Below are 72,089 nucleotides of genomic sequence, written 5' to 3'. Positions count from 1 at the left end.
GTGATCAACTCAATCTCCACCATCTTGTTACCCAACCATAAAAAAAAAATAACCCAATAACTGTGTGGAAAATGATACAATAGATCCCAAATTTGAGGTCCACTCATGTCACATCCAAGAATATATACAATGTATGTGGGATCATGTACTCATCCGGAAAATGCAAAGGCTAAATCATACTTGAATTCGATGCCAAGTGTTTATTCACTATTGTATTTTCCAGCCTAGAGGATCAAACATGGGTATTCAAGAATGGCTTATGTGAGAAATGGAAGCTTTGTTGATCACTATAAGTATTAAGGAATGACCAATGTGAGCAGCTAAAGCCTATGAGCAACTACCTATGAACCATAGTATTCGAGAATGTTAATGATGAATGCTTGGTTTTATGTTTCATATTTTTCTTGTTTTTCCTCTCTCCTTGTTTCTTGAATGTGAAACAAATGCTTGGTTGTATGTTTCATATTTGTCTTGTTTTTCTCTCTCCTTGTTTTTGGAATGTGAAATCTCCAAACTCTGTTTCTCATCTCGTTGTCATTTCTTGTTTCGTTTGCCCTTTCTGGTTTCTAGTAACATAGATTTCAAGCCCTTCCTTCTAGCTTTGGTTGAATTTCTGCATTGCTCTCAACTCCAAAAGCAGGTGATAGAAGGGATGGGTAGAAATCTTGGTACCCGAGATAGAGTTAAATAGGAAGAAACATTGAGTTAGACACTGCAAGATTCCTCTTGTGGGGTAAAAGGATCACAACAAGGCCACAGTAAGCCCCCGCGAGAGAATGAAGATGCTACCGCATGCAGTGGTAACAATCAAAGTATGGTGCAATGTCATATATTAAGTTCCACCAATGACATCATATTAGCAAAAATCTAAGCTTGAAAATAGATTGAAACAAAAACTAAAGGGAAACCCTCACTAACTCGTCAAGCCCTTGCTCAATAATCAGGCAACATTTGGGTATGAAAAATCAGGGATCCCTTCTTCAAAGTCCCTGTTTGCTTTTATAGATCTCTTCATATTGATGGATGGCTTCGACCCTCCTCGAATGGCCATTGGATGAGTGCTGGGCAGTTGCATTCATTAAACTTCCTGGAAACTGTTTGAAATTTTTTTAATTTAAAACTTTTATACAGAACTTTGACTTTCGCATTTTGTAATTTGGTGCATATGTTTTCTGCTCATGCCACATTTGTTTAAATAAACTACATATTTATTTTCTTTTGATTACGTTTCTCAACTATGGCCGTGGATTTATCCTGGACAAGTAATGAAAATAAGATATGTTCCAGGGAATTGAACATATGTTTTTTCATCACTTGTATCGATATACTTTGATAGCATGGGCACGGGAACCCAAACCCATCACTTCATCACACTATGATAGAGACTTTCCTAGCTGTTGAACACAACACATAGCCCATATCATTCGAAGGTACACTGGTGTTGTTCTTTCACCTTGAGATGGATATATATTTGTTTTATTGCAGTAGGGAAACCACTGCTACATTACAAACTATACTCAAAGGCAAAAACTATTTTTCCTATACAACCACGTTGAGAGTAATAAGTATCTTCCCATGTGTCATCATAGCAATAGATTCCATTTTTGCTAATTCATTATGTTTCTCTTTCTAATGGCCGCCATTATTGTGCAAGTTTCTCCTGTCACTTTTTGCCTCCATGAAAGTTGATAAGAAAATTTTAAGGCAATGCTAAATGTCAAATTTTAGCAAACATTCTGAAAACCTCTTTGATCCATTTTCTAACATGGTCCACAATCTACTTTGATAGTACTACGATGCATCTCTTCCAAAACTTGATTGTCTTTCATAGTTGGACAACTAATTTGATAAATGATCTCTTTAAATCTATCTTGGACTCGAACATTATTGGATGTTCTTGAAGATGGGCCAAGTGTTCACCCAAAACATCCAAACATATCAATAACAACATATAGTGTAACAGAAATATTCATCCTCATCCAATTATTAAATGCGGAAATATTCCTCTAAAAGCATGGATTTCCCATACACTGGGGCTATTACTTATATAACCCCTAGTTTTAGTTTCTCTTGCATGTTTGGCGATTTAGTTGGAATATGTCAAAATATAGAGTTCCTTGATGTCTTCACTCCAACTTCTTGGATGCCATCTCAAAGAAGGGCTCAAAGGATATTGCAAATATTATCTTTAGAGGTGGCCATTTCGACCCGAAAGGCTGAGTATCCATGCCATCAGTCACACTCTTCTATGCATGTGTACATTACCAAGCAATTTATCATCAATAAACATTGTTGCAAGACAATAATTGTTCAAATAAATTTCTGAGACGTTCTGGATATCTAAAGAGATTTCCTTATAAAGCTCAAGTTCAGCAAAGCATCCAACATATGGATCATGAAACAGTGGATCCTCACACTAATATATTCACCATGGGACTGAGACAAAGATATACAAATTGTAAACTCCCTCATGTAGATGAGAAAGTGGTGTTGGAAACTCTCCATGTTAGAATTGACATTCTTACCATATTCAAATGGTGTCCTTCCTCAATGTAAACAATTCTTCAATAATATGGCCACTCTCCCACATGTGTCACTTCTCCCAATCCTCACGCTTAATTGGCACACTGCACCTACGCATTTCATTCGACAATGTGTATGTCTTGGGACTTTATATCCACTATAGTGGGCTTTCATCCCTCTTCTATTACAAAACAGACGTCTCAGGGTAGGGGAAATCACAACTTCCTGCCCTCCCTCATTTCAATGCAACACGAAAATCTTTTCTTGATCTCTTTCCATTTCACGGCAGTTCTTCAATTAGAAATCTCAGTTTCAAGCCCTTCCTTCCAGCTTTGGTTGAATATTTTCATTTCTATCAACTCCAAAAGAAGGTGGTAGAAAGGATGGGTAGAAGGCTTGGTACCCAAGCTAGAGTTAAAGAGGAAGAAACATTGAGTCAGACATTGGAAGATTCCTCTCGTGGGGTAAAAGGATCACAGTAAGCCCCCGAGAGAGAAAGAATATGCTACTGCATGCAGTGGTAGCAATCAAAGTATGGTGCAACATTGTATATTAAAGTACCATTATCATCCCCTTAGGACTTCGATTTCTTAAGAGAGAGAAAATATTTTAAAAGCATAATCTGGCAAATTTGAGGCTATAATTAGCAAAGTGGAAAGTTTGCACAATTTTGTTTAGAGACCTCGTGAGCAAGTTACAGATGCTGATACACTCTTTGATCTCACATCCACACTCCTCGACACTGTTAACAGATCACAAAACAATGATGGTGATACTCCGGTTGATTTTATTAGTAGTGATATTCTAAGAAACTATAGTGACCAGGCATGTGGAAGCAGGTCTTTGGAGGAAAATGACGATCAAACCCAAATATCATGGAGAAATATTGGGCTTTTAGCTGCTTCTGTTTTTCCAGCATGTGGTAGGAATTTGCACTATGCTTGGAACAATGGATAATGAACCCAAGCAAAGGAAAGCTATAGTACAGAGAAAACAGACTAAGCCAACATAAAACACTCGACCTGAAGCAGTAAAAGAGTCCCCGGAAGATGAAAAATCAGAAACAGACAAGAATGTGGTAAGCATATTTAACATTTTGTGAAAACATAAGCAAGCTAGATTAGAGAATTTGGTTCTAAATAGAATATCATTTTCCTAGACAGTAGAAAACATCTTTGTGTTATCATTTCTAGTAAAGGATGGTAGAGTTGAAATAAATGTCGATGAAAATGGAAAATATTTTGTTGTCCCAAAAAATTCTCCCAGAGCTACAAAAATGGCATCTAGAGAAGCTTCTTACAACCAATTTGTTTTTCGGTTCAATTTTAAAGACTAGAAGTTGATGATGGAAGCTATTGAAAGTGGTGAGGAGTTGATGCCTCACAGAACCAATCCACTTATGATTCCTTGTTCTGAGAAGGTTGCAGAGACTCCTACTAGAGAGATTTCAAGAAACAGGGGTAGAGTGGCACCTGCAACTCTTGAGGTGTAGGAGGATGAATGTGGAAGTGATGATGGTGGTGGAGGTCTTCAAAGACCAGCACCGAAGAAGCGAAATAAGTGTCTCCTATGACTTTTGCTGCTTTTTTGGGTGCTTTTTGTTGGAAACTATCTCTGTTTCTATCAGTGCACTGTAATTCATACAGGAAGCTAATCTTTAATTTAAGCAATCTGGTATATAAACAATGCTATCTTGTTCTCATAATTAGTTATAATTAAGTTTACTGGCAGTGCAAACCCCCGGTCATGTAGTACACCCCTTTAGGCATGGTTCCAAGGCTTAGGTAGAACACTGGCATCACGTAAAAGGAAATTGTTAATGTAAGATGTCAAGTTTGATCCGTTAAACCATGATTAGTATCCTTGTGATAGTATGTTGTAATTTTATGTTTGAAAAGTATTTTGAGATACCACACAAGAACAAAGTTTCTGATTGTGTAGTTGGTTTAATTTGAGAATACATAGAGATGAGAGTAGGGTAAGGCCAAGCGAAAATAGATGTAAATACAAAGGTTCAAAAAACTAGCTAGCAACCCTTACCATACCCAAACCCTTTTACTGGCACTACAGGGATAGAGAGATCTAGCTAGAGGCATGTGGATAATAAGTAGGGATATGCATGCTTTGGATTGACTAATTGCTTGAGCCTAGCTCAAGCAAGCGCACCTAGTAGATGGCAAGAGATTGGGATTATATATCTATTAAGTATGTGTATATGAAATTCATTATGTCCCCTTTTGATTTTCAAGGTGGGAGGAATGCAATGGAGAAAGGGAGATCGTATTTGTCCTCTATATCCCACCTATCAAGACACTAAGATAAGTCCTAATAATAAGAGTTGGGTTCTCTCATAAGTATATGATTGTAAAAGGCCATCGTGAACTTTATTAAGCTAAGTCACCATTTAGTTGAAGCATAAAGCAAGATAATCTGTCTCTTTTCAACCCTTCAGTCTTCCTGGAATAGCTACAGAACAACCCTATTTAACCCACATTGAATGCCTCTTCTTGCTGTGATCTTAAACTTCAAACTTCGGCCCTTCTCCCTACAAGAGCACCCAAGAACAAAACTCTAAACAACCTCTCTTTCACACGTTGTACCTACAGCGAAACATAAGACTTCCACGTTTCTTCTAGGGCTTCTTTCTTGCTATCTTATGGATCCTTCTTGCAATGGCTAGGGCCTCCCTTTGACTACGTCTAGGGCCTCTTTGAGTGCTGCTTTAGACCTTCCTTGACTGCGGCTATATGCTTCTTCTTCATCGCTGATAAGGACCTCCCTCTTGCTACAGATTAAGGCCTCCTTTGCTGTGGATAAGAGCCTTCCTTTTGCTACGTATCTGGCCTCTCTTGATTGCGTCTTTATGCCTCTCTTGACTGTATCTTAGGCCTCTCTCTAGACTGCATCTTAGGCCTATCTCTTGTTGTGGCTAAGCCTCCTTTTGACTGCGGTTAGGGCTGCCTTTTATTGCAGCTAGGACTTCCTTTTCAACTGTGGATAGAGCTCCTTCAAGACTGCGTTTAGGTCTCCCTTCATGACTACAGCTAGAGCTCCTTTGTGATCGCAACTAGGGCTCACACTATTGCAGCCTACTAGCCTCGCACTGCCTGGGGACTCCTGCACTGTGGCACTCTATGCTGCTTCATCTGCATCTGTCTCTACTCACATTCGCCAGTCCTACTACTCTCTCTTCGAGGCTCCCATAGTAAGGTATAATCCAAGAGGTTGGGTACCTCAAGTATCTGCCCCTCATCGCTTGTATTCCTCTTGACTACAGCTTGATGTCTCCCCACCTCTTCTCTAGATGTGCATGAGCACTCCCTGTAGTCCCTAGCATGCCCTGGGACACTATGACATGAGAACTAGTGCATTAACTATGCTAAAAGGTCACTTTCTTGTTAATTTGACCATGAATATCTCTTCTACGAAGAAATATTTCTTAGCTTTGTTTATGTTAGTGGTTTGATAAGAACATTTCTACAGTCTCTTCACTGAATTTCTTAAAGTTTTTACATTTATGCTTTTTGACAAAAAAGGGCTAACATTTTACCCTAGCTAAGTAAGGATTCTTTAAATAACCTTCTAGCTTGGTTCCTTTTTGTTCCATCTAAGCTTGGAAAAGTGTCATGAATTTACATTGAACAATGTAAGAATCTAGTCTTCTCCATAAACAATCAAGCCAACTCTTTCATTTTGCAAATTACCTACCAATTCTGGAAATATTCTTTGAAATTTCTATGCTGAAGGTGTTGGATTTAGGTAAGTGATATAGAATGCACACCTATAGTTCTATTGTTCACTTATTAGACGAGTGAAAATTATAGGCAAAATTGGAAGGGTTGGACATGAATGTTCTAACCATACTCCTATTGGCCTGCAATACATATATTCATAACACATACCTACAATACTATTGTTCAGCTATTCTGCTAGTGCATATTATAGGCAAACTGTTAATGTTGGACTTAATTGTCTCAAGTTCACACACCAGCGCTAAAGATGCAACGTATTGTGTGCATCCTTAGATATGTTTGACATTGAAAGCTAACTGTTTAAATAAATGCATGTATAAAACTTCTATATTAGCAAAATAACCATCAATATTTTTTCTAGCATTTTGGGCTGAATTCACAATAGTATGCTAAAAAGTGTCATTTCAATGTCTGGAAATTAGGACATATAAATGTGAGACATATACTCTATATATTCTACATCTTTGGGTTATCTCCTTTTCAAATATAAGTTTTTTTAGGCTACATGTCCCTGAATGGACTCCGTAAATACTCGAATGAATTGACTTCATAAGGTAGTGGTACCATAAATTGTGTTATTTCAAATATTTGACTTCCATATTTTCACAAAATAGAATGTCCTCAATAAATACTTATATGTATAGATACTTATGTTTATGATTATATATGTGTTGGAGCAGTTCCTTTATGTTTTACTATAATCCTGATGCTGACAAGGTTTAGCTGACTTTTTTCATCAATTGTTCATAGAATATGCAAAAGATTTCATGTCAAAATGTGGCAAATATTACATTTCTCCTGATTTATTTTTTTATTGTTAATGACAAGATAATCATGTTGCAAGAATGAGGTATCCTACAGTCTGTTTCAATTTGTGGATATTTTTTTTTCCTCCCATTTTTTTACAAGGATGTAGATTTGATTTTCATGTTGATGGTTTTTGCATGTATCTTATCTAGCCCCAAATGTTGGTAATGGAGCAGATCTTGAGAAGTAGTCGTGGAAACAGACTATCAGAGGTTAATGTTACAATAACACTTCCACCTGGTATCAAAAAAAGTTTAATGGTAAGTGACATAAAGAAGAGTTATTTAACGACAGGGTTGAAAGGGAAACCTCATGTCTTAGTTCTAAGTCATTTATTTGTGTTTCTTAGCTCTAAGTCATCTGTTTTTTAGTTTTACCAGATCAATTATTTCACTAATCCAATATGCATGGACTGTATTTCTCACCTGATGTTAGTTACTTGACATGGTTGATATAACATTCAATTCTAAGCCACTTTTATTTTGAGTCAGAGATTTTATTGATTAAAAGGATGTTCATATTTTGATGGTTTATTTGGAGCTTGATTTAAATTTTTTTATAGATCCCATGTGGACATTATTTTTTCAAGGTGAGCTCTTTACACTAGTAAGGTCAAATGAGTCCTAGAACACAGGTATACAACAAGAACATCTTTGGCCTTTGTTGTGTATCTGTTATTCTTTATATCATTGATGGATGGTTATTGATTATGTAAAACAGAGGATGGGAAGGTCCTACCAATTCTCTTGACAAAACAAAATAAAATGGAGTGGTAGAATTGTGTTTTAAAGGGTGAGCCAGAAATCAATACTTGAAAGGTAAAACTTGAGAATGACAAGCTATCTAATCTGGATCTAGAGACACAACATACCGTGGAAAAAAAATGTTGGTATTGACGAGTCTTCCCGGAAAATAAGCTCTATTTGTTAAACAACTACCCAAATTTCAGTTATCTACAATGGAAATAGTGACTCTAGCTTTATTTGTATGAATAATGACTTTAGCCATTGTCCTATTCATTTCCTATGAATGATTTTGATTTTAAAACTCCAACTAGTTTGTTGTTAAATTAAGTAAAGATTTGATGACAAACTTATAGTTTTCAAATCTCTTTTGTAAATCTATTTTCTTGAGCAAATTTGTCTTTTTACTTTAGGTACTGTAGATTGCTACTGTGTGACATATGCTATGATATAATTGCCTGGATAAATAGATAGAAGTGTTGTACAACATAGTCTTTTTTAAATCTAAAGAAACATTATTTCCAAATACAAAGTTTATTAATTAAGAACATCTTTTAGACTTCTTTGCTAAGTTATGATTATATTTCGGTAGGGGATTTTGTGTACGCTGATATTGTGTTGTCTCTTTGGTTTTTTTCAAGTAACAATGGTTAATAAGGAATGTGTTCTTGAGCAGCAGGCACACATCTTATTCTACTATCAACAGGAAACTCCATGGTTTTCAAGCATGGCAACAAAAATGCAGATGTTAGTGGGATATCCAAATTCCGTGTTGGATGAATTTAATACTAGTGATGATTTTGATTCCTTGTCAGGTAAAGAATGTCATGAGTCAAATTCAAATAAACAGAAGCAACTCAAGAATGAAGGTGAAGCTATTGCTTTCTGTCCAAGTGAATTTCTTTTATTTGTTGGTTGTTGTCATGTTTTGAGTGTGGACTTGTGAAATTCCAAATTGCATGTTGGTTTATGTAAAGGATATATATCATATGTTGTTCATGGTTTCCGGAGATCCGTGTTACATTTGCACAGAAGTTTAGATATCATTCAGATATCTAAACACCAAACAACAACAACATTGAGATTTTTCTTTCACTCAACCTATAACATATTGCATCTGTCTTCATCAATGTTCTTCTTCCATATGTTATCAACTTATGACATTTCCTTTGCAATATTTGGTGCATTTTCTAGTTATAGGTCATTTAGAGATTATAAATGTCTTCAGACTTTCACTTCTAATTGAGTATTCAATTGAACATATTGATTCTCTTGTACATAATTATTTTTCCCTCCACCCACTTTTCATAACTTCCATAACCATTAGGTAGGGACCTGTAGCTTCGATGTTTCTTTGCTTGTTTAGTAAAATATTGTCGAGACTTTAATTTGTTGAAAGTTGTAGAATTTACAATTTATGAAGTTTCAAGGTATAATTTTAAAAGTCTAATTCTTTAAAGGGTGTTAGCTCAATGGAAGAGCACTTGCTTTACAAGCAAGAGGTTGGTGGTTCAATTCCATTGTGCCCTGACATGATCCATATGGAATGAGCTTTTGACCATCACCAATGAGATTTGGTGACATTTTTCAACCGTCACCAAAATATGAAATGGTGACGGTCAATGAACGTCACCATATATATGCATCAATAGGGACAGACCTCAAAGGTCTGTAACCTTAAATCGTTGTTGTTGATATGAAATGGTGATGGTCGATGTCTGTCATTATAGTCATTATTCGTGACGAACCTTGAATGTCACCACAACACCTATACTTATGGAAATGCGACTTTTGGTGAGGGTCAATGAACATCACCATATATATGCACCAATAGTGACGGGCACGAAAGATCCATCACAATAAATCGTTGTTGTTCATATGAAATGGTGACTGTCACTATCCGTCATTATAATCAATATTCATGACGAACCTTTAATGTCACCATAACATCTATACTTTTGGTGACGTCACCTTTGGTGACATTCATTTTTTTTGTGATGGAGGCTATGGTCGGTCACCATTGCTTATATGAAATAGTGACAGTCGCTATCTGTCATTATAAATCATTATTGGTGACGGACTTTGAATGTCACTACAACACCTATACTTTTGGCGATGCCACCTTTGGTGACGTTCAGTTTTTGGTGACGGAGGTTATGGTCCGTCACCATTGCTCATATGAAATGGTGACAGAGGCTATGGTCCGTCACCATTGCTCATATGAAATGGTGATAGTCACTATCCGTCATTATAAATCATTATTGGTGACATACTTTGAATGTAACTACAACACCTATATTTTTGGCGACGCCACTTTTGGTGGTGTTCAGTTTTTGGTGATGCAGGCTCTTTTAGTCGTCACCAATGAGCTTATGGTGACATTTTTCGCCCCTCACCAATGTCCTTTTTCTTATAGTGACTCGACCACCTTCAATCATATTCATTTCAACAATTTCATTTTGATTAGAATTTGTAAAATTTGTATGTGGTTTTTGTCATCAACAACTACCATTTTTCTTGAATTGCTCCATCATATTCTTAAGTAGCATTTCCATGTTCATCATCATCACCTAATAGATGATAACATCCTTGAGGTAGACTCAACATGTTTATAACAATTTTTGCATATTTATCACCAGGTATTTCAAAAACTTGGCTACAAGCCTCATCATTGGTAAGAGCACATAATTGACTAGCCAAATTCCATTGCACCTACATTCCACACTAATATTAGAGGGTGTCAAGGTCCTTTCAATAGATATGCTAGAAATTTCAACTGTTTCAAACCTTTTTACCTCTCTCCATGGGTCCTTTGTCGTCTAATTTATTCTCTCAAACCTTAAATAATTCTTAAAAGGCCCAAACACGCTTCTAGGGATTGCCACTTATGAGTAATGTCTAAGCAATGCAAACACTATGTATGCCTATTGTGTTTACCTTTGTGGTTTGTAAAACTATGTTGTTGTGATGGCCATAAAAAATTAACAAGTATATGTTTGTAAGATGCCTCCAAGTAAAAAGTGACAAAATGGTATAGCCAAATCATAAACAATTATTTAGTCATCCATGCATTAGGATGTGCAAACGGATATTCCTTGCTCACAATTCCTGACATGGTTCTTCATATTTTTATTTCCCTCAAACAAATATAGCCTAGACATTGATAAACTAATTGTAATTGCATAACAAAATATAGTTATCCACGATGTTGTTAGGAAACACTTTAGCACATTTTCACTCATTCGCTTGGCATTTATCCACATGCCACAATTCCTTCCAACTTGGAAAGGAAACTCATCACAATTGCATATATATTTTGTAAACTATATGAATGATCATTGTATGCCTTGGATAGAGTGTAATAGAACTTGGTCAGAATTGTAGGGTGTAAATCCATAGCTTTGTCTCTATTTAGAATTTCAATTGTTCATAATGCTAGCCCTTGATATATTTTCTTAACTCCTGCACACCCTGATTTCACCAAAATCCATCTTTGAATGGACTCAAAGTGGAGCAACGTTAGCCTTAAGTTGTATCAACTCTAGGTCATGGCCAATTTCAAGTATCTCCTTACACCAATCAACTATTTCCTCCTTTTGTTCAATTAACATTGTAATAACCCCTTTATTCTTCTTCCTTGCATGAGGTATTTAGCCAATAATGTATTTATGCTGGTGAGTTCCATATTTTCTCACTGCAACTCTTATTAAGCATCCATTGAAGTCAACATCATCAATTTCCTTCAGCATATCCTCTTTATTTCGACCTTTGTTAACACTAATATTCTTGGTTAAACTTGCACCTTGCACTATAATTCATGCAGAAGCACCACCTTCAACATCTACATCATATGCTCTTCAGATTTTATATCAATATGCTCTTCAAAACCTATCATATTTAACTCCTCATTTGAGGGAGAATTTTGTAGATGATCAACCCTTGTCACTTGCATTCTTACCCTCACAAGAGCAACACTATTTCCTTGTGCATGACAAAAAAACATTAAACAAAAAAATATTGTAGAATATTAGAGGTTGATGCAATGCATAACAACAAGGAAACGAAAAACTTTAAGGTAAACACAGGTGACAAGAAACAAAAATTTAAAAGGAGAGAGTTTATGAAATAGTGTTGATCCCTAATTAAAGATTCGTGGTGAGAGAAATGTTTACAGTGACCTATAGAGCAATGTTGTAAACTGAGTTGAAGAAATGGTGCTTCCTGTTGTAGCATCAATTGTCATTTTAATTTTATTTTCAGTTTTATCACAATAATAATAATAATAAAAAAAAAAAAAAAAAAAAAAATTATGTTATAATGGAAATAAAATAAAATGTGGAAATAAAAGAAAATGCGGAAATCCAAAAGAAATTAGTTGTTTTATATTATTGATGGCTTTTGAACTTGAGAAACCCGGGAGAATATCTGAGTTGTCTGATCGATAGGCAGCAGATCTAACGGTAGTCGCGCGGTTAACAAGGGTGAGGTTTACTCCAAAATCAGACGTGAGAAGTTATAAAACTGAGTTAAAACCTTAGTTAATCAGGGTCGTTCGCTTGAAGAATGCAGATCCAACAGTAATCGCGTGGTTAACATGGATGAGGTTTAATTCAGAAAACAGACACGATGGTTTATGGAATGCAATTTAATCCATTGAAGTCTGGATCAATCACAACCGCTCATCACGAAGGGACGAGATCCGACAGATATCGCGTCAAAAAGTGCACGGGTTTTATTATAAATTTCAGACCTGAGAAGTCTTTTAACTATAGTTTTGTTTCCTATCGGGTCCGTGGGGAAGGCAAAGGTTTGTGAAAAGGCAGACACAATAAGGTTATGAACTGGAGTCTAAATTCTTTTCAGTTCCGTGGTAGCTGATATTCCACGTAAATCAACCAATTCCATTGTTTTAACAGAATAACTAGGACTAGAGACGATGATCGAAACTTTAAAGGAACGGCGATTGGTCGGGTTTCTTTGTGTTTCCACCAATCAGAACACTTCTGATAGATACGTGGGTCCATAACCACAACTCCACGCACGAGTTTTCTAAAGATGCAGTTTGTTGTGTTAAAATAGTCTAGATATTATCAGAACATCTACAGAGAAATGTCATCAACAGTCAAGCCACAGATTCGAACAACGAGTAGCCATCACCTTCTAATTTCTGTTACTTCTTGTTATTTTGTTTTCTTGAGTAGAATGTGGTGTCTTTTACCCTCCAATGTAATATTCTGTAATGACTTTTACCTTAAACAATTAGGAGATAGTTAGGCAGTTTGACAGGTTTGGTGATTACCAACTATCTCATAATGTACAAAAAGATGGAAAATTACAGAAAAAGGGTTCGAATTTTGAAGAACTTGGAGACTAGGCTACTGTATTTTTGATAAACTATTGATTAATGAAAGAATCAGATGTTTTCCACACATTGTTGGGTATGATTTTGTAACTTCTCTGTTATGTGCCATCATATGTGTTATTTTCTTTAAGTATAGTAATGAAGTTGCAGGTCTTTGTTTACTTAAGTGAATGAAGTTAAAATTCCTTAAAAGAGCGCTCCTATACTTAAAACCCCTACTTCTACATTTCTTTTAAGTTACATATAATAGTTTCTGTGAAAAACAACATATTGTCTCTAACCTTTCAAAGCATTCTTCACTTAGCATTTATATCCAGCATCATATGGCATTCTGAGATTTTCATATCAGCTAAGTATTAGGGTTAAAAACCAGGCCTTTCAGGTCCTTCATTTGAGGATACACCATACAAATAAGTGACATGAATAATAAACATTAATGTCTTAAGCACAATTTCTACACAGCTGAGAAATTGGTTTCTTAAGGGACAACACTTCCATTAATGATGGTTTAGATTTACAATGCTCCATTAGAAATCTTGATTTATGAGTCCCAAGAATAAAGATATTTTGTATGAAATTCTGATAGTGATCTAGAGAGCAGTGTTGTAAGATGAGTTTCTGCAATGGTGCTTTCATGAATTATAGATTAAATGTATAACATTCCATTGGAAAGTTGAGTGGTGAATGGTCATTGACATGGATTGCATATGTAGAATGATGATATCTGTGTCTAGGAGTGATTTGATTATGATCTAGGGGCTCTTAGTTTCTCCTAGCCAATTTTGGGGATTCTAAAATGTTTAATGGCCCCGGAAGATTGATTTGATTAATGGTCATTTTGAACATAGTTGAATAAGTTACTCCTTTGCATTATAGATTGCAAACCTAGGGGTGGGTCATGGAAAGCATTTAATGATAAACATTACCTATTCATGTCTGATCAAATGCACAAAGGGATGGAAGAATTGGGCTCTATATGGACTTGAGGTTATACATATTGAACATCATTTACTGCAAACATTCTCTAGCAATCAACCTCTTTGTCAGATGTGATAGGTAATATGTACATCAAAACTGAACCTTGTTGGACTAAAAATTTGATGGTTCTTAATGTTTAAGGATTTGAAGTGTCTTTACGCTAGAGCATTTAAATATGCGTTTAGACATGATGTTTTATATGGTAGTGAACTAAGAGTCACTTTCTAGACAATTGTATCCCTAGTGATTTTATGGACTATTTTTAAACTTGTGAGCATTCTTTGTTATTTTAATACCACTTTTATAATGTGTTATCGGTGTGTTGTGTTCTGATTTGTTATAGCTTCAGAGGTTAGGTTCTATCTCCACTATTGGTCCCCATTCCACTATTGGCTTCCCTCCCCTAATTTATTACCTGCTCCAGAATCACAAACTCATGAGGCATTGTTGAATAGAACCAATGAGAACTTGACAATAATATCAATGGAGTTGCAACAATAAAAAAACATATTAGGTCACTGTATCAGGACAATGCATTAACAATGCAATAATGCTTGCGAGAACGATCTTCATTACAGCAGGAACGACTTGGGATCATGACATCAAATACAAAAAGATTCAAAGCATTGATCAACAAGAGGTGCTGCTTAAGAATAATGTATTACCCCACAAACAACACCTCACGTTTAATTTCAAATGTATTATTACATAGAAACAACACCTCATGTTTAATTTCAAATTTATTACAACGAACGACAGAGGAATTTCCAACATAAAATCCCAAGAATCATATACATGCATAACCCAACAGGAAATTCTATGTTTTGGCAGCGGAGTAATGAAAAATAATCTAGACTAAAAAAAAAATGACATATCACAACAATTGTGTAGGAATTAAAACAAATCATGCACAATCACCACATTATCAGACATAAATTCCCATTGAAAAATCAGAGTAGCTGATCAAAAGCAAAAAACTCTCAATTTTGCGGTCTACACCAAAAAAGACAAGCGCAAGAATTTGAGATGATGACTAGACATAGGAAAATCATGACTGCTATGCAATAAATGAGTTGCCTAAATAATGTCACCTTATTCAACCAATAATACTCAAAACAAAAATTAAATTCTACCATTTATGAAAGAGTCGAGTTGGAATGTACATGCAGATGAAGGTTTCTCATTAAAACACCATTACTATTTCATAAACCACCACGGTTGTAGATGAATTTCAATCTTGATCTTCGACACTTGACCTAATGAAAACCTAAGCTAATTAAATCATATTAGTTTATGCCATCCATGACACAACAACAAAAGTTTTATATTCTTCCATTTTCGAGAGAGCCCAACTAGGATGTTTATGCAGATGAAAATTTTGCATTGAGAAAGAAATTATTACTAATTTAAAACATGCCAAATTTTTACCTGTAACCTGACACTCAATCATGATGTTGAGAACTTGAGTTAATGGAAACATCCCAATACACCATGCCCACCATTCACAAAATATTTTGCATCTTGCTAATTCAAGGAGAGATTAGTTGGAATATATGTAAATGAAAATGAAAGTTCACCAAGGTATAGAAGCAGTTACTCATATTTTTCACAATCCCAGTTTGGAAAACTCCCATTATTCTTTTCAGCACTTCCAACTGAAAACCATATCTAGCAATGTGAGACTGCACTCACTATAATTTGCGCTACTTTGAACATCCAGTTGGTTGAAAGGCCTTGCATTTGGTGGTCAAACAAAAATGTGAGCATTCAAGAGTCAAATATTTTGAAACAAAACTTAACCCATGTTCATCATTTAGATACTATGATTCCATTGAATAATACCCTCTCCTATTAAGACAATTAAGACCATAAGACTATTAAATCAAAAGTTAAACAATGTTGTCAATAGGGCCTTACCTGGTCAGTGAAAGAGGGGTGTTGTTATCACGCCCACTGGGGTTCAAATCCCCCAAGTGACATGTTCACCTCTTGTGGATTGGAATACCTGCACAATTGGCTGCTTATTGTGTATGGGATCTGTTACACAATAATTTGTCACCATTTGTCACCGTCCCTGTTACCCCTCTCCCGCACTTTGGAGGACTCATTCCGGGACCTATGAGAAGTGACATAACTTGAAAACACTTGCATTATGTTCTCCTAAGTATGGACTTCATATGCTCTGAAGACATCTCCTGCAGAATATCCTTAAAAAGTCCCCTTTTTCCATTAGCGCGGATCCACAGTGTATTACCCGCGCCAATGGGGGAAATCCTCCAAAGAGGGCGCGCCAGTTGGCGCTCTGTCTCAGAACTATACCCGTGCCAACCAAGTTTGGAAAAGCTTTTTAACAAACGCACACCCGAAGGTTTTTTCCTTTCGACTCATGAAGCTTTTTAAGGATAATGCCAATCTCATGGATGTCGAGATTCATCGTATCTCCCTTTCCTCTATCCATAATAGCTTTTGAGGATAAACCCAATCCGATGGATGTCCTGATTCATCGTATCTCCTTCTCCTCCATCTATAAAAGCTTGTTCTATTGCATTTGACAAGCTAGTTCGAGCATATGGAGAATTATACTTTCAGAAGTCTAAGAGATTGCTGTAAGAGTCTTATTTGCATTCATAATCAAAGAGAGAGAGGCTTGTTCCCAATCCCGACAAGCTTTGCAAGACATATGTAGCTGATCACCCAGCCAAAGGAGGATTTGATGTCAGAACTATGGTTGTATTCTTCTTTGTTGTTTATCAATAATAGATGACTATCATTATGGTTCCACTCTTGTTGTTCATTTTAATGATGTTTGAGTTATATCTTTTCTGACCGATATATAATTGCATCTATTGGATTTTATGCTTGTATTTGTGTTGTTCTTTGCATGTGCAGGTGTCCATTCACAGAGATCGTGGGGATTGTGACCGGTCGGAGCAAAGGAACGAGAGCGGCGACTCTTCTACGAATATTAGCGTTGGGATCCAAATAGGCTCTCATCATCCACCTTTAATTTGCAATTAGGAACTTGCATGATAGCATTGTTTAATTGTTGCTAGACCCGATCTAGGCTAGTAGGGATCGCCTCTGTCCGCAGAGGGGATTTACCTCTCCAACAGGATCAGTGACAAGTCCTATGCAATTTTGGCAAAATAGATGCCACCCAATCATGGTATATTTTACAGTCCTCAGGCACATCACATCACGTCTCATAGCCTTAATCTAACAATCCTTGCTCTTTTTTCTTCACCCCATAAAACTCCATAACAAATTATATATACACTTGTTTGGAATAAGTGAATCCAATAGTAATTGGATCAAATACACCACTTATTTTTTTGTGTTTTTGGCTCTCAAATTTGTCTCTATATATTTTGCATTCCTCTGTCCTATAGACTAAATGAGAGCTTTATTTGATAGACTCAATAAACTCAGGATGTAGCTTCCTAATAGTGTAAGTCCCAATCGATCTAATATACTAAATAATACTAATATAATTCAAAACAGAAAGAGTAGTCGACCAGTCAAATGAAACACAGACAGGGTGTGTAAAGTGGTAAATTCAGTAATCAAATCCTGTGTAAATACCTACTCAAGCTACGTCAAATCTATCTATAAACCATGAAAAGGGTGGTAAATTCATTCTATAAAGGATGCGTACAATAAATATAACAATAGTATTTTCTTTCTATTTATTCCTACCTAAGTCTTTATGCCTACTATTACTATTACTTAGTCCTAACCAATAGAAGAGAGTCTAAATAATTGCTTAGGAAAATGAAGGATTGAAAGGGTGTACCATACAAATTATGTAGACTTTTTTTGCCAATAAATAAAATAGAAAATTGAACATCCATCACACCAAAACATAATTTGTATGCTTATATCCGGAAATTACATAAATTCAAGAAAAATGCAGATCTCAACATGATTCATTGCTATAATCTACAAATGGGACCAATTTTTGCCAACCTATGTGAGATGATGAATGTAACAATAAAATCTTAGAATCCCAATTGATTGCAAATGTGTCATGTATACATGGAATCTGTGCATGTGTAGAAGTATCTTAGTGAACACACTTTATGAAACTGTGTAATTCACCCAATATCTAGGCCCTTGAGAAGTATGGAATATTGCTTTCTAGGCTATATAAAATATCCATAGTCACACCACATAAATAATTGCTATAATAGTTTCCATACAAGATATCAATATTTTTCAACCCAAAATTCTTGTGATGAACAAAAAGAGAGTCGTACATAATTTCCAATAAATAAAATGGCAAACTCAACATCTAACACATCGGAATAGAATCTGTTAATGTGAATGTTGGGAAAGCACATAAATTCAGACAAAATTTAGCTTAAAACATTATTCGTCACTATAATATACACATGGAACCAAATCTTACCAACTTAGTTATCGTCACTGAAGCCTAACCTAAAAGTTAATAAAGGACATTTTTGATATTTTGAGCACGTCATATATCTAACTAAGATTTTCAGTGCCAACACCAGACAATGTAAATTGGCTAGCAAATGATTCAACCCACTTTTTGATATCAACAATGTTATTTCATAGTTGGAAATTGTCTAACTTAATAAATTCTATAAAATATTTTAATTTTATATTTTTCACAAAGCTCTTAGCATTAATGACTATCTGCACCCCCTCATGGATAAAATCTGCAACCTTAATAAGGTCATCCTCAAGAAGCCCACGGGTGGTTATTGCAGGAGTCCCAATGCGTATACCACCAAGAACCATAACACTTTTATCACCTGAAAATGTAAGGTATTAAAGTAACCTATATCATCCAATGGAGAAAGGAAAATCAATGCATCCCTTACATATAAATATACAAAGAAAAATTCATGTAACCTGGTACAAAATTCTTGTTCAGTGTGATAGAAGCAACATCCAAAACATCTTCTACTCTTGCACCGTCAATGCCCTGTCCAAGCCCATTAATATACACCATGTTACATTCAACCAACTAAATCCAATAGAAATCAATATACAAGTAGGTTGTGTACTCCAGCATATGAACAAAGGATCCTTACTAAGGGCCTCAAATCAACTAGAACTAGGTGATTTTCACTACCACTAGTTACCAAATTGTAACCCAAATCCATTAGGCTCTTTACAAGGGCTCAAAAATTTGCTACAACTTACTAAAACTATTTTACCTTTGATAAGGAACAAAATGCATTCAAAAAATAATTCACATGCATGAATTTTACACAAGCTTAGACATGTGAGAGTGCTACACCTGTACTTGATAAGCCTTGAACTCTGTAGTTACATCATGTTTTAAACAAACAACCAACCCTCCTATGGTATGGTTATGTGGTCCCCCCTAGAAAGCCACAAATTATTTCATGTATCTTCTAGAAACGAAATGATACAAAAAATCGATATATCCAATATTATGATATTAGTGAGTAGGAGAACAATATGGTTGAGGGAGGAAAGGAAGGAGAACTCATATTGAACTGTAACCCTAGAAAAAATACATTTTTTATGGTTGTCTCTAGGTCGACCCCCAATACTGGTTCCTTCCTAAAGAATATCATGCCTCCCCAAGGACCTCGTAAAGACTAAAATTCACGACTCTCCAATCCAAAAATATTTCAAAATGAAAAATATCAGAAAGATAAAAATGAAAGGAAAAAAGTGAAACATTGACAAACAATTCAAGGAACATAATGAGTTTCATCGAAGCTTTGATCTAGTAGTGATAAGAACCAGAAAGAACATAAAAAAAAATGAAAACAGGAAACTGAATCAAAGAACATGTAAGAGAATCAAAAGGAAAATCTACACCTTTTAACTCTATAATCACTCCTACTATGATGGGAATGGCATATTTGTTTTAGTTCTTCAACGTTTCTCGAACATTAATGGGATTCTTTTTCTTCTATAAGGGGGGAATGGCACAGATATATGGCATTAAGATAGATATAAAAAAAAATGTCCATCTAATATATTCATATTTTTAATCAAAAGGGTGAAGTGTAGAGAAAATTGATAGCATCAACTCACCTTGTGCGTTGTAATTGTTACTACATCACAAAAATCAAATGGACTGACCATTATAGAAGCAATGATGAGACCATTTATGTGTGCCATGTCCATCATTAAGTATGCCCCAACTATATTGGCAATCTTCCCAAACCACAAACTTTTTAGTACTAAAAATCATTAAAAAATCCAACATTAAATACTTTAAGAACATATTAATAAAATATGCTAGAATAAACATTGCTGGAAAGAGAAATTTTTGAAAGGACTACCATTATAAGATCTAGAAATACCCAGCTTCAATACCTGCCTCATGCGAGGGTAATCAATATCTCGAGGATATGCACTAGCACTAGCAATGATAAGCTTGATCCTAAAAAGGGTGGCATTCTTCTCAAGAATCTCATAGTCAATGAATCCTATAACCCAAGAAAACAAACCTGACCATTAACACTTTGAACACTTCCCCAAAAGATTGGTTCAATATTTGTCAATGATGGAACTGTTTCCCTCCTAATTATTATTAGACTGGAAATGTGAGCTCACCTGTGGACTCATCTAGATGATATGGCATTGATTCAAAGTAAATTGATGTAGTAGATACTTGTTTTTTTGCTATCATGAATCCAACAGAAAGATGCCCTCCATGTGGTAATCTCAAACCCTAAATGTTGCAAAGAAAATTTTCACATGTTACATGCACAAATAGGAATGATAATCTTATCAAAGGAGGTTCATAATTTAGAACCATACACACCATAATGTGATGATGTGGTTGGAGGAGAGTTGTATAAATAAAAAAATTAGCTAGGGATCGAGATAATGGTTGAAAATTAACACCCCATGTACTGTTGTCAAGATGGAATGCTTCCAGGGCCCTCTGCTAGAAAAGCCTCTCACTTTGGTCAATGAATTCATTACCAACATATTATATGCATGGCATAAATTCCAACCCAACATAGTAGTGAATAAATATAGAAAAGTGTCCAACAATTGTATCCATCATTGTGATAATAGATACTCATGCAACAACTACAGGTCTCTACACTATAACGCTGAACCCAGAAACCATTACACACATGTCAAACATTCAAACTAAAAAGTACAGGTCCAAAAGCTAAGAGAAACTGAGTTTAACAAGAAAAAAATACCAAGTGGCAAGAAGAAACTGCCAAGCAGCTCAGACACAATCACAATCATGATGGTGCCATTCTTCACATTCCAAGTTATATCTTCAGGCACTTACCTCTTACCAAGGAGTCCTTCTGAATACTTGTTTGTTAGACATGATCCAACAACTTCCATAACCGCCCAGGATGTAAAATTTTCAGAAGAAATAAGTTCCAAGCCATTGAATTGCGACTGATTTTCTTTCTCAATTATCACATTCATTTCAATATCAATCTCACTCAGAGGAGGATCTACAAAGCTCTGTTGTCCCTATGCATGGAGTAATTTACAAACTAGATAAAGAAATCACAATAAATTTAGTACCCTCGGTAACTGAGGCACAGTTTGACAGGAGCATTAATTGTATTATTGAGGTCTACAATTTCTGTTTATTCCAAGGGGAATCGAGATCAAGAACAATGTCTTTATCAAGCCATTCACTAACCATTAACTCAAAAAAACTATAAATAAAACCTAGGTATTTGACATATTTCATTAAATGAAGATAAGAAGCTTATTTGCAGTGACTCAATTCACAAATGAATCTTCTAAACACCTCCAAGTTAAACTATGTTCAACTATGATATGTGCTTTCTTCACTTGGTCTTCAAATGGAAAGATTATCAAATATGTCACATAGGCTATCTATACATGTAGCAATTTCAACTAAAAACAAATATATAAATAAATAAATCATAGTGTGAATTGTGAACAACATGCACACCTGGGAAGTTTCAGGGCGGCACCAGCATGAATTCGAAAGGATTTCCCATTGTCAAGCTTGTTGTGATACAAAAAGGTTTATATGATGGGCACGGCCTCAAAGTTTGAAACCTCATAATTTTCTACTTTTCTGTTGCCAGGGAACCCCCAAAACTAATTGTGAAGTTTTGGGCATCAAATTTGCAGTTGGGTTCAAATTATATTGACCCAACAAGCCTGTCCCTACTACTTCGCTACCCATTATGACCTGCAATGAATATGTTTGAACCTAAAACAAGAGCTATCCTATGTGCCCACTTCAAAATGTGAAAAACAATCAAATATCGGGAGACATGTGAATCCAGAACTTGATGTATTATGGATAATTCTATGGTAGAGGTAGACATGAAAGACACCAAAAGTAGCACCAGTTCGAATTTGCCTCCTACATGTTGCTGAATTGGGTTTGAATCACAGATAATATATAGAACAAGAATATCACACATGCAGGAGCAACTGACTTTGGTTCAAATCACAGATAATATATAGAACAAGAATATCACACATATTCGCAGATAATATATATAACAAGAATATCACCTTGGCAAGCACCAACAAAGAAAGGCCATGGATAACTTTTATCAACATCCAGATTGCAACCCACCTTGGAACTTTAACCTTTGGAGTCATTTTTATGCCTTCATATAGCTATTTTATTTGATGATGTACTTGAAAAGGAGGGTTCTCCTTCTCTACAAAATTGTTATTCCTTCTTTCTTGTCCAAATGACTCTAGAGGCAATCAGGGGCAATGATCTATGTTATTTGAGTGCTCTATCATCAAACAGTCCAACAAGGAAGCCTCCTGCCAAGTACCCTATCCTCAAATAAGGGGAGAATAACACCCCATAACTCCTAAGAAAAAATACAAATGAACACCAGCACGTGGTCTGTTGGGCGCGGGATCCACCAAGGGCAGTTTTGGGGCTTAAAGCCCATATTTTGGTCTAATTTTGTAATCTAAATGTAAAGACTCCGCATTTTTGTGGGCGCGGAGTGCGTAGATGTTAAAAGAGTCATAGGGTTGTCCGCCCTTATTTTGATAATGTAATGTCAGCTGTAGAAGATCTACCCATGGTCCACGGACCATGGGATTGTATAAATAGAGCTAAGCTCTAAGTAGTAAGAAGGATCAACTAAGCAATGGAAGTAATAAAGAATTGAGAGATAGCTCGGAAGTAGAAGTCTAAGTTTTGGGTCGTAGCATAGGTAGAGGCTCTGCAGCTGAGTGCACAGAGGCCTAGAAGTCCGCAGCTGAGTGCGCGGACCCCTGCAGCTGAGTGCGCAGGGCGAGTTGAGTTTGTAATTATCTGGAAGTATCAATAAAGAAGAGTATTCTATCATTTCTGCGTCTTTATTTTTTGTTTATGCATCTAATAAAGTGGGTATGAATTTCACTTCTAATACTTATATGATACACGGATGTGTATAATTGTATTGGTTAAGTAAATGCAAGTAAGAACATCTGTTTACACGAAGCTAACTAATATCTGTTAATAAGATAAGTAAGATACTTAGCCCAGTTTAGGAGATGTCACAGTTCGTTGCCCTAGCAGCGTGAAAGGACTTCAGCCCCTAGTTAGAGCTACGCAGTAACTAATTATAACATTTCGCGAAGGTACTAAAGGATAGAGAAGATGGATAAGAAACTTGCATGAAGGCAAGTATAGTTGGAATAAACCGACATCACAACCATCTCAAGGGTGCGGAAACTTGGTTCCAGCATCCCCCCATACTGCTTCGGGTGAGACTTCAGTTTGCGTCCACAGGCTGATGCCGAAAGGGCCAGTAGTGTATGGATTTGTTTAGCTAACTAACGTTGAACCTGGGTCAGGCCCCCTCAAGCCAACAAATGGTTCTGTTGTCGGGACTAAAATCTGCATAAGATATGTGTGATGTCTTATCATTGGAATCCAACTAAGAAAGATATCGAAGGCTGGTTGGATAGAAGGATTCACAAGTTCGTGACACAGGAAAATAGTAACCTGCGACTGTCAAAAGAATAGTGGTTAGACAACTACCTGTAGACAGAGATCCATGAAATCATTTTCGCGTCCTTCCCTACTGAGCTATACGAGTGGATCGCGAAACTAGCAGATAGCCAAGGAAGGTGGAAACTTGACAGTTCTATTGTGTGGACCCTAGAGCTAGTGTGAAGGTTGGAAGCATCAGAGGATAAGATCGCGTGCCGCATCGATCATTGGCTTGATCACATTATAGGAGGATTTGTTACTGAGTTCACGGTTGACACCTCAGTTAGCTATAGCGAGGCAGAGCGACGCTTTTTCAAAGGACCACGAGGTAAGTACATAAAAACTTTGAATACTTGGATTAAAATGATGTTGTGTGAAAAGAGGGTTATGCAACTACCTTGATGTTCGAGTCTACGTGAAGCGGAATAATTTACAAAAACAAAGGAAATAAGGGTCCAGAGCATAGCCACTTGATTTCACCTCCGCGAGGGGACGAAGAAGGGATCACGAACATCTCTCCGCGAAGTGATATTCAGTTGATAATACAAGGATTTCTGTGAATACCACCTCCGCCCACACCACCACCGACTTCACCTCCATCACCTCCAACTTCACTCGTACCACCTCCACCACCACCATGATTCAGTATGGTGAACACAGTGAAGTTTCCTTTGTTCAAAGGCTTGGGAAAGGAGGATCCGAACCAATTCTAGTTCATTGTGAGGGCTATATGGGAAGCTCAAGGTGTTACAAATGATAACATAAAGAAGGCAACACTGATTAGTGCTCTGCAAGATCGCACGCTAACCTGGTATATTAAGTACTCCAGCGATAACCCGAATGCTAGAGTAGTGGACATCCAAGCAGCACTGATAGGGAATTTATCAGGCCTAAATCTAAAGCGCAGTTGATTGTTGGATTCAAACAAATCATGATACTACCAGGCGAGACGCCTTGGGAACTAGATCAGAGGCTGAAATGTACGATTCGCGAAGCCAACATGAATTTGACAGATGGATAGCATTGCGAGTGGTTTGTGGCTTCACTACTACCACACCTAAGAAGTGCAATGTCGCAGCAGAAGATAACAACTCAGGCAGAAGCCTTGGAGATTTCCATGAGACTACACGAGACTCCAATGCAATATCCTAATCTAGGAGTCCAACAGATCCATGCACAACTGAAGAATTTGTGCCTTGAGATGCAGAGTCTGAAACAGGACAGGACGGTTCGACTAGAAGTGTGCGAGGAAGTATGGTGCTTGAAATGCAAGATTCAGGGTCATGACAAGGACCATTGCCCAGTATTTACAAATTACCTTGCAGGAAGAGTTTTGATGCCTCTAAGACCGAAAGCTCAAGCAGGACCTAGCGCGGCGTTTTCTTTATGGTGCACTATCTATCAAATAGCCAGAAAGCATGCCACAGATCACTGCCACTTGTTACAGAAGTATATGCAAACTCCGCAATAGTTTTTCTACAACTTTTATAGGTCGGTGGGACATGACGAGCGTACTTGTAGGAGATATGAATTGATGATGGATAGAACGCCCACCTACAGAGTTTAGTCTGAAACCAGACCCTTGACAAAAATTCAAGGATGGCGCGGATAGGATTTCAGGGGCGCGAACGAGGCCGAGGTGGAGGAGGACCTGGTAGAGGTCGCGGATAGTTTATTTGCTACAATTGTAGAGGTCCAAGACATTATGACCGCAATTGCACTAATCCAACGTGTCCATCATGCAAGTATTGCACATTGTTTGATAATGAAACAGAATATTGTCCTACGCTGATAGCCAGGATACGTGACAAATGAGCGCTACCACCTCCCTCGACTCAGAACCTATAGATGATGAAGTCTGAGCCGCGCGAGGAAGATCCGAATGTAAATATAGTGCTCCAAAGTGCAATCGTGATGGGGGATGACAAAGGGAAACAACCAGAAGACAACACTTGGGTTCGCAAGGCCCCAACGAAAGAGGCTGAGTTTGATTTGGAGTGCACTCAAGAAACATTCATGGAAGCTAAGAAGAACTTCGTTGAGGCCTCCACTTCAAGAAGAAAAGATAATCCTGAGCCAGAGATGGACCCCTCTATGCTCACTACTTTCTTGGAAACCTGTATGAAGTTACTGCACGACAATAAGGCTGTGAAAGGGTTACAGGAACTCATCAACAGATGTTTTGGGACCGCTCCAGGAGAACTGCGCATAGTCCACAAGATTAGAAAGCATAAAACAAGGACGGGGCGTGAAATGAGACTGACCATGCAGATCGGCGAATACGAGATGGATCAAGTCATTATGGATATGGGATCAGATGCGAATGTCTTACCGAAATAGACATGGGAGCAAATGGGGAGACCTGCACTGCAATGGTTTCTAATTCAGCTGAGGATGGCGAATCAGCAGAAAATCATACCCATGATGTTATCGGGAAATCTAGTGTCTATGCAGAGCTGCTAGTCCCACTAAGACGGGTATCTATCTTAGAAACAAATAGATTAAAGTTACTTTTGTTTTCCTTTATGAGAAGTAGATAGGATAGGATCAAAGAATACCAACTTCGATCTTTCGCTCGGTTCTTTGCTTGTTCCTTCTCCTCACCGACAGGTATTTACCACTTCCCTTGACCACTCTGCTTCAAAGAGTACCTGTAAAGTCAAAGTAGCATAATACCTTCAAAGTGCAGAGATCTACAATCATAAGCAATATAGGACCAGATATACAGTGACAGCACAAATGCGTATACCATCATACATACAAGAATGTGGAGGAAAACTTTGAATAGCTTTATTGATGTAAAGATTAGAAGAGAGTATTACAACCCATTGATCTGACCCAGCATCACCCTCCCAGCATGAAAGCCCTTCTTCACCTCATGAAAAGCTTAGATCACCCAACACTATGATATTCCACTAGGAAACCAACAAAATTTCCTTACAAGATATAAAATTCCAGCCTTTGGATCTCTGGGATGAGGGATCCATATATAGATGATTGCAAGGAGGTGAGTCAGCTTTTGGGATTTTGATTAGTGTCTTCTCTCTGATAGTTCTTGATTCCACTTGGAGATTGATGACCTCTTAATCATCCCTGGGTGAATTCAGAGAGGCAAGTGTCACAGGAGAAGTTTCTGGAAGATTCCATGATCATCCACCTCGCAAACTGTCTTTGCCATTTGTCCATTCTCGCCCATCGCATCCTACAAAAGGGCTTTCCAGTATGCATCGCACCTTTTACACTGGGCAGGTGAGATGCATCGCACCCTTAGCACTGAGCAACCTGTATGGTCCAGTTTTGACCAGTTCTCTGTGGAGAACTTCTGAGAGATGATGTAATAAGCTGACCTTGTTCCTTTAGGGCATGAAACAACACTTTTAGGGACTCAGAAGCCCTTGCTTTATGGACATATATGATTGGGGTTGCAGTGGCCAAAAATGTCTATAACAGTTGCCCCCTAAAGCATAGGTCATTAATCTTTTGATGTCGGGTGAAATGCTTTATCATGAGGATCTGAGGTTTTTCGAACTGGAAGGTGACCTGTAATAAGATACAATACAATACATTATCTTCATAAAATTTTCATGATCTAGCTGGGGCAGGCATTCCCATGCTCAACTTTACAAATTCATTTTCATGTACATAGAAAAGAAAACCGTTTGTGTGGCAGACTGATGATTCTTATAGAGCCATCATCCTTTGATTCGGATGATCATCTGTGCAGCAATAATGTACATTTGATGTCTTTATTTTACTGAATATATCGCAGCCCGCATGGATGAAACTAGATCCGCGGTCTTCAAACTCATCCAATCTTCGCCCGAAGTACAAGTCGATCCATGTGAAAAATGTTCTGGAGTCGAACATGGAAAGACATTGCCTGATTACCAGCCAATGATGTAAGTTGTTAACAGGCGCAAGAGGAATCACTTATAATGATGATGAACCTCAAGGTATGACAGTACAATTCCCATGGTGTGAAAATGGGACTTGGCGTCGAACACCATGCAAAATCTCTCGGTCGAAAACCATTGATGTAAACCTGTCGCCGAAAGTGAGAAACTTGCCATTGAGGCATGCAAGCTTCAAAGTACTGAAAGGGTTGTTCCTAGGTTGACTTCTTGGATAATGAGCTGATGTCGACAAGAAGTGACCCGTCATAGGAGGGTCTTAATGAATCCCACATCTATGACACGGAACGGATCAAATGACTTATGGAGGTGAAAACGATCTAATGATACAGGGTTCAGGGTGGCGGTCATGAAAGAATGAAGCGTAAAGGTATTGCAGCGGATGAGACACAAGATGGGTTGGTGAATTCTCTAATCAAATTCTCTTGAACATATCGGCGACACTGAAATGGATTGGTAGCGTTAACCCCAAAGATGGATGGTACGGTGGACCAATGGTAATATGACCGGTGAACAGAATAACCCAACCCGACTCAATCATGGTGATGGAGTGAAAGTGTCATGTTCAAGAGCGACTCACTACCAATAAAGTTTCTTCATGTTTCCTTCCCAATTTTTCCCTAGTCATTTCTGACCAGTACCTCTTTATTTTTATCAAGCTTGAGGAGGATAACATATGCTTGTTCTATAATTCACCCTTCGGGCAAACTCGTCGCTATGTTTTAACGAGCCTAGCGACAGTGAAATTTGTTCTTGTCTGCATGGACAAGTTTGTCGCTATTGGTTTTAACGAGTTTAATGACAAAGACAACTTGGTCCTTTTCCAATTTTAGAGAGTCTGAAAAGGGACGGAAAGGAAACTACAGTGATCCTTTTTTGTCATGTAATCCATTAAGTCCGAAAAAGTATAAAATAATACGAAAGGGATGAATTTTCGATAGTTTTAACGAGCCGAACAAGACAAGCACTCGATCTTTTTGTGTAATAATCCCTCCGGTCCAAAAAGATTAAAGTCTAGAGGAGGGGTAGCACTCCCGGTAGCTTTAACGAGCTGGAGAGGCCAACTGCTCGGCAATCTTTTCATATTTTACGAGTCAGACGAAAAGAGATTAAAGGAGACTCGCCTCTTGAGGAACGAGTGATATTTCCAGGTAGTAGCTAATTCCAGGTAAGGTTTGGAGTTTTCCAATCATCGCAGTGTCACAAGGATGGCTAACAGGATCACTCTTCGCAATTGTTCCTCAAAAGGGGTAAACAATCAAATGGAGGCGAATGATCGGCTAAAACAGAGTGGAGGTGATGATGAGAACATGACCAAGACTCAAGAGCTGATGATAATGCACTCACAATGGTTATTTACTGGAAATTGGTTCATTTTTTAATGAGCTTAAACTCTGGGGGGAATGTTTGCTCATTGCTTAGGTTTAATTTTTAACGAGCTTGAATTTCAAATAAAAACTTCTCGTGCCAGTCGTATAATAAGGATGTCTCATTGATAGGTTCAATTTTTAGGGAGCTTGCACCATTCTAAACTTTGCTCTGCTGCCTCTTGCATGCAAGCTAGGAACGACCAACTACTATCCTAGGGGTTAGTTAACTACTAAGGTCGGGTAGGAAAATTTTTCCTTTATTTCGTCGATGCCATTTGGCCCCTGCGAAGGCGAACGGTCGATTCAACCACTCACCCAACTTAAGCAGTTGAAGTTAGTGAAATTATGGAGTTAGCGTTATGCTGGTAACTTTTCACTTGCGCACAAAAGGTTTACGTGCCCCAGGTATAGTGAAGTAGAGATTCCCAGGTTACCCCTCAATTTGCAGACAAAACAATTGTTCTATCGGGAAAGGCCTACCTTTTCTAGGTTACCCTTCAATTTGCAGACAAAACATTCATTCTATCGGGAAAGGCCTACCTTCTAATAGAGGTACCTTATTCCGGTCTAATCCCATTTTCCTATATGGACGGGTGTGTCAGACTAGTCATATATCCTCAGCGGAAACCTACCCTATACCTAAAGTTTTTTTGCTGAAGCAGACCAGGGTGCATGCCCCCTGGGTTTCAGTCATGGCCACCGAATTACTCGCGTTCTTCAGGTGGACGGACTGGAGATTGATGATACATTACTTGCATGAAAAGACCATTTAGGGATGGTATTTGACTATTAGCTATGTGTGAGCCGGGGAAGGAAAGTTGGTCTATGAGCTGGACCACTCGGCCTTCATGCGGAAAACACATTACTCGAAAGAGTGAGGAGACAATGGCTCCCATGATATAAATATAGTTGCGCCCAAGGAGCAAAATATAATCTAAAGGTCCTTGGACTACCATTACGTTCAGATACACAGTTTTCCCTCTCAATGTTATAGGAAACTTGGAAGGATCTCTAACGGTCGACTGATTCCTTTATCAAAGCCTGTTAGATTTCACATCTCAGGCAGAAGCGATGGCGAACCAAGCGCTTTCCAAGAAGTTAAGGATACTCACAGAAGCCCCCTCATCTATGATGGTATCGACCATGACCATTCTGTAGGTTTGAACAATGATTCGGAATGGTACACTAGCCGGTAAACGGAGTCACCTAGTAGATTCCAATCGAAGGAAACGACTAGGTTGCTCGGAGGTGGGACTGAATAAATGGACGGGTATGACTCTGACGAACTTCCTTCCTGCGGTAAAGGAATGGGTATATTTCCCCCATGTTCATCGGAGTCTGTGTTTACGAAAAGAATTTGAACGGTGTCGTTCTCATTCTCTTCGGTGATTGTATCATCTGAAGATGGACCTTCCGAAGACAAGACCGGGTCGACTGCTGCCTCAACCTTTTGACTTTCATCTGGTATGGATTCAGCGGGATTATATTCAATGATAGATGCTTCGATCGACGACAAAGTTGTGTCGAATAGATTTTCAACTAGCGATGGACTCGACAAGAGTTTCTTGTATCCAAGAGGAAGCCGTAGCGGTGAAGCGGGACGGTTATCCAAAACTCTTTTAGCTTCGTCCAGGAAGGGACAACGGTGGACGACATGATTGCCTTCACATAGTTTGCAAGGAAATTTACATCTTCCTTTCTGTCCAGAGACTTCGTTTTCACTAGTTGATGGTGTGCTTTCAACATGATCATCAGAGGTTGATGACACCAGATTGTGCAAACAAGGAGACCAGTCCCTTAAGATCCGAGGGATACAAGGACAATCTCGATGATAGTGGTCCCCTTTGCAAATGACACATGGAGATTTAGGTCTCGACAGTGCCGTGTGTGGATTTTTGCTAGATGATGCATGGTTACCCCTTTTTGCCTTTGGCTCCTTCTTCTTCTTTTCCTTCCTCTCCTTCCCCTTGTTCTCCTTCTTAGTTACTTGATTTTTTGTTTTACCAGCTTCATCAAGCGAAGAGGAAGGAGGAGAGGGAGAAACGAACGAAGGAGAAGGTTGGGAGGTAACTCTAGTATCATCTAGTTGCTGATTTGATTGTTCAGGAATCACGGTATTCTGAACGACGGAGGTCGAGAAGAGCCATATTGGCAAGCCAATTGTCAATCCTGGAAGTGACAATGTGGCCATATGAGGTGCACCAACATCTCCCCAAGAGGAGAAAGGACCAGGATTTCCTCCAAGGGGAAATCCTTGGTTGGTGGACTCCATTTTCTCAACCTAAGATAGACGAGGGAATAGTGATGTTATTCCGATTAAAATAAATTTTAGACGCTTTGACACAACCTGCTTTTTCAATTTTTAAGAGTCAAGAAAAAACAAAATATGATTCTAGTCGCCTTCGATTTTTAATGACCCTGAAGTGACAAGTGCTAAGATGGACCTTTTCCTTTAAGGAGTCTGAAAAGGAATGAAAGAGACTACTCTAGAAATCTAGACAGAGGGATTACCAAACCAATCGCAAAAATGCAGAATACTTTTTACGGTATGGCAGTCAATCTTCCCGAATGCTGTGTTCAGTGCATTGCGATCGATAGGGTGGCAGACATGGCTTCCTATGGATAAAGGATATAGCCTACTGTGGTCTCCCAATATATACTCAACAGTACATGGAAGCACAAGTCTGTACTAGCACTTGTCATCTCGAAGAGGAGGAATCACCCAACCAACAATGAAAGCGATAGTTACCAGGCTTTACGACGCCGGAATACATCTCTATCCTAGACTTCTAAATGTTGTGCATTAGGTTCCAAAGCGTTTTTATGTTCATTCAATTTATTTTACAATTGATCTTTCTTAAGAAATTTGCCTTTCAGGTTCACCACGTGACGTAGATATATAATTTCTAAAATGCAATCTAAGATGATAAACAATCATTTAATCTTCTTTTTGCAATGAAAATCCTAGCTACTAAAGAAAGAGAGATGATATTCTTTCAACATAGAGTAGAGAGCACATACTAGATGCACTGTCCTAAATCAAACCAACAAGCAGTCTAAATGCAAATGCACATGCATGTATTTGTTTTCCACTTTCTTAATGTGTGAATGGCATAAATAATGCTGAGTACAAATCTGAATTATCTTTTCAAAGCGACAATACGAACAAATTTCTCTTCAAAAACGAAAGGAAGATAATGACGACACTTTTCGACTTTGAATTGAAAACTGCTTTCGACACTTGAAAAACTACTAATTCAAATCAAATACAAGAGTAATTGTATAATCAACCATCAAGAACACTAGGATTCTTTTCTTTGACTGAAAACAACACTTGCAATACTTCCAAATCAAAAGACGACAGTTTGATGACGCTACTTTTTGTAAAAGAGAACTATAAATGGCACACAATACATAAAAACATTCACAATTCTTTGTACTATGGAGGCAGAATCATGCAAAGGAAGGGAGTTTCCACAGTGGTATACTGATCACAGACAACAAAACTCCTGAATAAAGCTAAAGGGAGTGAACAAAGAAACCAAAATCTGGAAGCCGAAGAGGTCTTATCTGTTCAGTGCACCTGCAACACGGGGAAAGTGTGATGCAACGCACCTACTGCACACGGGAGGTGCGATGCATCCAGATTCCCAAGAGGAGAAAGTGCGATGGTCCAGGGATGAGACTTCAACTTGGTTCTTGGTAACAGTCTGTAGCTTATTTCAAGGATTTAGGCCGAGCTAATGATAGACAGTAAATAGAAATCACAGGGGCTGATCTAATGAGGTTACTAGAGCCACCACTAGGGCAATTAGGATGTTTGCAAATCGATTGTTCAGTTTATAAACAAAACCTGGAGATAGATTGAAGCAACATTGATCTACTTTTCACTTGCATAGCAAATGCAGTTCGAAGGCTAGCTGGCTTAACTTCAGGCTTCGTCTGTAAGTTTATAAAGAAAACAAGTATAAACAAGCAAACGAGCTATTCGCTCCCTAATGGAGTCGCCATTTTGTTATCGGGAAATCTACTGTCTATGAAGAGCTGCTAGTCCCACTAAGATGGGTAGCTATCATAGAAACAAATAGATTAAAGTTACTTTCGTTTTCCTTTATGAGAAGTAGATAGGAGAGGATCAAAGAATACCAACCTCGATCTTTCGCTTGGTTCTTTGCTTGTTCCTTCTCCTCACCGACAGGTCTTTACCACTTCTCCCTTGACCACTCCGCTTCAAAGAGTACCTGTAAAGTCAAAGAAGCATAATACCTTCAAAGTGCAGAGATCTACAATCATAAGCAATATAGGACCAGATATATTGACCACACAAATGCATATACCATCAGACATAAAATAATGTGGAGGAAAACTTTGAATAGCTTTATTGATGTAAAGATTAGAAGAGAGAATTACAACCCATTGATCTGACCCAGCTTCATCCTCCCAGCATGAAAGCCCTTCTTCACCTCATGAAAAGATTAGATCACCCAACACTATGATATTCCACCAGGAAACCAACAACACTTCCTTACAAGATACAAAATTCCAGCCTCTAGATCTCTGGGATGAAGGATCCATATATAGATGATTGCAGGGAGGTGAGTCAGCTTCTGGGATTTTGATTAGTGTCTTCTCTCTAATAGTTCTTAATTCCACTTGGATATTGATGATCTCTTACTCATCCCTGGGCGAATTCAGAGAGGAAGTGTCACAGGAGAAGTTTCTGGAAGATTCCATGATCATCCACCTTGCAAATTGTCTCTGCCATTTGTCCATTCTCACCCATCGCACCCTACAGAAGGGTTTTCCAGTATGCATCGCACCTTTTACACTGGGCAGGTGAGATGCATCACACCCTTAGCACTGAGCAATCTGTATGGTCCAGTTTTGACCATTTCTGAGCAGTTTTCTGTGGAGAACTTCTGGGAGATGATGTAATCAACTGACCTTGTTCCTTTAGGGAATGAAACAACACTTTTAGGGACTCAGAAGCCCTTCGTTTATGGACATATATTATTGGGGTTGCAGTGCCCAAAAATTTCTATAACAAACGGGGAGATTGCAGGGAGTAACCGTGGATATTGAGGGAGCAAGTGTGCTGGCAGATTTTGAAGTAATAGAGATTTTTGATGATAAAAATCCCTACCTTGCACTCCTGGGAATTGACTGGGCTACTGATATGAATGGGGTAATCAATCTGAAGAAGCGGAAGATGATCTTTGAGAAGAAATATTTGCGTGTAATAATGCCCCTGGATCCTGTTGAAGGATTGCGCTATACAAAACCAATCCGTGACTATGAGAGTGAGGATGATCTGCACTGCATCTATAAGATAGCAATGCGACACGAAGACTGGGTGAATCCCACCTTGGATGGACAAATTACATGGAAGCGCGAGAGTTCTTGCACTTCGAATTCTGACAAAGAAGTAGAACGATGGTAGAATCGGTTACACGAGGTAACTACGTTGAATTGCAATATGACAACCCGATCGTTGTGCTTTGTGTCGAAAGAAGAAAGAAATCTGCCTACTTATGATGGTCTAAATGAGGTAGATACCTTCTTGGATGCATTTGAAAGGGATGTGCCAGAAAAGCAATGCTTCTAGATCTTGGACTAGGTACTTCGCGCTACGCCTGCAAGATGGTGGGGTACGCACAAAGGAAAGCTTTAATGATTGGAACAAATGTAGGAGAATGATGCGAGCACAATTTGGGAAGCCTAAGATGTGACTGACAGACAAGTATGATGGACAGGATGATCCGCGCACGCATCTGGCCAAGTGGACGCAGGCCTATGGAGAAAAGCCACAACCTGAGTGAGTGCACCTATTTTGTCATACCCTGGATGTTATCCTAATGAACTGGTATATAGAAACATAGCTCTGCCATGGGACAGGTGAAAGGGATATCTTGCGCTAAGGGTTTATGATGACCTTCAGTTTTGAGGATGGGTTTGACAGTATTGATGAAGTGCTACAAGAGGTGAAAGTAGCGATCTTTAAGAAACCACAGGAGCCTTTAGACCTGATTCAGCCTAAATGGGCTACTTAGCTGAGTCATGCGCTGGAATGTTATAATATAATTGCTGAAGAGGAGGATGAGCATCCATGGAATATTAACATTCTAGAAACAGAAGGCCACCGCAAGGTTCAAGGACCACAGATTCAGAACCCTAATATAGAGGCGTTGGTGAAAACTAAATAGGTGAACATTGGTACAGAGGAAGAACCCAAATTCGTAAAGATCAGAGACTACTGGGACGACACGATGGTGGATAAGGTCGCTGAATTACTCCACGAATATCAGGACTTATTCCTGACCAAGTTTACGGATTTGAAGGGAATAATCAAAGATCAAGGAGTAATGAAGATCACGCTAGAGCTCGACGCAAAGCCAGTTAAGCAGAGGCCTTGCCGCTTAAGTCCGAAATACAAAGAAAAAGTCTGCATAGAACTAGACAAAATGCTTGTAGCAGGCATCATTGAGCCTGTGGGAGAATCCGATTGGGTAAGTCCAATGGTGGTGCAAGAGAAGAAGTAGAAGGATGAGATAGGGATATGTGTGGTGTTATCACTCAGGTTGTCCCTTTTGACTCCCAAAGGGATACGGCCGAGGTAACCACAAACCAATCTTTGGACTGCAGGTCCTAGCCTACCTGCAGTCAGAGAGGGCTCTCTCTTTAGGATTTAGCTTTGTTTAAGGGATGATTTTAGGCTAGATATGATGCACATGGGTTTTGTTTGAGTTTGGTGGGATGGTTGATCTAGTCAAGCAGAGTTGGCATACAAAGTGTAAGAAGTTCAAACCATTGGGCATGGAGTCAATGAATGTGAACTGAAGGGTGCGTTTTCCTTGGTAGAAGAGGGGAATATGGAGCAGGATAGCTACACATGGCACAATGATTAAATGCTGGAACAAGGATGAAATGGAGGTTAGGGGATGAGAGGCAATTAAGGATCTCTCATCCAGCCAAAGAGGGAAAGTGGATGAAGACTATAAAGGAGCAATGAAGGATTCCTAAACAGCATTCAAAAATGAGAAATAGCTTAAACATGATCAATTAAGTATGCATATTTATCACTAATTCAGAGGAAAACATAGAAAAGTTACAAGAATTGAGCACAGAGGGCATGAAAGCCAGTTTTGATCTATTCCTTTTTCCTGCAACTTAGATTATGATATATAGATGACACTGATACATATAAATTGATAAACAGAGGGAGGAAAGACTTATTGGACCATGAGCAAGCACGAGAATTCCATATCAAGCTCTTCAACCATTGAAAGCACAACCAGCCAGTTCAGATGCAAATATTCCAGCAATATTTGATTACAGAAGTTCTTAAGCTTATAGCGCAAGTCTGGAATGAGAAATACAACCAACCAACCCTTTACACTATCCAGAGGGTGGTATAAATAGAGAAAATATCTACAACAGCAGATCTGATAGCAGATCTGGAGAAATGAATGCTTCTAACCTAACATTTATTGCAAATAAATGAAAGAATGCCTATCTACCAGCTGCGCAGGGACTGCAGCCATAAGAATGAATAAATTATTGGTCTTTTGAGCAATGCGCTGGCACTTCTGCAATAACTGTGCCTTGGGACTTGCTGCGCTGCTCATATGTGTCTTTGTACACTGTCTCTGTAAAATCTGGGCTTTAAACACTTGAATTGCCCCTCTAGGCGGTTCTGGTACTGCAAAGTGGCTTTAATGCTCATAACTATGATTTGGCGGGCTTTGATGGCTCTGAGCTGCTTTATTGACTTTGATGGGGGCCTCTTTAATGTGTTGCTGCTTTTGGGCTGCTGATATTTTGAACTGATACTCTTTGACTGCCAAATCACCCCATTCTGCTCTTTGAATGCAAAATAACTGCTGCAAGTGCTTTCCGTGGCCCCTAGAATGCTATCGGCGCATGGCCAATCAAAATAGGTCCTTAAACTGATAAATTTGCAACACTGGGTCGAATAAAGGAGCTCTGGCGGCATGCCAAGGAGAAATCCCTGCATTTGGAAGTATTTGGGCCCGGAGCGATCTCAAAATGGCCAAGGAAGGCATCGCTCTTCTGCAGTTGTGGCGGGCGAGAGCGCTGTACAAAAAACTTTAAAAATGGCCCTTTTATTATAATACAAAAATTCTTTCAAAATTGTGCAAATTCATGAAATTTGGGCGCTGGCGGTAACTTTTCATTTTATTAAATTCTGGCCGTTGGATCCGGCGCGGGCCGATCTAACGGCTGGCGCTAAATCGCAATATCGACGTCGGGCGAACCGGGGGGTGGCACATAAACAATCGCCGAAACTGCGCGGACCCGATATGCTATAGGCCCTTCCTTTTATTTGGAATTACGTCCGGCCCATCGGCGATGTCATATCGGTGGACTTACAAAAATTTGGTTTGCGGACCTGAAATGCCTTTGTGCCCATTTTTAATGGAGATCGGGTCCGAACCATCGGAACCCATCATATCGGCGGATTTACATTTGAAACGGGTCCAACGGACCCGAAATCCCTTTCAAAACTGCCCTTTATAAATTATCGGCTCCGGAATATCGGAGAACTCCCTTTCGCTGCGCCCGGGGACCTTACGGACCCGAAAACTTTATAAGCCGCGCCTTTATAATATTTCGGCTCCGCTGGTCGGAGCCATATACATGGGGTGATCGCCGATATAATATGGGCCGTTGATCTGGGGCCCAAAAATGGATGGCTGTGATTAATTCGGGGATTCGGCAATCGGCGGGGTGGAGGGCACAACCTTTACATATTGCGATCGCCGAAACGGGCGATTGCCAAAATGATCTGGGCCATTGGATCGGCGGGGGTGATGGACGGCTGAGATTTGGTCGCTGTATCGGTGATCGGCGGCCCATTATAACCCATGCCTTATAACCCCGAATATTTGCGATATGCCGATAAGCGATATCGCATCGGCCATTGTTGATCGGACATGCAAAAATTGTTGTTGTTTCAACACAAGACCTCCCTCCCGACTGCGATATTGCATCGGAGGGGGTCCAAAAGACTCTTTTTTACATCGGAGCAATTTATTATAAAAAAAGGCAAGGCAAATGAATTCAGAGGGGTGAGGTAAGTGCTTGGAATGGACTTCTAGGGCATCGGAAGGGGTCCGATGGCCAAAAAGGGAGGATTCATGCCTTGGAAGGATTCCAAAGGCACTTGGGAGGATTTCTATGTGTTTTGAGAGGGGTTTAATGGCCTTTAAAAGGGTTTGTGCCTTAAAAAGGTAAAACAAGGCCAAAAGGATGATTTTTATACATATGAAGGGAAACTATGCAAAGGAATGAGTCCTTATGCATTTGGGAGATGGTTAGAGGGGGTATTGAGGGCTCTTGCTAAGTTTCAGATAAACTTAGCAATTCCCGAGGATGTATAAGGTTATTTTTCAACCAGGGGGAGGGATAAGTATATAGGGGAGTAATATACATAGTTTTAGTAGGGGAAGGGGAAATAAATATGGAGCTACATAGTAAAGTTAATAGTTAATATGACAATGATGAGAAAAAGCGCTAAGAATGATGTCTTAGGCTATCAATGGGGGAAAATGACTGATAGAAGAAGTGTGAACATTCCTTGAGTGAAGCAGATCTTCACCAAGGCAAATGATATGGAGAATGATGAAACTAAGAGGTATCAAGCAGATCTTGACCTCTTTTAGGGGAAGCTAGTGAGAGATTTGGGAAAAGAGGAAGAAGGGGAAGTTAGACATGCCTCGCTTGAAGTCCTCCAACTGAAAAACTGCCTCAAACCAAAAAATGGATTGCCTATCAAAATTGGAACACAGCAGTGGCAGTGAGACTAGCACACTCTCATGGACACTTTTCTTTGGCCATCTGTAGCAAATATGGAGCATTGCAGCATGCACAGTACGACATATTTGGCATGTAAAAATGTCGATCATGAAAGATGATTAACCTGCTGCAGTAGGAGGCTAACAGTGGCTCCACTTGGGGATGTTTTTCCTTGTGAAAAGCCAAGAACAGTAGGTCAGACTGCCTTGTATTCAATTGTTGTTGTGCTCTGCAAAATTCCCTTGGATGGCTGCCTTATTGATCCTACCTACCTACCTACCCTAACCAACACTTACTTTGCTGTTAGGTGAAATGAAATAACCAATGCAGCCACTTAAGCAATAAAAACATGAGTGGGCTTTGCTGCTTATGCTTGCCGGTGAGAAAAACTGAGATCTTGCAATCTGATGTGGCTTTGTTAATCTTTGAGAAGATCAGGAAGCTACTGACCTCCTTTGCTGTGTTTAAACACTGTACAAAACTGTCCTACAACATATATATACAATTGCTAGGCTGAAATAAAGAACTGTACAAAGGTTCATGATCACTACCATGCCTTGGAGTCGGGAGATCATCAACATTTTGATATTGAGGCACACAGCCCGCTAATGGAGAAGAGCGCTGATCTCTTTCATTATTCTGCCTGCCAGTAGATCGGTCATTCAAAACTTGCAAAGGTGGCTGCACTTTATTACATACAGGCTCATTTGGAACCTGACTGATCTGCGCAGGCTGCTCCTCTTCTTCTTCAAATACCTGAGATGGCTGAAAACAAAGCGGCAGGGAAGGGAATCGATTTATTTGCTCAGGTGGTGCTGCCGAGTCTTCCTCAATCTAATATTCGATGGCTCTTCGGGGCTGCAAAACTAGAGGCGATGCATCTGGAACAATATTTTGATCATCCTCCAGGCAGTCAATAACAAGACTTGCTGACAAATGCTTATTAATTGCTTGATAGTTCTCCTTAATAAATTGAAAAGATTCAAAACAGAAAGGTAAAGTTCCTTCGCTGATATCAAAGTTTTCTGCGCTTTCCTTCTTTACTTCATAGCCGATCTGGGCAAGCTGATCACGGGATTCAAGCTGCTGAACTTGAACTTCGCTTCCTGCCAAAATAGGATCTGATTCCTCTGCAAGGTTGATTCGGTCATTACGTTCATCATCATCAAAATACTCATCGTATTTTGGCAAGCAGCTGAAAGAGGGGAAGCTATTGTATTCATATAGCATATCTGGAGACTACTCCTCCACGTATGGCTGTATGAATACATCATCTGTTCTGTGGTAGGTTTGTTCGTGAATGTCACTACTTTCCTCTTGCACAACAACAGATGTGTCCTGGCACTCTAAACTTTCTACTTTCATTGTGATCAACTGCATCATTTCCTCTGGTTGCTTTAACAAGCTATGAAGTTTCTCTTCTTGCTCTGCCTTGCGTTGTTCTTTTCTCCTCTTCAGATTTGCCTCCACGTCCATGACTACATCCTGCATCTGTTTCAAAGCGGACGGGCATCTTTCTCTCAAACGAAATTCCATTTCTGGATCAAAAGCTCTTTGATATTGCAATAGAGCCAGATCAGGGGGAGGCCTAATATTCAATGGCATAGAGAGATAGACTTGATTGAATCGATCAGAAGATTGCTGAACCGACTCATTTGGAAGCCTCTTTAACTCATCATAATCTTGAATGAGCGAGAGGAAACTAACTTTGATCATCCATCTATTAAGGAAGAGCTTAGCACACTGCTGAAGATTTGAGATGCTGGCCTCATGCAATGCTTTAAACCAAGTCCTAACTTCGCCTTGCAAAGAAAGGGCAAACAGTCTAAGACTGACATCTTCATCTTCTACTTCAAATATATTAAGATAATCTTCAAAAGCCTGGATATGTTTCTGGGCAGTAATACCATTCTCTCCATCAAATCTAGGGAGATACTCGGGATGATTTGCAGGCAAAGGATTCAGCACAGGAGGCAAAATGAGAGGCTTATATCTATCAGGAACTTTACGAGACACAGGAGTATATACAGGAACTGTAAGACTGGGCTCTATTTTTGGTTCCTCCTTGGCTGTATGATGATCTTCAACAACATTTGAAGACTGCTGCTCTAATGTGCAAGGAGGCTTTTCAAAAACATTTTCCAAAGGAAAATCATAAAAATTTGATATAAAATCGTCTTTAAAATACAATATACATAGCAAAAATTTATGGAGAAAAAACATGACCTCTTGGATAGTAATCCAGGTCAAAAGCCTGATCTGCTCATATATCTCTTTTGGGTTCATTTCTCCAGTGGAGTCTTTATTATGAGGATGATGTGGAGTCGCTAGGTGGATGAATTAACCTTGAAGTGCCTGATCTCTGTCCACTGTCACAGATCAGAGCTAAACATGAAAAGCTCTGAAGGAAAGGAACACTTTCTCCAGAAAACAAGGCAAACTGGTCAAAATTGGGTGTTTACAGTAATAAACAAATGATTCAGATCCCCAGTGGAGTCGCCATTATGTTATCACTCAGGTTGTCCCTTTTGACTCCTAAAGGGATACAACCGAGGTAACCACAAACCAATCTTTGGACTACAGGTCCTAGCCTACCTGCAGTCAGAGAGGGCTCTCTCTTTAGGATTTAGCTTTGTTTAAGGGATGATTTTAGGCTAGATATGATGCACATGGGTTTTGTTTGAGTTTGGTGGGATGGTTGATCTATTCAAGCAGAGTTGGCATACAAAGTGTAAGAAGTTCAAACCATTGGGCGTGGAGTCAATGAATGTGAACTGAAGGGTGCGTTTTCCTTGGCAGAAGAGGGGAATATGGAGCAGGATAGCTACGCATGGCACAATGATTAAATTTATTTACCTTCGAACTTGGGAATGTCACTGGGAAACTTATTCGGCATTGGTGGCCAAAACGGAAGATAATTAATGGGATCGGTCGTTAGGCGCGACAAGTCAGGTAAGTCTAAAGTTGCGATAAATGGTAACTGCCGATTAGGATCCCTAAAACTCTGGGTCATGAGACCAGCTCCAGGAGGAGGATATTCAGGATAACTAGGAATAGGAATCGCGTTCGGGATATTGTATCCTCCCGGAAAACCAGGATTAACCGGACCGTACTGGGGTTTTTGAGGTTGTTGATAAGTATACCTAGGATACGGTTGATATTGATAGACTGGCTGCTGCACAGTAGGACCAAATTGGTACTGTCACTAGTACGGTTGATAGGTGAATTGTGGTTGACTTGTGACAACCGTACTTAAACCAGGTTGTCCTACAGGCATCTGAACCGAAGTTTGAATCGTAGATCCAGACGGTGGTAAAGATGTCTGAGGTGTAGATACAGGAACAATAGAAACCAGAGCTGTCGATACTCCAGAAGTAGGTGGGGTAGATTGAATAGATGTTGCGGCAGTTGTAGCAGTCGTTTGAGGCTGAGTACGAGGTGTACTAGGCCCAGGCTGAGAAACTACCGAAGGTGCAGAAGTTTGAATGTTAGACTGGCCTGGTTGCTGGGGTGTACCAGAAACTAAGTGTTGTCAAGTTTGAGATGACAACTGTACACTTGGCTGCAACACCTGTTGGGTTTGCGATGGATCCCACACTATATTCATTCTGGGGTACTGACCCATAACTGGTTGAGAATACTGAGGACCATAACCATGTTGATGGTAGGATTGATAATTGAAAGGTACATTTCCCGTTCCTTGAACAAACGTTTGACCTTGGGGTGGTTGGAAACCTTGGTTCGAGTATTGACCTTGGGGTTGATACCCTTGAGGCACATACTGATACTGGGGTTGACCTTGAGGTATAAATTGATACTGGGGTTGACCTTCAGGTACATATTGAGTCTGGGGTTGACCTTGAGGAATGTGTTGTCCCATAGGTATGTATTGTCCTTGAGGTTGCCCCCCAGGCGTTAATTGAGGCTGCCCCCCAGGTGGTAACTGGCCACCTTGAGGTTGAGGATTGGGAATAGAACCTGACATCATAAGAATGTCTTCTACGCTCAACGGCTTAGTACCATTGTTTCTAGTTAATAACCCTTGCTCAATGGGTTGAGGAGATGCTCCCCAAAAAGTACCAGAAAGTGACTAATACCCGGAGGGAACAGAAAGACAGCTGTACAAAAAAGATTCGAGCGATTGAGTAAACATGGATGACTGTCTTGCCATATTGACGGGAGTGTAAAAACCTCTAGGTGTTGGGTGATAAGGAGCACGAGGTGGTGAAAAACTTAACCCTGAGTTTTCTAGAAAATTAGTCAAAGAAAGATACCAAGAACTACTCCTAGGTGGACTGTAAAAAATTGATTCACGCTCCCTTAGTTCGATAATAGGTTGATTTTCAGGGATAGGGATGCCTACTTCTTCTTCAGGAGCAAGTTCTTCAATAGCAATAAGTCTAGAAGGAAGATCTTGGGTGATTATTCTTTCTACCCTAGGTGAACCAGGACCACTAGAAGTTGGAGAAACAAACCTCGATGTTGGAGTAGCAGCAAATTCACTTTCAGGCTAGGATATTTTGGGTTCTTCACCTATATCACTAGTAGATGAAAAGCTACCAGTGATTTCAGAGACAGACACTGAGCGTGGATTATAATCTGCTACTAACAGTTGAAAATCAGGATGTACTATCAAAGAAGATTCTCCTTCCTTAGGTTACCCAACTCTACTGTCTCTATGAGTTACGAGGACTTTTAAGCCTTCAAGTTGGCTTGGTACTTCCTCAGGAGGTTGGCCCCGAAGTCTACGGGACTTCCTCAATATTTCAGCCATGTTTTCCAACTAAGGAGACTGGTCCCAAAGTCTACGGGACTGTCTTGGTAATTCAGCCACAGTTGAAAACTTTTAACTACTTCACACGTAAACAAAGTAAAATCTCAATGAAAAGCACCTAAAGTCTCTAAAGAACCAAACAAATTTGAATCACACGCCTAAAGAATCTAGGAGATCAAACACACACAAACAGTAACTTTCCGGACTGAAAACATTAGTTGGTGATGAAATCCAACGTCGCAGAGTTCAATGCAGAAATGGCGGTTGGAACAGTTATCCCGGCAACCTGCTTAATGAATAGACTGGCACAAGTTCCTCCACTTAACCGTCTCGAGTGAAGTGAACCCCCCAGAAAATCCAAGTGAGTCTAGCCGATGTCTGCTCCAGGTACAGTGGGATCTTCCCACCACTGTCACCTTAGGAAGAGTCCTAAAGAATATGGCCACTAAGGTTACCAACTGAGACAAATACATCTGGGGGAACAGTCTACGATCCGATACGCACGCAAGGGCAGTGTAGCAAGCTCAATCCCCTTGAAGGCTCCTTGACATAATCCAAGGTTTACCAACAAGTGACCCCAGGCTCCTCGACAATGGTTAATCTGAGGTTTACCATTTTTAATACGTGAATATCTGGTGTCGTTCCCAATGAGGAAGGATTGATTCCCACACTGGTTCGGACACGATCTCGTGCTTCTCCTTTAAGAGGAGCTTTCCCAGAGCATAAATGCAACAATTGGATTTCTTCCCTACCACAAGATACAGCTACTTGTTTGTTTGTTTGTTTTTACTGTTTTGGAGAGTTAATTACTCTCCTACTCCAAGACACTAGCCCTAGCTAATTTGGTGTTTCAGAGCCCTAGAAATAAAAATGTTATTAGGTAAATTTTACTTTAAGCGTTAATTTTAGTGGTTTTTGTTTAAGTCCAAAGGTGCGGAGATGAAACTCGTGGTATGAAGACTCGACTCAAAATCACTAAAAATGCACCTAAGATGATCTAAACAATCTTTTTATCTTCGATGAACTTCTAAACTAAGAAAGAGTTTGAGAATGCAAATACTTTGTAAACACAAATCTTTCTCAATTAAACAAATTAAAAGAAGAGCTTTTCCTTTCAAAAGCACTCAAAATGAGACAACTAGTTATTTCACAAAAATTTCCCTTTTTCGTTTCAAAGTACTCAATCACTACAAAAAACAAACTTTTTGTTTTCAAAAGAGATTTTTTTTTTTTTTTTTTTTTTTTTATAAAACACTCAAAACTAATGAAAATGACTAACTTTGAGATCTACACATTATAAAAACCTATTGGAAGTCAAAGCCTACTAAAAATCTTTTTTAAGGATGTTTTACTTAGCTAGATGTAAGCTAAGGACCAAGTTATGCAGAATCACAAATAAGTCAAGAACAACCAATTTTGTTTTCTTTTTGAAAATGAAAATCCAAACTTTCAAATACAAGCTTTTCGAAGTTTTGTAAAGAGAAAACTCAAAGTGGATTCCCCAAACAAGGGGAGATTTCATAAATGGTTAGACTCATAAGAAAGCTGGTAGACATTAAGGTGATCTGAAGTCCCTACAGCTTCTAAGCTGAGAGCCACTACACAACCAAAATGAAAACAAACCCAACAAGCAAAACTCCTAGGAATTTCACCTAAAACCCTAACAGTAACGAAATCAATCCAAGGAAAGCTTCTGACAAGTTATATGTAGGTCTGGGCAGTGGATAACAATTTCTAAAGACAAACTAAGCTGACTAACAGAGGAAATCTTAGGGTTTTCAAAATTTTGACAGGGTCTGCAGGCCCACAGTTGGCACAGGTGCGATCCCGCTCTGTGCTAAAAGCCAAGCTGCGGGTAGGTACGCACTGTGTCAACGACTAGGGTGCGGTCCTCTCCCAAAGTTATGAAAAACGAAAAATAAGCCTGGATCTACAAACTCTACCCACTTTTACACATAACAAGCCAAAAACAGAAACAAAAATAGAGTTTCTCAGGTCAAAGTAAAAACAAGGAAAACAGTCAAGCTCCCCAGCAGATTCACCATTTTGTCACATGGAATAAGTCGATCTTGCAGACAAGATAGACCTTCCTAGAATCTAAAGAAGACCTAATGACAAGCAAACCAACCAGGCACTATCTTTCTCTAAATATGCTTTGATAAACAAATAACAAACAAGTGTTTTTAGGGCCTACCTTAGGTCCAACACAAGCTTCTGGATGCCCTCGCTCCTTTGATCCAAGTGAGCTCCTTTTCGCGAATCTGCAAACACAAGGCAAACAAATTAAATATCACCTGAAAAGCTAACTGTATAAAACATATTTAACATGAAAGTCAAGGAGTCCATGAAACAAATAACATAAGATACTTGTTGAGAAAAATGAGTTTGATTATATTAATTCAAAAGAAGAAGAACTTTACAACCTTTGCCTTGACGTTGTACAAGCTCCTCCCAGGGTCCAACAAGAAGTCTCCTCTACTTTGATAAGTTTCACTCACTCCCCAATGAAGCCAAAAAGATGTGTGATCTCTCCTCTTAAGCTCAACTAGGAAGTCTTGATTTCATCAGCATTTACCCTCAAAAATGTTCTGCTTCTAACCTCTCCAGCAACCAGCCCAATGCCTGTATTTATAGTGCAATGGAGGGAGGTTACTAGGTCCTCCTTCAAAGGGATAAAGCCCTTCTTCAAAGGGATAGCTCCTCTCATCAAGGGATTAGCTCCTTCTCTTTTAGGATGCATGAACCACCTCAGAGCGAACAATCCACGTCCAAATTCCTTCTAGAAACCTCTAAAATTAACCCAAAGTGAGTTTTTTAAGATAAAACTTGCGCCTTTTGACTTTCACAGGGGTACGCACCTACACCGTTAGGGACAGAGCGGGCAGGTCCGTAGTTTTTGTACACAGAAGGTGTGGGACCGCAGGTGACCATGAGAGAAAGTGCGGAACCAGAGTTACATTTATTTTTAATGTCTTTCTCTCATTTCCAAAGCTTGATTTGAAGAGCTGAGGTCTGAGACTTGCTTAGGAGGATAGTACATGTGATGATAGACCTATACTGACTGCAAATAATCATGGTGACAATATTTTTGTGTAACAATAACTGATCACCCTAGTCATCTTCGATTGGTTTTTGAGTGATGTCATTTTTACAAAATCTGGTTGAATCCCAATAAGTGCGTTTTCGGGGTTACATCTAGTCGATTATTATGGTTCATTGTGTCAAGTGAAGGGATTAGGGTTGATCCCTTCAAGGTAGAGGCAATAATTCAATTGCCTCCCCCATCCTCAATTCGACAACTTCAAAGTCTTCAAGGGAAGGCTAATTTCTTAAGACAGTTTATAGCTAATTATGCCGAGTTCACTAAAGGGTTTATGCATTTACTATGGAAAGGAGTTCCATATGTATGGGATGACTTTTCGCAGTGGTTATTCGATTCCTTGAAAAAGGCATTAGTCTCTACCCCGCTTTTGAGTCCACCAGACTATGGTAGGGATTTGCTTTTATATCTTGCTACAACAGAATCAACCATAGGTATGGTTCTCATTCAGGAAGATGATGCTCTCACAGAGCATGTGATTTATTATTTGAGCCAAGGCTTGATAGGTACTGAACTTTGCTATTCTCTTGTTGAGAAGTTTACCTTGGTAGCTATCCATGTTGTCTAGCGGTTCTGCCATTATATCTTGCTATGGAAAACTTTTGTCTTAGCGGCGGTCAATCCATTTCAATTTGTCCTCAGTAGGCGAGTGATTGGGGGCAAATATAATCGATGGATAGTCATTTTACAAGAAATTGATCTCGAGTTCTTGTCCGCTAAGTCTAAGAAATCCATGGTTTTTGTCGAGCTAATTTTCGAGCTGCCTTGTGGAGAGGATACTATTTATGAGGAATATTTTCCCGCTAAACCTTTATTCCTCATCTCTTCATTCAACCCTTGGTATGGAGATATAATTGTCTATCTCTAGACTTCGGAGTTTCCCTCTACTTTCTCTAAGAATGAATGCTGAAAATTACGTCACCTGGCTAAAAATTATGTTATCATTGGTGATACATTATATCGTTAAGGGGTTGATTCAATCCTTTGGTGTTGTTTAACCCTAGAGGAAGCAGAGTCAATGCTCAATGACTGCCATAGTGGAGCTTGTGGTGGTCATCTTTCAAGGCTTGCTACAACCCAACTTATCTTACGTGACGGCACAATTTTTGGCCTTCGCTCTTCAAAGATTGTGTTGAAGTGGTAAAACTTTGTCACCTCTGTCAAGTTCATACTCAAAAGATGCACGCACATCTAGCTCCTCTTTTTCCCGTTGTCACTGTTGGCCCATTTATTAAGTAGGGTATTGATTTTACAACTTGTGATCTGCCTTCAGCAGCGAATCACAAGTACATTATCGTGGCCGTAGACTACTTCATGAAGTAGGCTGAGGCCATGCCCACTTACAAAAGTGATAGTGAAACAATGACACTGTTACTTTTTAATCAGATTATCTCAAGTTTCAGTATCCCGAGAGAGGTTGTCACTAACCATGGCAGTCATTTCCAGAACCAACTAATGTCTGAATTGGCTCTTAAATTGGGTTTCTGGCAAGAACACTCGTCTCCTTATTATCCTCGGTCAAATGGATAGGTCGAGGTAGTGAAAAAAACCCTGAAGATGATCCTGCAAAGGACGACCGACAAAAATCGGTCCAATTTGTATCTTATGTTGTATCTGGCTCTTTGGGAATACCAAACCTCCGTAAAGACTGCTACAGGGTTTACACCTTTTCAGTTAGTTTATGGGACGGAATATCTTTCCTATTCAATGTGAAATTCCGTCTCTTAAGTTAGCTATTGAACTCCTTCCAGAGACTTCTAGTCTTGAATAGCGCCTCCTTCATTTGGAACATCTCGATGAATAGCGTCGAGATGTCACCACAATAAATGAGGCTCATAAGAAAAGGGTTAAAATTCAGTACAATAAAGTTGTCTTTCCTCAAGTCTTTTTTGAAGGTGACCTTGTCTTGATCTATGACCAAGATAAGAATGCCTTGGGGACAGGCAAGTTCAAACCTATGTGGTGCAGTCCCTTCATAATTAAACGAGTTTTAGAAAAAGGGGCATATGAGTTAATCAATTTTGAAGGAAACAAGTTGGTAGAGCCCCGAAATGGGCTCTACCTCAAGAAGTACTTTGCTTAAGTAGCAACTAGGCAATGGCTTCTTTATACATTTTGTATGTTTGTACATATCTTACCAGGAGTTTTTTGATATCAACACTTTTGGTTTGTTGTGACAGGTGTTGATGGATGACTTGGTCTATATTGGATTCACCGATGGTGCTAGTCAGCACACTCGGAGCCTCACTTCTGCAGCTTGGGTACTCTACTATCCAACTGGTTAGTTGATGGTGTGAAGGGGAGTATGCATTGGTCCCACTTCAAATAATATGGCTGAGTATACTGCCATCATTAATTTATTATCCGAAGCAATTTCCTATGAAATCGATTCGTTGGTAGTTTATCTTGATTCACAATTGATAGTGTCACAATTGAATAACATTTACTATGTAAGGGATCCATGTTTATATCACCAGTATTTAAGAGTGAGGTTGTTGCAAATATCATTTACTTACATTAATTATTTTCACATTCCAACATATCATGATTGGTTAGCCGATTCTATCGCTAATCAAGCATTAGACTGGCACATCATTCATTCATCACAATAAAATCAAGCATCAAAAAATTGAACTGTATATATATGTCATAAAATATCTCAAGTGTACATAAGTGTGTCCAAAATAGTATACAAAAATTGGGACTCAAATACCCATAATCATGTCCAGTACATCTAATGCCGGGGCTCAGGATGAGCGGCTAGGTAGGCAACTACTGCTTTGGCCACATGCCTAAGAGTGTGAACCCAGTCTCATGGCATGCCAACCACATGACATTGCATGTCTATAAGGAGATCCTCTATGGCCCCCATCGGTACTCGGTGAGTTAGTCTCACCGAGTGCCGTTGAACTGTGTATATAAGTTGCTCTGTCTCTGCAGCCGCCTCTTCGGAACCTAGGCCATGATGTCCATGCCGTGGGAACCCATCCGGTCACACTGGCCCAATATATGGAACATGATCATCATATTAGTCATTTGAATCCTATCAAAAATATTTTCCAAAGTTTATTTTTACACTTGAAAAATTATAAAAAATCATAAAATCAAAAAACATTTACCTATATCGCCCCATGCTGCGATTGGTGGTAAAGCTAGATCTGGATCTCCTCGGAAGTCCAACCTAGCATAAGGGTATTCATATATGGCAATGATCTCTTGCTCCCACAAAGAGAAGAAATCATCGCCAAATGCAGTTCGTGGAACATCCCCACCTCCTAGGCATTTCATCAAGTCAGCCCACCTGCCCATCCGTGGATCTCGTGGGGTGCTGATCGAAACAGATACCCTAGGACAGAGTGTTGGGACCCTCTCAAAGAAGAAAGAGCACAAAATTGTTCCATATCCAAAGTTTTTGGTCTGCCCTTTCTTGATAGAAGTAAGATGGCTTTTCAGGTTGGCAAGAAGAGGAGTACACCAGTGAAACATGGTGGTGAGACATTCTACCGCCAGGCTCATGGCTAGCCATGAAGCCTGGTGCAAGGAAGCTGATCCGTTCACTCTAGCTACAGTGAACAGGATGATGCATGCTTGATTGGAATTTGACTTCCAACCTTTTCTACATGTCCCAAACAATATATATGTACGTAGCCCTCGATCGAGACACTGCCTCGTGATCTACCCATCGAATGTACCTCCTCTCCCCGCTGGGAAAGGCCTAGGATGAAATAAATGTCTTCAACCTCTATCTTGAGTGGCATCTGATCAATCATAAACAAGTCATCCTCGATGCTCCAGTAGTGAATGAGCATTTCGAGCAGGCGAGTGTTTACTTTCATATTTGGCATTTTAAAGAACTTTAGCAAACCACATCCTCTTAAGGCATCTGGGGCATTAGGATCATTCATAACCTCATGATCCACTAAGCCATGCTCTCTTTCTCTCCATGTGACTAGCATCTTGAAGAAAAAAACAAATTTTTACCGTTAGATTTTTATTTTGAAGTTTTTGCGGCATATATGAGGGTCCGTTTCATACACAGTTGCGTCTAGGGCCTGCGTATATGCGGGTTGCTCATAGCCAACCCGCATGTATGCCACGAATTTTTTTTTGGCAATAATTCAATGGTGAAACTTGAATTATAAATTCTAAAACTGGTCACAATTGAATGCAAGATAAGTTTAAGGGTTACCTGGTTATTTTGGGAGGATTTGAACGATTGAATTTGGTGTATGGTAAAGTTTGCTCCTTTTGCTCCACTCCTTTGCTCTCAAATCAAATGGTGAAAATGGTGAGTCCAAAAACTATTTTATAGGCTTTGAAAATGTAAAATATTTTCAAAACATGATTTTGTTTTGTCTCATGTAAATTTTAACTTGGGAGCTTGGAATGTCGAGAATGGCTTGATTTTCAAGACATTTTAGATGCTTTTTCAATAGTTTTGAGACGGTTCCATGATTGCTGACCCATCATGGTAGGTATCATTTTCTCACTGGCATATAGGTTAGGGAAACCATTTTTCTGTTGCATTATGCATTCTAGCCTCCATTACTCGATACACTTGCTATAAGGTTGATCCCATCATGTTATGGTTCATAAACCATATTCACTCGCCAATTTGTTAAATCATGACACGATCGTAGAGCCATCCTTTTCATGGGAATCATTGTTAGCACCTCACTGACATTTTTTGTCCATGCTGATTCGATCTGAGTAGGCTCAGTAGTCCTCTGTAGTCCCGCCATGACTTATGCGATGAAGACTCATTCCTCTTTGTTTCTTCGCTTCATTCTGGCCTTATACCCTAGAGGCTCCTTTGTGTTGAGTTGTACTGTTGCATTGCATTTTGACCATTTGCACCTTTTGGCCTTGAGCCGGCTTCACTTGGACTCGCGTTTAAGCCAACTTACGACCATGTCGACTACAAAATCATACTTGCATGCCCTTGACTTCTGCAACTTGGCACACCTTGACCTATGGAAGGAACACACCTTTGAGTGTCTTTGACTAGTTTTCGCCTCCCTGCATTGAGCATAGGATTGTTCCAATCCCAGGAACTAGATCATCTATTTCATCGACACTCGTTCTTTCCACTGTATTATAGCATTCTTTTATTCTTTTTCCAACTTAAAGAAAAAGGCAAAAAAATTGATATATTCCAAAAAGAGTGGGAACATGACAGTATTTCCACTTATTGTTGGCAGCTAGAGTCAGTCGTGTCACCCTTGAACAAAGCACTCAAAACAAAGTCTCTTTTATTTGGGCAAAATTTAGTTTTGTTAAACACACATGGATAGGAAAACAATAGGAAAGATAAATCATTGAGTACATTTTTTATTAACATAAGATACACATTTATAGTACAATACGTGACTCTTGGGATTCAGATCCCAAGGTCTCTTGGACTGCTTTTGTCCATTCGAATTCCACACTAACCCTTTAGGATTAGGTGTCCAACATTCCCCCCCTTAATCCGAAGGGTTATGTATGAGTCCAAGAAAAGAGCTGTAATACAAAATGTGCAAAAATGCATGGCAGCACTAGGCTGAATGTGCTCTATGAAATGTTGGTAAAAAAAGGGCGGTGGTTTAAGGATGACCACCAACACTGGAACGCTTAGTGCAGTTCCCGGAACTTTTCCAAAACTGGCAAGAAACTAAAGTTTTCTGCTAGAGGAAGTGTTCTCAATCTGTGATGGTTTAAGGATGACCAACAACTCTGGAATGCTTAATGCAATTCCTGAACTCTTCCAAATCTGGCAAGAAGCTGGTGTCTTCTGCTAGAGGAAGTGTTCTCAATCTGTGATGGTTTAAGGATGACCAACAACTCTACAATTTCTGGAATTCTTCCAAAACTGGAAAGAAGCTGGAGTCTTCTGCTAGAGGAAGTGTCCCAGATTGCCAACTGAAGGCATGTTCAGGCATCTTTGTCTCTGGCTACAACTCTGAAACTGGTGTGGCAGGTTGTGGCTCAGGCTCGCTTGATGTGACTTTGAAGCTTGTAGATGACCATCATTTCCCCCCCTGTCAGGTACAAGGTGAGAATATGGAGAAGACTCAACTGCAAGACTGTTCAATACTCTAGAACAAGTTCTGACATGTGTTTGGAATATCTTCTTGGCTGTTGATGCCCATTGCCAAGAAGCGATCCATCCAAGATGAATCTTTGTTCTTGCAGGACGTTTGTTTTTGAAGCATCTGTGTGAAGAATGACTGGTTTTATGACAGTGCTCACATGGATGAAGATCAAAACAGTGATCTTTCAGATGGCCAACTCGGTCACAGTGTTGGCATTTCACAATCTGTTGTTTTTGTTGTTGCTGTGGAAGAGGGGTAGAATCTGGAACCGTTGAAGCTGAACTGTCATAAGGAGCAGGTGAACTGTCATTAATGAAACCAGCACTCTGAAACTGAATGGGCTTGGCATAGTCTGGAATATGAAAGGACAAGTCCTTGTCATATCCAAGACCTGTTCTATGCTTGTTGTGGACAAGCTGTTCCCAAGGTCTGATGATGGGCTTAGGAAGTGCAGACTGAACCTCTGCATCTGCATGTAACTTTGCTGCTTTATCTGAATGAACTGTAACATTATTGACTTGCTGTTTATGGGAGTCTGCTTCATTGTTCTGAACAGAAACAGGTTCAGAATGATGACTCCACTGGTGTAATTCTTCTTGCTGTAGTTGTGTTTCAAGCTGCAAAAACTCAATATTCTCATGTGCAGTTTGCAGAGAGGTTTGGATGTCAAAGAGAGTTTCTTTGTTAACTTTGACTATCTCATCAACAGTGGAATGAATTAGGATATTCAATAACTTTAATGCATCTTCAAGTCTGGCCATTTTTCTTCAATGTCACTTAAAAAACACAACTGAGGCAACAGCAACAGAAAAATAATATTGTACTCTTACTACAAGATATTGTAAGGGCTTATCAAGTGGCAACAATGTCGCGAAAATGGTTGATGGAGCAGGACCTGAGTAAGCTTGATGTTACCAAGTTAAACTACAATAAACATTTCTCGTCAAGCTACAATAAACATTGGTACAATTGGGCACATGGTAAATCAACAGTCCACAGTTCGTTTCAAGAATGAACTGGAGCATAACATCACCAATGCAAGAAAAATATATAAATGTGAAGATGAGCGCTGTCCTCAACTTCAAACTTCAGAGCATCTATCTACTATGGAAATCATGCAAAATCTCTACAAGAAACTGCTCCAAAATCTCTACAAGAAACTGCAAAAAAATGACTTCCAAAAATGTCTTCAAAAATGCTTCAAATTCACTTCACAATGCTGATCACTTCTCCACGAATCACTTCACTCAGAGGTTGTTTCAAATTGTTCCATAGACAACACCAAATCTGCTTCGAGGTGGCTTCAATACTGCTCTTAAAATCTGCTTGAGCATGTGCCAAGTCATAAAAAATTTGACTTACAAATCATCTATCAGCGTTAACTCCAGTTATACAGCAGAGCAGTCTTCAGAACAACAGTGAAGTTGAAGATGGATGACGGCTATTAGACGACCAATATATACTCAGAAATGTATTCCCTATGCACAGTGATTTCCAAACAGCGATGGACCAGAGATATGAATTCCCTCGAGCAGACTGGAAACTTTTACATCTGGTATATATAAAATTATGAGCGCAGAAATAAACAATAGCTTGTTCTTGATGATAAATCTCACGCTTCTGTGAATGAACTCCCTGATGCCGCCTTCAACTAGGTGATGAATGCAGACACATCCCACAAGGCAACTCGTGGGAGTCTGGAATGACTCGTCCCATAAGAAAAGAATTCTGAAGGACAGTAAAACAATGTGATGATCAAAAATCCATAAGCTAACAGAGCAGACCTCCTAAGCCACGATGAGAACAATGGTTCCTAATAGGCAGAGTTAGATTTATGCACTATGCTTTGTCAGCTCAAAATAAAAAAGGCCGACAGGATCAGGAGCGAGAACATGCAATGTTTCTGCTGAGGTCAAACTTATGACTCACGAATTAACCAAGAATTCACCAATGCATTCCACGTTCTGGTGTCTGGAACAAAATCCCACTTCGTCGAGGTTTCAAATGCTTATATACAAAAAACTGCAAATGTGATCCACCGTGACAAGATGCCTCAAAAACGCCATGCAAGCGCCCGTTTGAAGAATTGTAAAGAAACAACGGTAAACCAGGCTTTATGGCCTTGAAAAGGACCGCTGTACAAAAGGTACTTTGACTGATAACAGAGGCATCCAGACAAAATATGGTTATATGCCTTCTATTTCTGGTTCATATTCAAATGGGGCACTTGATAGCCCGAGAGGAAGACATACGAGGAATGAGCCTTACGGGATCACTTCCAGAAGATGCAAAGCATGACCAGGAACTTTTCAGAAAAGATGAGCTTAGTGCAACGATTCATCCGACCAGAACATTTGGATATACAACCAAACTTTCAAAATGAAACGTCCTGGCTGCTTGCACAGAAGGAGTTGCAGAAAATTAATACATACAAGGCTCCTCGAGATAAGTTAGTTTGCATTCTCAACTGTTGCAGAGTGGTTGAACGCTTTCAAGTCGTTGATACCCATCCAAATATGAGACGAAGAACACGGCTTGCACAGTTGCTCCACAAATAAGTTCAGATCCGTTTACATGTCCAGTGCATTCGCATAAAGCACAAGCTTTACAATCCCAGTGAACCTCCACGTAGCCATCATTTTTTCATCTCAAACTTTAACTTCATGTAAATTTTCAGAACTTCATTGGTGCAACAAATAATATTATTTGACCACAGATACCTAGAACTTCGAATTGCAAAAATATCCCAAAGCCAAAACAAACATAAATATTTCCTTCAATCCTCACATAATTTTAATCATTGTCACAGGGCTGGAGATAACATTAGGGCTTCGGAATAGATGTTGAGTTTATGCCCTAAAGAACTGTAAATGGAACGACCGTCACGAATCTCCTTGCCTTTGATCTATTGTCGAGAATGCACAATAGAACTGGAACGAAAAACAACTTGGCTCGTATCTTTACATGGATCACCTCCCTCTTGTCATGCAAGAACAACAGGCACAAAAAACAAAATATCCGATGACCAATATTGATGCTGACTTCGCGGATCTGACTATTATAATGAAGAAATTGAATGTCTGCACTGTTATTAATTCACTATAGAACTACAGACGTTTCATATGCCTGGCGATGAATGCGCAAGTAGACGTTTCATATACCATGTTAGACGCTGTCAACCGATGCCGATACCAACACTACCACTTTGTTATGATTCTGAACCGTCGCTGAAGATTGATCATGACATTTCTGTAATTTGTTCTGTTTGGTGCGTCGTTTTTGCCATCACATACCCATCAGACCATCACTAGGGCACGTTCGCCTCAACTTACCACCAACCAGAGGCCCCACGGGCTCGAGCGCATCACAAAAAATCTCTTTCTGGAGTTTAGATGCATAACTACACTACGATCATATGTAGAGTTGTATACAACATCATAGATAATCATAGGCGCATAAAAAATGATTAAATTATTGGTAGAATCTTGAACGCAGTTACCATTACAGACTTCAATAAAAAAACGCAGTCATCTTTTCAGTCTTTAATACATTAATACAACGCATAACCACCATTCAGAACTGTATGCAACATTCCACACCATTAAAAAAACGCAGTCCACAGCAATCTAATTTTTCTATTTCAAATGCGCTACATGGCCGTCAAATATTTCCACTTGAACAATAGCCCAAACATTTCACAGCAACATTGTTTGGTTTACAAATTTGTTGTCAGGCCATCATAAAAAACGCAGTCCACAACACTTAGCATACGCATACCACCATTAACAAAACGATACCTCAGTTTCACCAACAACGCAGTAATGAGAAGAGTCTCGCAGCGTTCTTCCCGGAAGTGTCAAGCGCCTTGCAGCTGGATTCAACGTAATGGCAGCAACGTAATGGCAGAGGGCGCAGTCTTGACAGTGTCAGGATAGAGAGCAGAGAGCATATGCAGCGCTGGTGCGCCAGGGAGCAGAGGTGTGTCAGAAAAAGAGGCGTTTCACTCAGCAGTGTTTCAGGCAGCGTTACCGTTTCAGCTCTGACATCATTTGGTATGCAGCTTCAGAAGAGCAGGGCGCAGGTACAGCGCAGGGATGGCAGAATTAATGGAGCGTTATAGAAGACTAGGCCAGCTCTAGTCAGCACTATTTAAGGCAACTCAGACCAGTTGCTTAGGGAAAACAGGCCACTCATCATGGCTCTGATACCATGTTAAACACACATGGATAGGAAAACAATAGGAAAGATAAATCAGTGAGTACATTTTTTATTAACATAAGATACACATTTATAGTACAATACGTGACTCTTGGGATTCAGATCCCAAGGTCTCTTGGACTGCTTTTGTCCATTCGAATTCCACACTAACCCTTTAGGATTAGGTGTCCAACAAGTTTGACTTAGGTATGCCTTAGCCTTTTTATTGAGTCAGTTCTCCCCTGATTGGTTATATCTTCCAATCATATGGAAGGTTCGTTCATGCCTCCCACATGACGAAATTATATACAGTTATCATATGTTGCCACATAGTCACATTGAGTTATGCTTTTGTTCAAGGGAAGTTAGCCTGAGTCGGCCTCTCTGCAGTGTCTCTTGACTCATTTTTCATTCGGCCATCCCTGGTTGTTAGTGTCTTGTCTATCATCACATCAGCTATACTAGTCCTTTACTCATGCCGGTTTGAGAAGGTCTTCATTGACTTCTTGCTGGCAGGTCTTGTCCTTATTGAGGACGACATCTTTCTCTCAAGACAGGCCCAGAGATGCACCCTGGCCCTATTTTCATTATGGATAGGTCACCTTGTGCTTAACATCAATTAGTATTATGGGTCTTTGACTAAGTGGTTTCCCTTGTGTTCAACATTAGCTTACACTATCACACATTGGGATTTATGCAATACCTTCGTTTCCATTATTGGTTGGTTCAGAGGGTTTCTATTGTGCGCTAGCCACATCTTGTGTATGCCAAAAACGTGCTTCAGTCGGGTTACTACATCTTTTTTCATCCAATTCCTTCCACATTATTGGCCTACGGGTTACACTCGTGCTAGATTGATGAAGTATGCCTTAATGTCTTCCTTCTAGTGGATCTTTCCTTATCGACTACGACTCATTTCTCTGGGGCAAAGATCTAGAGTTCATTTGGCAGTAACTTGGGGTTTACAGTCACTAGCAGCAGATCCGTCGCTATCGAGAATGGGATACCATCATTGTCTCCAGGTTGATATATTCTTACAGGTGTTCGACTCCAAAAAATATATTCACACTTGTTAGATTGTACTAGCTACCTTGACGCTCATTATCATTATCGGTGAGTAGTCTCGTGTTTGTTAAGGGTATACACCAATGATGGATAATCAAATGATTTCTCACATGGTCATCTTTAGATCATTTATTCCCATAGTGTAGAAATGTACCACGGCAGTCGGTGAAGACCTCAGGTTGCATCAACATTCATTGGTTCACTTTGACAGTTGCTCTTGTCGCTGCTAGTTGATACCACTTCACCTTATATGTTGTAGTTATTTATGGCAGCATTCTACATGCTGGCACCTGATTTCGTAGTATAGTACCATCTTACTCCATCATGTTCATTTGGTACTTGTGGGATCATTCTTTGATATAAGTGATCCGCTTCATCATTTAGCATCATTGACATTCTTATATGTGATATTTAGACATGTACTTGTTCGATCATGATCAGATGATACATTATGTATTTTCCAATCTTTTATACTTGTATACTTAGTGGATCCACTTGTACTTGATATGCGGACATGCTTTACTTTCTCTCAGCATGGGTATGCCTGCCTCAGACAATGTTTTTTTTTGATCTCTTTTTGCATCTTGGCAGGCTGAACTCTGGTGAAGTCCTTCTCAATTTTTGACAGGTTTCCTTTCCATGTACTTAATACATTTTGGCCATCATGCACCCCTTCTGACCTGATATATTAGGGGGCATTTGTTATAGCTCCAAATCTCACTCTTGATGTTTGTGATGCTACACTCATGGCCTAGGGAAACCCCTCCCTCCAGACCTGGTCCAAATACTTAAAAAACTAGTGTTTTATTCCCTATACGTGACATTTCCCTGAGTTAAACACGTGTGTATGCGGGTCTATGTATACCCAACCCGCGTATATGTCTTAAAACACTTAAAAAAATTAAATCCCCTTAATTTTGAGCGGAGATCACGAGTTTTACCTGTTGATTACCTATTAGTGCCCGTGGCCCAACTGTTCCCAACGAATTCTCAACTAAAAAACTACTTTGGGACAAGTATAAAAAGGCTTCAATGGGAAGGCCTAAGGAGGAGAAGATAGAGAGAAAAATCACTCTACTGAGATTATCCCTAACCAGGTCTGAAGATCCTTCTACTTTCAACACTTCCCCCATTACAGGAAACCCTTGCTTCCTTTAGTTATGATGTCTTTCCACTACTTGAGATATCTTGGAGTAAGTCTTGGAAGGAGTTTGTTGAAGGCTTGAGACTGGACGAATTGGGAGGCTGGTTCCGCTTGGAGCCTGTGAAAGGAGGACTCAGGTGAAATCATTCCTTTCTATACTTTAGTTATATATAATAAAAGAAACACTTGTCTTGTTCCTGATATAAATCTTCTTCTTGTTCATGATATCAATGTTATGATTCACATATGAATGTTTGTCTTAATTGTGTAACTAACTACCTTTCAATATGCTATGAAGACGATTTCTTTATGATGCTTGGTCAGTATACTGTTGTGATTTCTAGAATTTATTGTTTTGCGGGTTGAAGGACTAAAAGGATCTCCAAGAGCGTTTGGACCCTGGCTGGATTTTCCCAAACGAAGGACCGCGACGTGCACCTCTCTTCATGTAGTTTGTTTATATTAGCATCATGGTTGTGTGGAATTCTTGTTTTTCTTTGTAGATAACCCCTGATATGTTAGGGTATCAACCCAAGACCCTAGGGGAATTTATCCCTAAACAAGGTGTGCTAGTACCAGGTCCCCTACGTTGAATTGTACCTCTCGCCTTTTCAAATCTTCTTTCTATTTGTATCTTTGGCTGCTGTCTTGTACTTTTAATTTACATGTTCATGAAGATTGTTTATTGCCTTTGCGAAATCTTCACCATCCGCAGTCATATGCTCAAACTGACCCAAATCTTGCAACTCATGTACTCCACATGGGTGCATTCTGTATAGGATCTGGAAAGGACTACTGCGTGTGCTTATGTTAAGGGAATTGTTATAAGCTAATTCTACTTGTGCAAGTACACGACCCACTATCGAGAATTGTCACCGACCAGACTCCTTAATATATTTCCTAGACTTTGGTTCACCACTTCGGTTTGCCCATCGGCCTGTAGGTGATAAGTTGAGCTAAAGTTCAGTTTCGTGTTTAACGTTTTCCATAAGGTTCGTCAAAAATGACATGTAAACTTTACTTCTCGGTCCAAAATAATAGACTTCGGCAAGCCATGTAATCTAACTATCTCTGTGAAAAACAAGTGTGCTACATGTGTGGCATCACTATCTCACTATCCCAATTGGAAGAGGGCCGAGAATAATAAAGAAAATGATTTGCAAATTTTAAACATCTAAAATCAATGATATAATTAAATTTCTTTTCGAGAAAAAAAAACAGATACCAAATATTAACTCACCAAATTAATGAAGTTTTCCATGTGCTTGTAGAGCTGGAATCTCCTCCTCACATCAGCTGCAACATTACTGGAGCTCTGATACCACAGTAATTCAGAAGTGTCCTCAGACACATAATTTTATTAATAAGAAAAGCAATTACATCTTGAATTTGGCAAGAGCTTACACCCGAACAACAAAACACTCTTGCAATGAGATATTTATAAGCTCGGTGTCCTAACTACCTCTAATTATGGATCACTTCTAAACTAACAAGTGTCCAGTTACAATAAAATCTATTTAAACAGATTACTAACAATTCTTCTAAATTAGAGCCTAAGATACGACACATTTGTAGAGTCATTGGATCATCTAACAAAAACATAATCTAATATTTTCCATTTAATGTTGGGTGAGGGATTTAATTGATAAGTTTCGGTAGTTCTATAGCCCTAGTGAGTTTGTTTTCCCAATGTGAAGTGAGACGAAATTTAGGGGGGCATAATTTTATTTCATTATTATAGGTTAGAGATTATATAGTTTCAGGATCTTTGAAGATCAATCATACAATAATTGAAGATTTTGGCACAAATACTCATACTATACTCTTCTTGTTTTCTTAAATGTTCTACACAATTAATTTTATTTTCTTATTGACAATATTATTTTATATATGTTTTTTCTATGTTGGTCATTAAAGATTTGATTTTAACTCACCAAGCAAAATATTACTTATATGTGTGTATGTTAAATACTTATTATTTCTCTGTTTGTTAAAATTTACAACACACACACACACACACACACAAACATACACACACACACATATATAGATATTCCATATTTTTTACTTAAAATTTACCTCTCACCACTATGATATCAATTTACATATTTTCTATATGTGAAATACTTATTAATTTTCACGCGGATCAAAAAACATTTTAATTAGGATACCAATTATTTGAAAAATACTTATTATTTTTTTACTCATTTTAACTATAATATCAATTTAATTGATTTAGTTATCATATTGAAAGTTTTTTTTTATGAGTTTTTACATTACACACAAATAGTATTTTTTGTGCAATGTTGGTTGTTAGATACTGGAATAAAGAATTAGTGTTGGTAACTTCTATATCCTCGTGATTATGTTGTTCCAATGTGAGGGTACAATGTTGGGTGTGAGATAGCAGAATAAAGAATCGGTGTTCATGAGTTCTATATCCTCGTGATTATATTGTTCCAATGTGAAGCTATAATACATTTACACTCAAATAAATTTATGTTAAAGATTATATAGTTTAACCATTTTAAACGAAAGTAAATGAAGTTCTCCACACTAATACTCCTTATACTCTAGTCTTTTTATTTTCCATGTATATGTGTGTGTGTTTTTCCTTTATACATTCGAAATATTTATTAATTTTTAGGTAATTTTTTTTTTTTACTTCGATAAAATCCGTCTCGCAAAAATATGATACAAATTTTCATATTTGATACATGTGAAATACTTATTAATTTTCACTAGCATAAATTTTACCTCACATAAAATCATTTTAGCTATGATACCGTTTATATCAAAAATATTTATTGTTTTTTTAAATCATATAATCTAATACCCCTCAATAAAAAGTAATATTTGATTTACTTTCTCAGAAGCACTTTGGAAAATGTCCTGAATAAACATGAATATTCATTTGTTTAATTTTATTAATTGAAATTGGTTATGGTTTACCAAAATGGGAAAATGTGTGAGTAGAGAGTTTTACTTCGAGGCAGTTATGAGATAGTTATTCCTCTCCCTAGAGGTAAATTATCTTTGTTAAGGAAACTAGGTCCAAGAGGGTGAGAGTGGAAAAAACTTAAGGCAACCTAGAGACTTAGAGCCTAGTTGAAGAAGGGCCAAGAGAGGAAATGAAGTTGATTCCTCAAACATGACATTGTTGAGGAAGTGAAGGGCAGTGTGAGAAAAGGGCTTCTTGAGCTAGTTAGCTAATGTAATACCATTTTAGACTTGGACGGTCTCTAATAAACATAGATTGACCATGTATGGTTACAAAATTTTAGGTCGACCTATTTTGGTCCCTATTTAAAGAACTGTTCTAGAAGAAAACTCGCTTGGGGGGATTACTTTTTCTCTTAAGTAATTTTGTGCTAGCCCAACGATTGTCAAGAAATAAGTAATTTTGTTACTCTGTTATCCTCCTGATAATGTGTTATTTGTTTAAAGAATGGATGTAGTTCTGTATCTGATGTATTTTTACATAAGATAAAATTATGAATGGTTCTTCATCCTAAATAGAGAAAAATGAGTAGTACATTTTACATATTACAAAAATTTGTCATAAATAGCCAAATGGGGTTTCACACATCATTTTGGGCATGATGGTTTGTTGTAGATATTGTCAAGGGGACTATCGTTATATTCTAATCCATGGTTAATAGATTGGGGTTTATGAATGCTTCAACATGTATGTATGTGTATTTAAAATTGAAATAAATATAATGAAAAATCAATCCCATAGTCCCAGTTTTAGGATCAAGCGGAAATCTCTCTCAAGATTGTTTTCCTATACTAACGATTTTTTTTTTTTTTTTGAAGAATTCATTTGCACGTAATTTTTGTACAAAGTTAAAACCGACGTTTGGTATCAGAGTTAGGTTTTATGTTCAAGGGGATGTATTTTCTATTTATGGGTTTTTATGCAGTAGACCGTGTTTAGTGGGACATCTATGGAATTTATTCTTACAGTGAAAGAAGATAATGAACAGTGAAAAGATTTTGGGTCCCTATAATACTAATGATTACCCCATTACTATTGTAGTTATACCCCTTATTTATATTGTTGTGCCCCAATTACCCCCATGTTGTTATTTTTGTGCCCCATGGAATCCCTTTATTGTTATTATTGTGGTTTTATATTATTATTGTTAGGTCGGCTGGATTATATTGTGACTCCTTAGACTCCTATATATAGAAAGGAGGTTTTGTCATTTGAACCATTGAAGAATTGTTCATTTATGTAATGTAAAGGAGGTTGCCCCCTCGAAGAGGCTGAATTCTAAGGCGTTGATCTATCTTTTGTATCTTTTCTTGAGCTAGTTTCATAACATTTGGTATCAGAGCTTTGGATTCTAGGGTTTCGCTGCTCCAAACAAGTCATCGTGGCATTTTCGCTATAAAGTTTTTTTTGTGACGTTTCAGAAGTCGCAAAAAAAATCCATTTGAGAAGAAATCACGCTGAACCTTGGGTGCCAATTTCAGAGCTTGTCGCGCAATATTTGTGGAGATATGATCTGAGGAAGTTGGCCTTTTTTCAGACTCCTGAATTACAATCAAAACAGGTGACCTGGGGAAAATCGTCATAACTTTCTCTCTGGGGATCGGATTGAAATTTTGTAAGAAGGTACAGAAAGAGGATGGACTGTAGTTTCTTGTATGCATGTTTCAGATTCAAAGGTCAAAACAGTGACTCGTGGCACGTCGTACAAGTTTGATCTACTGAACTAGTCTATAAGAAAGTCACTGTGGGAGATTTCACATAACTCTTCCTTGGAGAATCCAATTTCGGTCAGACTTGTGGCATTGGAAAGAGGACACGGAGGGCTACTACAGCTCACAAATTCAGAAGTAGATGATTAGAAAGTACAGAGATACATCAGAGGCAATATCGAGCTCCTACAAAGTGAAAAAGGATGTGTAGATTTTCTTAAATTTTTGCTTAAGCTTGGTTTGAAAATTTATTTTGAAGGAATTCAAAGGGAATAGTAGAGCATTATTATCGGTAACTGATGCCCTGAGGAAAGAAAATGCAAACACCTAGTAAGGAACTTGAAATCTCTTGCATGACTCATGAAGAAGAGGAAGAAATGCAACATGATATATCAAAATTACAAGACCAAGTGCAACCACTGTCCCTTGCACAAAAAGGAACAGAATCTAAGATGGATGGTTTAAAAAAAGATGTAGAAGCTAAGATGGATGGTTTAAAGAAAGGTGTAGAAGCTAAGATGGACTGTTTAAAGGAAGGCGTAGAAGCTAAGATGATTGACGTGGAAGCTAAGATGGAAGATTTGAAGATAGATTTGAAGACAAGCATGGACGAATTGAAGATAAATATGAATAAGTTGCTACAAGAAATGGTCCCTAAGGGTGAAAGGGTACTAAAGGAAACTCATGATGAGAACAAAAGAAATGTTAATCGTGATTCCATAGACGCTAATGTTGGATTGAAGACTCACCATATTCCAAAAATTGATATGAGGAAGTTTGATGGCAAGGATCTCGCCACATGGATATTACAGATGGAGCAGTTCTTCGACCTCAATAATGTGCAAAACACACAAAAGGTACGTACGACAACTATATATTTAGAACCAAATTAGTTTGTATGGTATCAATGGCTTTGCTCTCATAAAAAATTTATCACTTGGGCAATTTTTACGGAAGAATCGATAGCACATTATGAAGATACAAAAAACAACACTTTTTTTAGGCAGTTGATAAGTCTCAAACAAAAGGGTTCAGTAATGGAGCACATTGAGGAGTTCCAAAAATTGAACATAAGGGTAAAAGATATTCCAGAGGAGCATAGGATTGATGTGTTCATAGGGTCTTTAAAGGATAATATCCAACATGATGTTCGCCTTTGGGAACCTGATTCATTAGAGAAGACATTCAGGTTAGCAAAAAAATTGGAAAGCAAAATTATGGAAACCAGGAAGCATACCACTCACAACTATAAAGACAGAAGTGTTGTTGCCCCTAGTCTTCCACAACCTATAAGGTTGACACCACAACAATTGGAAGAAAAAAGAGCAAAAGGGCTTTGTTATATTTGTGATAGCGAATACACTAAAGGTCATAAGTGTGCTAAGAAGAAATTATTCTACATAGATTGTGAAGAGGAAGAAGAAAAGGAGCAAGAAAGGTCAAAAGAAGAAGATATACTCCAGGAACAAAGCCTAGATGAGGAAAAAATAAATCCGACCATATCTTGTAATGCATTGGCGAGAATTACCACTCCTCAAACCGTCAAGATAGAAGGACAAATCAAGAAGAAAAAGGTAATAGTGTTGATTGATTCAGGAAGCACCCACAATTTTATTCATTGTAGGGTAGCAAAAGAATTGAATTGCTTCCTATATCCAGCACCAGAGTGTCAAGTGATGATTGCAAATGGAGGAACAATAAATTGGTCTGGAAGGTGCCATAATATCAAGCTATCCATGGGAGAATATGTATTGACTAGCCCAATGCTTGCCATTCCAATGGGAGGTGCTGATGTTGTACTAGGAGTCCAATGGCTACAATCCTTGGGTACAATAGCTTTTAATTTTCAAGAACTTTTCATCAAATTTTCTACGGAAGGAAAGGAAGTTGAATTAAGGGGTATTGCAGGGAAACCAGGAAAGATAATCAGCTCTAATGGTATGACAAAGCTTCTAAAAAAGGAGCAAAGAGGTGTAATTGCACAATTATGTTCGCTAGATGTTTCCACATCGGAATCATCTATTTCTCCAGATCTCCAAAGAGTCGTGGACAATCATTCCAAGGTATTTAAGACTCCCAAAGGTCTCCCACCTATGAGTGATCATGATCATGCTATCCATCTGATTCTAGGAAGTGTTCCTCCAAACATCAGGCCGTACAGATATCCCTATGTCCAAAAAAGTGAAATTGAACGTATGGTTGCAGAAATGCTAGAGGCTGGTATAATTCAACCAAGTCAAAGTTCTTTCTCTGCTCCAGTAGTATTGGTGCACAAGAAGGATGGATCATGGCGCATGTGTCTGGATTATAGGGAGCTCAACAAGCTCACTATTAAAGATAAGTTCCCCATTCCTGTCATTGATGAATTACTGGATGAATTGCATGGATCAATTTACTTCACCAAGTTGGATCTTCGTTCAGGATATCATCAAATCAGAATGAAGATTGAAGACATTTTGAAAATGGCATTTAGAACTCATGAGGGTCATTATGAATTTTTGGTCAGGCCTTTTGGCCTTACCAATGCACCTTCAACATTTCAAGGTTTGATGAATTCAATTTTCAAACCATTCCTTCGAAAATTTGTGCTAGTATTTTTTGATGATATACTAATCTACAACAAGTCTTGGAAGGATCATGTTGAACATGTTGACAAGGTTCTACAACTATTGGAGGAGAAACAATTATATGCAAAAAGATCCAAATGTTTCTTTGGAGTCCAGGAGGTGGAATATTTGGGTCATATTGTATCTCATGAAGGCGCTAAGGTAGACCCTAGCAAAATTAAAGCCATTAAGGAATGGAAAATCCCCACATCCATAAAGCATCTGCGAGGATTTCTTGGGTTAACAGGGTATTATTGCAAATTTGTTAAGAATTATGGGAGAATAGCAGCACCTCTAACAACATTATTGAAGAAAGATGCATTTTCATGGACTCCGGAAGCAACAAAGGCCTTTGAACATCTTAAAGAGGCAATGTGCCAAGCACCGGTCTTAGCTACACCAGACTTCACAAAAACCTTTATTGTGGAATGTGATGCTTCAGGAAATGGAATTGGTGTTGTTCTAATGCAAGATGAAAGACCCATTGCTTTTGAAAGTCATCCAATCAAGGGAAAGTTTTTAAGCAAAGTTGTTTATGAGAAGGAAATGTTGGCAATACTCCATGCACTTAAGAAATGGTGACCCTACCTAATGGGAAGACACTTCAAGGTAAAAACGGATCATGATAGCCTTAAATACTTTTTAGAACAAAGATTATCCTCTGAAGAGAAACAAAAGTGGGTCACAAAGATGTTGGGTTATGACTTTGAAATCATCTACAAAAAAGGGAAGCAAAATGTGGCGGCAGATGCACTCTCAAGAAAGGATGAGGATGTGGAAGCATTGTTGTGCGCCATTTCTATTATCCAACCAGATTGCATAAACGAAGCAAGGGAGGAATGGAAGAATGATCAAGAAGTGTGGGCACTTATTCGAAAGGTACAACAAGATTCCAGTACGTCTGATACATTTAGTTGGAAAAATGATTCGTTATGGTACAAAGATCGCTTATACCTCTGTAAGAATTCCCAGCTAAAACAAAAGATTCTTATGGAATTACACACTTCTCCCTTAGGAGGGCACTCAGGATTTTTAAAAACTTACCACAGGGTTAAGAAGGAATTTTTTTGGGATGGCCTTAAATCAGATATTCAAAAGTTTGTGGTGGAATTTTTGGTTTGCCAACAAAATAAAGTTGAAACAATTAAGACACCAGGTCTATTACAACCTTTATCCATTCCAAGCCAACGTTGGGAGGAGGTTTCAATGGATTTTATCACAAGTTTACCCAAGTCTGAGGGAAAGAGTGTAATCATGGTGGTAGTTGACAGACTTACCAAGTATGCACACTTTTGTGCATTATCACATCCATTTAAAGCCAGTACAATTTCTACTGAATTTATGGAAACAATTCAAAAGCTACATGGAAACCCAAAGGTTATTGTAAGTGACAGAGATCCCATTTTCACTGGAAATTTTTGGACAAAATTATTTTCTTGTCTTGGTACTCAGTTAGCTCATAGCTCACCTTATCATCCTCAATCTGATGGGCAAACTGAGATAGTAAACAAATTTTTGGAAGGATATCTTCGTTGCTTTGTATCTGATAAACAGACACAATGGGTCAAATGGTTGCCTCTGGCTGAATGGTGGTATAACACTTCCTTCCATACAGCAACAAAAATGACCCCATTTATGGCACTTTATGGGTATCAACCACCATCCATCACAGCATATTTAAGAGAAAATTCTAAGGTTCAGGCAGTGGAACATCACATCGAACATCAACAACAAGTCCTCCAACTTTTAAAGGATAACCTTGTGTTGCCACAAAATAGAATGAAACAACAGGCAGATCAACATCACAGTGAAAGAAGTTTTGATGTAGGTGATTGGGTATTCCTACGGCTACAACCATACAAGTAAATGTCCCTAAAGCAAGCTAAGAAGGATAATAAATTATCACCAAAGTATTATGGTCCGTACAAGGTGTTGCAAAAGATTAGTACTATGGCATACAAATTGGAGCTTCCTGCAGCTTCTCGATTGCACCCAGTTTTCCATGTTTCATGTTTAAAGAAGGTTATAGGTGACAATCTCCCAGTTCAAACAATATTGCCATAACTTGACGAGGAAGGAAAAATTATATTGGAACCAGAAGCAGTCACAGAAACAAGAACTCGACAGCTACGAAATCGATCAATTTCAGAGTATCTTATCAAGTGGAAGAACTTATCCGCTGAAGATTCCACATGGGAGGATGAGAATTTTATGCAGAAGTATCCAGAACTACTCAAGCGTTGAGGACAACACTTTTTTAAAGGAGAGGGGCATGTTGGGCCCCTATACTAGTGATTACCCCATTACTATTGTAGTTATACCCCTTATTTATATTGTTGTGCCCCTATTACCCCCATATTGTTATTTCTGTGCCCCATAGAATCCCTCTATTGTGACTCCTTAGATTCCTATATATAGAAAGGAAGTTTTGTCATTCGAATCATTGAAAAATTGTCATTTATGTAATGTAAAGGAGGTTACCCCCTCGAAGAGTGTGAATTCTAAGGCGTTGATCTATCTTTTCTATCTTTTCTTGAGCTGGTTTCATAACAAAAGATAGAGATTGAGAACTTTAATGGTGATATTTTTGAGTTTTGGAAGCTCAAGATGGAGGAGATGTTGGTGGATAAATATAAGTGGATCACACTAGATCCAAGTACTAAAGCAATGATAATTTCAACAGAAGACTGGGAAAAGTTGGATAGAAAGGAAAAGAGAACAATACATTTCTGTATCTTAGATTTAGTATTGTTGAATGCATCACTCGAAGCTAAGATGAAGGCTTTGTGGGACATGTTAGGGACTTTGTATCGATCTAAGTCTCTCGTGAACAAATTGTTCCTACAGAAAAAGATGAATAACCTAAGGTTGAAGGATGGATACTTGGTAACACAGCATCTCAACACCTTTAATACCGTGGTAAGATAATTTTTATCTATTGATATAAACATTTCAGTTTGTTGTGTTCTCTAAGAGATTCATGCGATAGTCTAGTTGTTGCTATAGGTAGCAATACAACTACCTTGAAATTTGATAAAATAGTTTGATACTAGTTATGGGACAAGATGAGATGGAAAAATATGGAGAGCAGAGTATGGAGATTAGAGATTCCTTGTGTGTATTAGGACACTTTGAGAATAGAAACAAAAATAAGTCCTCGAGTGGTATATCTACAAAAGTCTCATTCAACAAAAATCAGTATGAATTGGGCTACACCAAAGATGATACCTTTTATGTTCAACACTACTTCAACCCAATTTAGTTTTTGATATCCATCATCGTCTTCATTGTGGGAAGACAAATCACCTATTAGAAATATTTTGAAATTAGAAGGCTAAGAAGGAATTTAATTATGGATAGATAAATTCCTATAGATGGAATGAAGAAGTGAATAAATTATGAGTATCATTGCTTGGCCAAAACATAGATAAACACAAAACTATCTAAAAAAATGAATAAAGAGAAAATATTTCAATCAATGACTCAAACAAAAAGGTACTGTTGAGCCTCAAACCTGCACCTTCTTATACACCCTCTCAGCCTTCCTTTTCCACTTATTTCATCCACCCAGCTGTTAAATCATTGCATTATAGTCTAAAAAGAGCTTTTTATATGGTTTTCTGACTATGCTTATGACTGTTGTTTGGTTTAGTTTTTTTGTTGATGCAGCTGCGGAAACTTGTCAGTTTCCGCAGCCAGCACAGGTTTCCACAGCCAGCACAAGATTCCGCAGCTATTTTGTTAAAAGTTGTGCTACATGTGTCTTATGAAGAAACGAGCCACATGGGCAAGCTCCAGGTGACGGATACATGGAACGTGTCCCTTCAAATCAGCCAAATCATCCATGGAAGGTCACGGTCAACGAAGGTCAAAGGCAAAGCCAACCAAGGAGTTCAGCGGTGGCACGTCTCTGTTTTGAGCACGTGAACGTTACGTGGCACAGTCCTCAGCTCACGAAGACACCGACACACCTGGAGATCACTTCTGTAACCCGAATCTTACAGCTACCACTCCGGAGATTTAATAAGACATGATGACAGTTACGCTAGATCTCGGCTGAAGGGATCTATGTGTCTTTGGCAACACAGTCAATAGCGTAGGAGTTAGTTAGTTAGTTTCAGCATTTTGTCATTATAAATAATGCGTCGATGAACGCTGTAAGGGAGCTTTTTGGATATGTAAATTCTGAACTGTTGTGTTATCACCCCACTGTTTATATATGTTATTGTTTTAATATATGAGAATACTTTTCTGAGTTTATTCGTGTGACTACTTGTTGACCGGCTGAAGTGGCAGAGGGCCCCTGCGCGCTGAAGCCTTGTAAAGTTTTCATTTGGTTTTATTATGTTCTTGCATCATTAGCTTGTACATAACACACTGTTTGATGTTTCTTAACTCACTGCTGTTTATATTTTCACCTTTGTTTTCTTATAACTGTCAACTGATCAGTGCTTTTCTGCAAGTTTTCTTAGGCAGCCCGGGCAAATTTTCATTTTTTTGATAACTATTGACATATGAGATCATCTTGTCCTTCCTGCTAACTTTCCTTTTCTGAAGTTTAATTTCAGCACTATCTTTTTCAAGTTGTGATTTACTTACTTATTTTTTTGTTATTTAGATATCATACTGCTCATCAATTTATGGTTTCTTTCTATAGTGAAGTGACTCTATTAGAAAGAAATCAGAATATTACTAACTGTAGTGTGATTTAGTTATCATATTGCTTAAACTTATTCATGATTGCTTCCCACAAGGTAGATTGAGCTGAAGGGTAAAGGATCAGAAGAGTTGAAGTAGTGTGATTAGTTTCCTTTCTGCAATTTAATTTCTTGCAATTTAGTTATCATATTGCTTAAACTTATTCATGGTTTCTTCCCACAAGGTAGATTGAGCTGAAGGGTAAAGGACCAGAAGAGTTAAAGTAGTGTGACTAGTTTCTTTTATGCAATTTAATTTCTTGCCATTTAGATAGCATATTGCTTGACTTATTCATGATTACTTCCCACAAGGTAGATTGAGCTGAAGGGTAAAGGATCTGAAGAGTTTAAGTAGTGTGAATTAGTTGCTTTGCTTTTAGTTTGAGTTGCTTTAAGTTCACTTTTTACTTTATTTTCATTCAGCAACAAGGATACTGGGCCATTGTCATTAGTTCACTGTTTGATGCATTTACTTTCTCTTAAGAATTGATTTCAGTTTAGTTGTTTTAAAGCTTTCTTCTTGAGCACTTTCAAG

At 38.7% G+C, this 72,089-nt stretch overlaps 1 pseudogene; it reads right to left on the bottom strand.

The window, feature by feature from the left end:
- Positions 1 to 18,650: 18,650 nt before the first annotated feature.
- Positions 18,651 to 40,417, bottom strand: LOC149147388 (serine hydroxymethyltransferase 3, chloroplastic-like; annotated as a pseudogene).
- Positions 40,418 to 72,089: the final 31,672 nt, after the last annotated feature.

Source organism: Pinus tabuliformis, chromosome 9 (genome assembly GCF_031772625.1).
Source record: "Pinus tabuliformis cultivar Carrire ecotype Pingquan chromosome 9, CPIR1, whole genome shotgun sequence".
Classification (NCBI taxonomy): Eukaryota; Viridiplantae; Streptophyta; class Pinopsida; order Pinales; family Pinaceae; genus Pinus; species Pinus tabuliformis.
Note: the sequence above shows the minus strand (reverse complement) of the source record. Positions and strands in the feature narration are given on the sequence as shown.